General features: G+C 59.4%; 2 protein-coding genes across 2 annotated transcripts; both read right to left on the bottom strand.

The window, feature by feature from the left end:
* Positions 1-7,959: 7,959 nt before the first annotated feature.
* LOC133625013 (leucine-rich repeat-containing protein 14-like) lies at positions 7,960-29,148 on the bottom strand. Its single transcript, XM_061991360.1, is given in 6 exon segments — positions 7,960-8,503; positions 9,569-9,684; positions 9,686-9,967; positions 19,224-19,463; positions 19,547-19,626; positions 29,115-29,148. Coding segments are annotated over 6 exon segments (1,284 nt in total). The 3' UTR covers positions 7,960-7,971.
* An 8,967-nt stretch (positions 29,149-38,115) lies between these two features.
* On the bottom strand, positions 38,116-53,725 carry LOC133625012 (leucine-rich repeat-containing protein 14-like). The gene is given in 4 exon segments (XM_061991358.1): positions 38,116-38,343; positions 38,346-38,664; positions 39,730-40,127; positions 53,522-53,725. Coding segments are annotated over 4 exon segments (1,137 nt in total). The 3' UTR covers positions 38,116-38,127.
* Between the last annotated feature and the right edge of the window lie 10,984 nt (positions 53,726-64,709).

The following is a 64,709-nucleotide window of genomic DNA, read 5'->3' as shown; positions in this document are numbered from 1 at the left end:
TGGTGAGGGGACACGGAGTGGGCACAGGGATGGTGAGGGCACACAGTGTGGGCACAGGAATTGTGGGGGGACACGGTGTGGGCAAAGGGATTGTGAGGGTACACTGTGTGGGCACAAGGATGGTGTGGGACATGGTGTGGGCACCGGGACAATGACGGGACACGGTGTGGGCACAGGGATGGTGAGGGACACAGTGTGGGCACAGCGATGGTGGGGTCTCGGTGTCAGCACAGGGACAATTAGGGGACACGGTGTGGGTATAGGGATGGTGTGGGTCACGGTGTGGGCACAGGGATGGTGTGAGACATGGTGTGGGCACAGGGATAGTGAAGGGACATGGTGTGGGCACAGGGATGGTGAGGAGACGTGTCAGCAAAGGGACGGTGTGGGGACACAGTTTGGGCACAGGGATGTTGAGGGAACACAGTGTGGGCACAGGGATGGTGAGGGAACATGGTGTGGGCATAATGATGGTGTGGGACTCGCTGTGGGCACAGTGATGGTGAGGGCACGGTGTGGGCACAGGGACAATGAGGGGAAACGGTGTGGGCACAGGGATTGTGTGGGGCACGGTGTGGGCACAGGGATGGTGAGGGGCACAGTCTGGGCACAGGGATGGTGAGGGTACACGAGGGGGGTGAGGGGACATGGGGGAGGTGAGGGGACAAGAGGGGGGTGAGGCGACACGGGGGTAGTGAGGGGACACGGGGGTAGTGAGGGGAGAAGGGGGTGGTGAGGGGACACGGGGATGGTGAGGGGACACGGGGGGGGTGAGGGGAGACGGGGATGGTGAGGGGAGACGGGGAGGGTGAGGGGACAAGGGTATGGTGAGGGGACAAGGGGATGGTGAGGGGCACGGTGTGGGCACAGGGATGGTGAGGGGACACAGGGGTGGTGAGGGGACAAGGGCGTGGTGAGGGGACACGGGGACGGTGAGGGGACACGGGGACGGTGAGGGGAGAAGGGGCTGGTGAGGGGAGAAGAGGTTGCTGAGGGGACATGGGGCTGGTGAGCGGACCCGGGGGGGTGAGCGGACATGGAGGAGGTGAGGGGACACGGGGGGGGTGAGGGGAGAAGGGGCTGGTTAGGGGACAAGGGGGTGGTGAGGGGAGAAGGGGATGGTGAGGGGACACGGGGGTGGTGAGGGGAGAAGGGGATGGTGAGGGGACACGGGGGTAGTGAGGGGACACGGGGGTGGTCAAGGGAGAAGGGCATGTTGAGGGGACATGGGAATGGTTAGGGGAGACGGGGATGGTGAGGGGAGAAGGGGATGGTGAGGGGAGTGGGCACAGGGATGGTGTGGGACACGGTGTGGGCACAGGAATGGTGAGGGGACATGGTGTGGGGGCACAGGGATGGTGTGGGGAAACTGTGGGTATAGGGATTGTGAGGGGACATGGTTTGGGCACAGGGATGATGTGGGACATGGTGTGGGCACAAGGATGGTGTGGGACACAGTGTGGGCACAGGGACAATGAGGGGACATGGTGTGGGCACAGGGATGGTGAGGAGACACAGTGTGGGTACAGGTATAGTGTGGGACTTGGTGTGGGGGCACAGGGACGGTGGGGGTACACGGTGTGGGCACAGGGATTGTGAGGGGACACGGTGTGGGCACAGGGATGGTGAGGGCACGGTGTAAGCACAGGGACAATGAGGAGACATGGTGTGGGCACAGGGATGGTGGGGGCACAGTGTGGGCACACGGACAATGAGGGGACACGCTGTGGGCACACGGATGGTGTGGGACACGGTGTGGGCACAGGGATCCTGAGGGGACACAGTGTGAGCACAGGAATGATGGGGGGACACGGTGTGGGCACAGGGATTGTGTGGGACATGATGTGGGCACAGGGACAATGAGGGGACACGGTGTGGGCAGAAGGATGGTGAGGGGATATGGTGTGGGGGCACAGGGATGGTGGGGGGACACAGTGTGGGCACAGGGATGGTGAGGGGACATGGTGTGGGCATAGGGATGGTGTGGGACACGGAGTGGGCACAGGGATGGTGTGGGACATGGTGTGGGTACAGGGATGGTGAGGGGACATGGTGTGGGGGCACAGGGATGGTGGGGGGCTACAGTGGGGGCACAGGGATGGTGTGGGACATGGTGTGGGCACAGTGACAATGAGGGGACATGGTCTGGGAATAGGGATGGTGTGGGACACGGAGTGGGCACAGGGATGATGAGGGGACACGCTGTAGGCGTAAGGATGTTGTGGGACACCGTGTGGGCACAGGGATGGTGTGGGACACAGTGTGGGCACGGGGACAATCAGGGGACATGATGTGGGCACAGGGGTGGTGGGGGGACACGGTGTGGTCATAGGGATAGTGGGGGGACACGGTGTGGGCACAGGGATGTTGAGGGGACATGGTGAGTGGGCACAGGGATGGTGAGGGGACACAGTGTGGGCAGAGGGATGCTCGGGGGACACGGTGTGGGCACAGGGATGGTTTGGGACACAGTGTGGGCACAGGGACAATCAGGGGACATGGTGTGGGCACAGGGATGGTGGGGGGACACGGTGTGGGCACAGGGATGGTGAGGGCACGGTGTCGGCACAGGGACAATGAGGGGACACAGTGTGGGCACAGGGACGGTGGGGGGACACGGTGTGGGCACAGGGACAATGAGGGGCCAGAGCTGCGGGTGGCACCGGGACAGGAGGTGGTGGTGACTATCGTACCTTTTCCCTCTTTGTCTCCCTCTCATTCTTTTCTTTGCTTCTCCCACTTTCTATTGTTGATTGTTGTGGGGAAAATAAAGTAATTCAGCACTCGACTCCCCAACCAACTTGTCAGGAGCTTACAGTAAACAATTTGCTTTGTGACCAGAGACATTTTTGAGAAGGGATTCTCGCAGGCCCTAATTCTGTTCTGTCATTCTATCCTATTTGGGACATAGCTCCACTGCAATACAGGTGGTACAGACTAAAAGCACGGAAACTAAAGCATGTTACGCAGGGAGAGTTGAAAAGAATTACTTAAACTATAGACAAGGGTGCGAAGTGTTGCAATAGACAAATCTCTCAGTTTATTTTATATATAAAGGGCACGGGGCCTCAGAGCAGACTCACCGCTGGCATTTCTGCCGGACGTAAAGGCACAACCATTCGCCATCTCCTTTGTGCCTCGGGCCACGTTTCCAGCTGCCGGGCTCGGGGTGAGCGCCTGCGGTTGGGTCTGGGCGAGAGGGTGAAGTGCTGCGGCGCTGAAGCCCCGGCCTTCTGTTCCCAAAGAACGGAACCCGGGCTGCTTAGATTTCTGTTCTGCGTATCCATTGTAGTTCACGGATCCTGGGCAGAACCCCCCAAAAAAAGACCTCAACGGACCCAGGACAGAGGCTGGATGGATGCTGGATGGATCCCAAACGGATCCTGGACAGTCTCCCCCAAAAAGACCTAAATGGACCCAGAGCAGAGGCTGGATGGATCCCAGATGGATCCCAAATGAATCCCGGGCAACCTCCCCCTCCCCAAAAGGCTCTGAATAGACCCAGAATATAGCCTGGATGGATCCCAGCCCAGAGACAAAACAGATCCTGGATAAACCTCCCCAAAAAGACCCTAAATGGACCCAGGACACAACCTGGATGGATCCCAGCCCAGAGACAAAACAGATCCTGGACAAAACCCCCCCAAAAAGGCCCTAAATGGACCCAGGGCAGAGCCTGGATGGATCCCAGACAAACCCCCCCCTCCCCAAAAGGCTCTAAATGGACCCAGGACACAACCTGGATGGATCCCAGCCCAGAAACAAAACAGATCCTGGATAAACCCCCCCAAAAAGACCCTAAATGGACCCAGGACACAACCTGGATGGATCCCAGCCCAGAGACAAAACAGATCCCGGACAACCCTCCCCCCAAAAGACCCTAAATGGACCCAGGGCAGAGCCTGGATGGATCCCAGACAACCCCCCCCCCCTCCCCAAAAGGCTCTAAATGGACCCAGGACACAACCTGGATGGATCCCAGCCCAGAGACAAAACGGATCCTGGACAAAACCCCCACAAAAAGACTCTAAATGGACCCAGGGCAGAGCCTGGATGACCCCTGGATGGATCCCAGATGACCCCTGGATGGATCCCAGATGGCCCCTGGATGGATCCCAGCCAGATCCCATTTGGCCCTTGCACCTGCTTTGGGATTTTGAGGCTTTTCCCCTTTTTTTCTGCAGCTTTTCCTCGATGACACCAAAGTGAAGAACTTCATCACTTCCTTCAAAGGTACTGGGATCCCCCCAAAAGCCCCCCAAATCCTCCCCCTCAAAAATGACCCCTCAAAATGCCCCCAAAAACCAAAATCCCCCCCAAATTATCCCCCAGATCCTCTCTGACCCCTTCCAAAGACCCAAATCCCACCCTAAAACCCCCACAAATAAGCCTCCCAAATCCTCCCAAAAAACCAAACCCCAACTCCCCCCGACCTCAAAAGCCCCCAAATCCCAACAATCCCCCTCAAATCCCCCCAGAGCATCCCAAAACCTCCCAAATCCCCCCCAAAAAGCCTCCATATTCTCTCCAACCCCCCCAAAAATGTCAAAATCCACCCAAACCCCCCAAAATATCCCCCCAAACAATCCCCAAAGTCTCCAAATCCCCTCAAATCACCCCAAAAAAACACAAAAGCCCCCCAGAAACCCCCAAATCCTCTCCAGTCCCTCCAAAATAAATCCCCCAAAAATCCCAAAATCCCCCAAATCCCCCCCAAAAAACCCCAAATCCCCTCCAACTCTCTCCAAAAGCAATCAAAATCCCCCCAACCCCCCCAAATCTCCTCAGAACCCCTCCAAAAAACCAAATCACCCCAAAATCCCTCCTCCCCATCACCATTCAGTAGCGTTTTAGCCTTAATTAGGGTCTTTAATTAGAGACTCATCTTTATTTGGGGTCTCATCTGTATTGGGGGGGCTGTGGAGTGGGGAGAAGATACTCTCATCCCCTTCATTGCCTTTGTAGGTGCCAAAACATCCTCCTCTCAACCTAATTTGCATATTAATCACCGCCTTAATTAACCACTTCCTGCCCTTAATTGCTCCCAGGCACTTGGTAACACTGATCCCTACTCACCCCCCCCCCCCCCCCCCCGTGTCCCGTCCCCCCCCCCCCCCCCCCCCCCCGTCCCCCAAACCTCCCTCAGCCCCTTCAAATCGCTTTCCCATTAAGGAACACCCCCCTTTCTCCGGTGTTAATTAGGGGAGGGTTAATTAACGAGGGTGTGAGGTTAATTAACGTTGCCTTCCTCACTCACCTGGAGCTGAACCCCGGCAGCCTCTATGGGAGGGTTCATTATGGAGAATTGGGGGTTAGTTAGGAGGGTTGGGGTTAATTAGGAGGGTGGGAGTTAATTAGGAGGTTTAGGGGTTAATTAGTGGAGTTACTTAGGGTCCATCCTGGCAGGTATCACCTTCCTCTTCCTCACTCCCTTAGCAGTGGTTGTTCTGAGCAGCTTTAATCATGAGAGGACTGAGGGTTGGAGGTTAATTAGGAGGGTTGGAGGTTAAATTAGGAGGGTTGGGGTTAATTAAGAGCACTGGGGGTTAATTGTGGGAAGGGGTTATCCCAGCAGACGTTGCCTTTCTCATCTTCTTCTTCCTCACCCTCCCTTAGAATCGCAGTGGTTGTTTTGAGGGGGTTAACCATGGGGGGACTGGGGGTTAGTTAGGGGGGTTGGAGGTTAATTAGGGGGATTGGAGGTTAATTAGGAGCACAGGGAGTTAATTCAGGGAAGGGGTTAATGATGGTTTATCCCAGCAGACGTTGCCTTCCTCCTCCTCATTTTCTTCTTCCTCACCCTCCCTTAGAACCGCAGTTGTTCCAAGGGGGTTAATCATGGGGACACTGGGGGTTAGTTAGGGGGGGCTGGAGGTTAATTAGGAGGGTTAGGTTAATTAGGAGCACACAGAGTTAATTGTGGGAAGGGGTTAATGATGGTTTATCCCAGCAGACGTTGCCTTCCTCCTCCTCTTCTTCCTCACCCTCCCTTCGCAGCCCCGCAGCGGCCGTTCCCAGCGGGCTAACCACGAGCGGCGATGCGGCTTAATTAAAAGGGGGGGCTGTTAATTAAGGAGAGGCGCGGGTTAATGAGGGTCCATCCCGGCAGACGTGACCTTCCTCACGTTCTTCTTCACGCGGCTGGAGCGGAACCGCAGCGGCCGCTACGAGCGCGAATTCCCGTTCGTGTCCCGCTGCGGCGCGGAGCGCAACCTCCTGCGCTGCGAGCACAGACCCATCGTCTTCACCCGCCTCCTGCCCCCGGCCGCCTCCTCCTCAGCCTCCTCCTGCTCCCGCCGCGCCGTGCTGTCGTTCTGCGGCGGCGGGGAGCGGCTGGCCGTGCCGCTCCGGCCCGAGGCGCTGGTGATGCTGCCGGAGAACGGGCGCTTGTACCACCCGGCGCCGGGCCGGGCGGGGGGCGCGGGGCCGGTGCGCTCGGCGCTGGCTCTGGAGTGAGGGTCCGGCTTGGAGTACGAGCAGGGGCCGGAGCAGCCCCCGACTCACTTTTGGTGGGAGGGGAAGAGGTATCGGCTCACGGGGGAGCTGGTGGAGCTGCTGCGGGGAGGGGAAGGGGCGGGGGAGGCGGAGAGCGGCGGGGCCGCGGGGCGGGGGTGAGGCTTGGAGGGGGTGGGAAGGGGCATTGCATGGCCCCGGGCGAGGAGGAGGAGGAGGAGGCAGAGCTGGTGCTCAGCCACACCGTGTGGCTGATGCTGTGGTGAGGTGAGCGTTGCTGGTGCCAGGGATGTGGGTGTTGTGTGTGGGTCCCCCCACTGTGATATTAAAGGTCTCTGGCAATTGAAATGAGCCTAGAGGTGATGGGTGCCACTGCAGCAGTGTGGGTGCAGCTGTGGAGAGGTTGGTGCTGCTATGGTGAGGTTGGTGCAGCTGTGGTGGGTGACACGGTGCTACTGCCACAGTGTGGGTGTCCCCACGGGTGCTGCCACGGTGACAGTGTTGCTGCCACACTGTGGGTGCCACTGTGGTGATGTTGGCTGGTGTGTAGAGGGAAGGGAAGTTCTTCAGAGGGATGTGGCCATGGGCTGAGGTTGCCCGAGGGCAAGGAGCCAGCAGCGTGCCCAAGGGGGCAAGAAGGCCAGTGGCAGCCTGGCTGGGCTGAGCAGTGGGGTGGCAGCAGCCCCAGGGCAGGGATTGTCCCCTGTGCTGGGCCCTGGGGAGGCTGTAGCTCCAGGGCTGTGCTCAGTGCTGGGCCCCTCACTCACTGCCACAGGGACACTGAGGGGCTGCAGCTCTAGGGCTGTGCTCAGTGCTGGGCCCCCTCACTCACTGCCACAGGGACACTGAGGGGCTGCAGGGAGAGGAGAAGATGCACTGGGAAGCTCTGGGCTAAATGAGGGTACCTGAGGCAAAGGTTCAGTCTGCAGAGAAGGAGGCTCAGAGGAGACCTGATCACTCTGACTCCCTGGCTGTGGCTGAGAGGGTCGGTCTCTGCTGCCAAGTTAAAAGCTACAGGCCAAGAGGAAAGGGGCTCAGGGTGCCCCAGGGGAGGTTGAGGCTGGAGCTGAGGCAGAACTGTTTCCCTGAGAGGGGTGTCAGCCCCTGTGCCAGGCTGCCCAGGGAGCTGGGGGAGTGCCCAGCCCTGGAGGGGTCCCAGAACCGTGGGGCTGAGGTGCTTGAGGGCCGTGGCTCAGTGGTGCCTGTGGCACTGTGGGGTCAGGGTTGGACTCCAGCAGCTCAAAGGGCTTTTCCATCTGTAATGATTCTCTGGTCAGTGCCCTGTGTGCCAGAACAGCAGCCAGCTCTCTCCTTGGTCCATTAAAAGCAGAAGAGCTCCATCCCCTCCGCTGAGCTCTGCCACTTCCTCCTGCCAAGCATCCCAGGAGGACTTGGGTTAATCAGGCAAGGTGGGGTTGGCTTTAATGAACTCACCATAACCGAGTGGCACAGCCCAGAGCCCGGCACAGCGCCCCGAGGTGAAGCTTCCCTGGGGGGGGGGGGGGGGGGGCGGGGATGCTACAAGCTGAAGTAGTCGATGGCTCCGTAGCGCTGGAGGCTGGTCGCCCACACGGCGTCTGCTCTACCCGCGCTCGCCAGCAGCCAGCACAGCTCCGCCGGGAAACCCTCCTCCCCCTGCGTGGGGGTGTGGTGGCCGGAGCCCCGCGGCGGCTGCGAGTAGCCCACGAGGCGCAGGTCGGGCAGGGCCGCGCAGGGCCAGGCCAGGCCGCCCAGCGCCGCCGCGCTCAGGGGGGTGCCGAGGAGACCGAGGCAGCGCAGGCGGCGGCAGCGGCGCAGCGCCGGCAGCAGCAGCTCCAGCTCCGCGTCCCCCAGCTGACACTCCAGCAGCTCCAGCTGCAGCAGCGAGCACGAAGCGGCTTCCAGCAGCGTCCGCAAGGGTTGCAGGAGGCTGGGGGACGTGAGGTTGTGGCCGCTCAGGTCCAGTTGGAGCAGGGAGGGCGCGTGGAGGCTCGAGGACAGGAAGATGAGGTCGGAGGGGAGCAGGCAGCAGAAGGCCAGCGCCAGACTCTCCAGGGGAGTCTGCAGCTCGCTGGGAGGACAGGGTGGGGTGGCAGAGTGAGTGGGGAACCCCCAAAGCACCCCCAAACCACCACGAGGCTCCCCCACCTCCAAATCCCCTGAGGCCCTCCCCAAACCAGCCACAGACCCCTAAAACCCTGAGGCTGCCCAAATTCCACCCCCAGGATCCCCCAAAATCCCTCAGCTCCCCCAAAGTCTCCCCCAACCCCCGTGAGGTATCCCCAAACCTCCTGAGACCAGACCCCTGAGCTGAGGCAGAGCTGCTCTGGGACTCCATCTCCTCCTAAGTGTAGACAGTTGCACAGTGCCAAACTGGGCAACTCCCCTAAAACCCCCTGAGCCAAGGCAGAGCTGCTGTGGGACTCCATCCCCTCTTAAATCTTTGCCCACAGGGTGTAGACAGTTCCCCAATGCCAAACCCCAACCCCAAAACACCCTGAGGCTGCCCAAAACATCTTCAGGCACCCCAAACCCCTCTTTTATGCCTCCCCTGAGCCGAGGCAGAGCTGCTGTGGGACTCCCATCTCCTCTTAAATCTTTGCCCACGGGGCAAATGCCAAACCTTCCCCCCAAAACCCCCTGAGACCAGCCCCCTGAGGTGAGGCACAGCTGCTGTGGGACTCCCATCTCCTCTTAAATCTTTGCCCACGGGGCAAATGCCAAACCTTCCCCCCAAAACCCCCTGAGACCAGCCCCCTGAGCCGAGGCAGAGCTGCTGTGGGACTCCATCCCCTCTTAAATCTTTGCTCACAGGGCAAATGCCAAACCTTCCAAACCCTCTCCCCAAAACCCCCTGAGACCACCCCCTGAGGTAGTGCAGAGCTACTGTGGGACTCCATCCCCTCTTAAATCTTTGCTCACAGGGCAAATGCCCAACCTTCCAAACCCTCTCCTCAAAACCCCCTGAGACCACCCCCTGAGGTAGTGCAGAGCTACTGTTGGACTCCAGCCCCTCTTAAATCTGCCCCCACAGGGTGTGGGTGATGCCCCAATGCCACCCCCCCCCACACACACACATTCCCTCCCGCTGCAGCGTGTGAAGGTTTTGGGGTCCCTCCCCCAGCGGGCAGCTTACCCCAGGAGCTGCCTGAGTCTCCCAGAAAGCCTGGAGGAGTACAAATCGAGTTCCTTGAGGGCAGGCAGGGCCCGGAGGTGAGCGGCCAAGCAGCGGATGCCGGCGTCCGTGCCCGGGGGCCGTGCGGCGCACGTCCACGTTGCTGTAGGGCAGCTTGAGGCTGCGCAGCGCGGGGAAGCGGCTGAGGTGAGGCAGCACTGCGCACAGCCCCGCCAGCCCCAGGTTGTTGAAGCGTAAAACAACTCTGCGGACGGCGGCAGGCTCCAGGGAGTCCAGCAGGCAGACGACGGTGGAGACGGAGAGCTCCTCGGCGTGGAAGTCGCGGCAGAGCAGGCGCAGGGGGGCGCAGGGCGAGCGGAGGGCGGCGCGCAGCAATAGGCGCGTAGCAATAGGGCACCCCTAACCCAGCCCCCATCAATAGGGCATCCTATAGCACCCCTAAGCCAGCCCCCATCAATAGGGCATCCTATAGCACCCCTAAGCCAGCCCCCATCAATAGGGCATCCTATAGCACCCCTAACCCAGCCCCCATCAATAGGGCATCTTAGAGCACCTCTAACCCAGCCCCCATCAATAGGGCATCTTAGAGCACCCCTAACCCAGCCCCCATCAATAGGGCATCTTAGAGCACCCCTAACCCAGCCCTCTATCTATAGGGCATCCTATAGCACCTCTAATCCAGCCCCCCATCAATAGGGCACCCCACAGCACCCCTAGATCTGCACCTCATCAATAGGGTACCCCTAACCCAGCCCTCTCTCAATAGGACCTCCCATAGCACTCCTAATCCTATCCCCCATTAATAGGGCACCCTATAGCACTCCTAACCCAGCTCCCCATCAATAGGGAACTCCAGGGCAGGACCCATGACCCACCCCTCTTAATGAGGGGTACCCCCAGCACCCCATAAAGGAAGCCTACAGCAGGATCTCCGACACCCCCCTTCCCTCCCTGGGCCCCCCTGTGCTGCCCTCACACCCCTCGACCGCCCTCAGCTGCCCTCACCCCCCCTCGATCCCCGGGGTCCCCTTCAGCTGCCCTCACCCCCCCCAATCCCCGGGGTCCCCTTCAGCTGCCCTCACCCCCCCCAATCCCCGGGGTCCCCTTCATCTGTCCTCAACCCCCTAATCCCCGGGGTCTCCCTCAGCTGCCATCATGCCCCCCAATCCCCGAGGTCCCCTTCTGCTGCCCTCACCCCCCCCAATCCCCGGGGTCCCCTTCATCTGTCCTCAACCCCCTAATCCCCGGGGTCTCCCTCAGCTGCCCTCACGCCTCCCCAATCCCCAGGGACCCCTCAGCTGCCCTCACCCCCCCCAATCCCCGAGGCCCCCCTCAGCTGCCCTCACCCGCACCCAATCCCTGGGAACCCCTCAGCTACCCTCACGCCCCCCCAATCCCCGGGGTCCCCCTCAGCTGCCCTCATGCCCCCCCAATCCCCGAGGCCCCCTTAAGCTGCCCTCACGCCCCCCCAATCTTCGGGGACCCCTCGGCTGCCCTCACGCCCCCTCAATCTCCGGGGTCCCCTTCAGCTGCCTTCACGGCCCCCAATCCCTGAGGCCCCCCTCAGCTGCCCTCACACTCCCCCAATCCCCGGGGACCCCTCAGCTGCCCTCACCCCCCCCCCCCAATCCCCGGGGACCCCTCAGCTGCCCTCACCCCCCCCCCCCCCAATCCCCGGGGACCCCTCAGCTGCCCTCACCCCCCCCCCCCCCAATCCCCGGGCACCCCTCAGCTGCCCTCACACCCCCTGTCCCCGCGGACCCCTCAGCTGCCCTCACACCCCCAATCCCCGGGATTCCCCTCAGCTGCCCTCACGCCCCCAGTCCCCGCGGACCCCTCAGCTGCCCTCACGCCCCCCAGTCCCCGGGGACCCCTCAGCTGCCCTCATCCCCCCCCCCCCAATCCCCGGGGACCCCTCTGCTGCCCTCACGGCCCCCAGTCCCCGGGGACCCCTCAGCTCACCTCCCGCCCGCCGCCCCGCTCCCGCCGGGCCCCTCACGGCCGCGCTTCCAGGCATTGGCACTGCACCCCGGCACCGCCCCTCCGCCAATCAGAGCGAGAGTTTCACCACGGAAGGCGGGCCCGGCGTCGTTACTAGGTGCCGCCTGCCATCCTCGCCCGCCCATTGGCTGCCGCCGTGTCTGTCATCGCTTCCTCCCTTCTTATTGGCTGAAGGGCGGCGGCAGCGGGAAGTTCGATCTGAGCCCCAGACGCTGCGGTCCCTGCGCGGCTCCGGGAGGTCTCGGATCCCCCCGGGCCGGGGAACGGCCCCGCTCCGCACGCCATGGAGCGGCAGCGGGAGGTCAAGGCCCTGCTGAAGAGCTGGGAAGCGGCTTTTCTCCGGGAGCAGCGGAGGAAGCCCGGCCAGGTGCCCGCTGCGGGGGGCGGGGATGGGGAGGGGCGGCGGGGCAAAGTGGGTTTTTAATGGGGTTCTGAGGGGAAAGGTGGAGTTTTGAGAGGAAAAGTGAGGGGTTTTGTGAATTTCTGAGGAACAAGTGGAATTGGGAGGAGCTTGGAGGGGAAAAGTGGGGTTTTGGTGGAGTGTTGAGGGGAAAAGTAGGGGTTTGGTGGACTTTAAGGAGAAAAGAGTGGGGTTGGTGGTCTGCTGAGGGGGAAAAGTGGAGATTTGTGGGGTTCTGAGGGGAAAAGTGGGGGTTTGGTGGGGTTTTGAGGGGAAAAGTGCTTTTTTGTGGGGTTCTGAGGGGAATAAAGGTTTTTGTAGAGCTTTAAGGAGAAAAGAGTGGGGTTGGTTGTGTGCTGAGGGGGAAAAGTGGAGATTTGTGGGGTTCTGAGGGGAAAAGTGCGGGCTTGGTGGAGTCTGGAGTGGAAAAGTGGAGGTTCGGTGGGGTTTTGAGGGCGAAAGTGGGTTTTTGATGGGGTTCTGAGGGAAAAAGTGGAGTTTTGAGAGGAAAAGAGGGGAGTTTGTGAATTTCTGAGGAACAAGTGGGAATTGGGAGGAGCTTGGAGGTGAAAAGTGGGCTTTTGGTGGATTTCTGAGATACAAGTGGGATTTGAGTGGAGCTCTGAGGGGAAAAGTGGGGGTTTTGTGGAGTGTTGAGAAGAAAAGGGGTTTTAGTGGAGTTGTGAGTGAAAAAGTGGCGATTTGGAGGATTTTTGAGGGTAAAAGTAAGTTTTTGATGTGGTTCTGAGGGGAAAAATGGGTTTTGGCAGAGTTTTGAGGGCAAAAGTGGAGGGTTTGTGGACTTCTGAGGAACAAGTGGGAATTTGGAGGAGCTTTGAGGGGATAAATGAAGTTTTGGTGGAGTTTTCAGATGAAAAGTGGAGTTTTGGTGGAGTGTTGAGGGAAAAAGTGGGGTTTTGGTAGAGCTTGGAGTGAAAAAGTGGGGGGTTGGTGGCTTTTTGAGGGTAAAAGTGGGGTTTTGGTGGGGTTCTGAGGGGAAAATGGGTTTTTTGTAGAGTTTTAAGGAGAAAAGAGCGGGATTGGTGGTCTGCTGAGGGGGAACAGTGGAGATTGGTGGGGTTCTGAGGGGAAAAGTGCAGGCTTGGTGGAGTCTGGAGTGGAAAAGTGGAGGTTCGGTGGGGTTTTGAGGGCGAAATTGGGTTTTTGATGGGGTTCTGAGGGGAAAAGTGGAGTTTTGGTGGAGTTTTCAGATGAAAAGTGGGGTTTTTTGTGGAGTGTTGAGAAGAACAGTGGGTTTTACTGGAGTTTGGAGTGAAAAAGTGGGGGTTTTGTGGAGTGTTGAGGGCGAAAGTGGGGGTTTTGTGGAGTGTTGAGAAGAAAAGGGGTTTTAGTGGAGTTTGAAGTGAAAAAGTGGGGATTTGATGAATTTTTGAGAGTAAAAGTAGGTTTTTGGTGTGGATCTGAGGTGAAAATGAGTTTTTGTGGGGTTTTAAGGGGAAAAGTAAGGTTCTGGTGGAGTGTTGAGGGCAAAAGTGGGGTTTTGGTGAGATTCTGAGAGGAAAGAATTGGGTTTTGATGGTGTTGTGGGGAGAAAGTGGGATTGTGGTGTAGTCTTGAGAGGAAAACTGGGTTTTGGCAGAGTTTTGAGGGCAAAAGTGGGGGATTTGTGGACTTCTGAGGAACAAGTGGGAATTAGGAGGAGCTTTGAGGGGGAAAGTGAAGTTTTGGTGGAGTGTTGAGGGAAAAAGTGGGGTTTTGGTGGAGCTTGGAGTGAAAATTGGAGGTTCAATGGGTTTTTGAGGGCGAAAGTGGATTTTTGATGGGATTCTGAGGCGGAAAATGGATTTTTTGGTGGAGTTTTAAGTGGAAAAGTGGAGGTTTGAGAAGAAAAGTGGGGATTTGGTGGACTTAAGAGGAACAAGTGGGATTTTGGAGGAGCTTTGAGGGGAAAAGTGGAGTTTTGGTGGGGTTTTTAGATTAAAAGTGTGGGTTTGGTGTATTTTTAAGGGCAAATGTGGGATTTTGTGGACTTTGGAGTGGTAAGGTGTGGGTTTGGTGGATATTTGGGGCAAAAGCGGGGTGTCTTGTGGTTCTGAGGGAAAAAGAGAGGGTTTGGTGGTCCACTGAAAGGAAAATGAGTTTTTGTGGAGTTTTAAGGGGAAAAGTGGGGTTTTGGTGGGGTTTTAAGATGAAAAATGCAGTTTTGGTGGAGATTTCAGATGAAAAGTGGAGTTTTGGCTGCCCTCACGCCCCCCCAAACTCCGGGGTCCCCTTCAGCTGCCCACACGCCCCCCAATCCCCGAGGCCCCCCTCAGCTGCCCTCACCCCCCCCAATCCCCGGGGTCCCCTTCAGCTGCCCTCACCCCCCCCAATCCCCGGGGTCCCCTTCAGCTGCCCTCACCCCCCCCAATCCCCGGGGTCCCCCTCAGCTGCCCTCACCCCCCCCAATCCCCGGGGTTCCCCTCAGCTGCCCTCACCCCCCCCAATCCCCGGGGTTCCCCTCAGCTGCCCTCACGCCCCCCAGTCCCCGGGGTTCCCCTCAGCTGCCCTCACCCCCCCCAATCCCCGGGGACCCCTCAGCTGCCCTCACGCCCCCAATCCCCGGGGTTCCCCTCAGCTGCCCTCACCCCCCCCCAATCCCCGGGGACCCCTCAGCTGCCCTCACCCCCCCCCCCCAATCCCCGGGGACCCCTCAGCTGCCCTCACCCCCCCCCCCCCAATCCCCGGGGACCCCTCTGCTGCCCTCACGGCCCCCAGTCCCCGGGGACCCCTCAGCTCACCTCCCGCCCGCCGCCCCGCTCCCGCCGGGCCCCTCACGGCCGCGCTTCCAGGCATTGGCACTGCACCCCGGCACCGCCCCTCCGCCAATCAGAGCGAGAGTTTCACCACGGAAGGCGGGCCCGGCGTCGTTACTAGGTGCCGCCTGCCATCCTCGCCCGCCCATTGGCTGCCGCCGTGTCTGTCATCGCTTCCTCCCTTCTTATTGGCTGAAGGGCGGCGGCAGCGGGAAGTTCGATCTGAGCCCCAGACGCTGCGGTCCCTGCGCGGCTCCGGGAGGTCTCGGATCCCCCCGGGCCGGGGAACGGCCCCGCTCCGCACGCCATGGAGCGGCAGCGGGAGGTCAAGGCCCTGCTGAAGAGCTGGGAAGCGGCTTTTCTCCGGGAGCAGCGGAGGAAGCCCGGCCAGGTGCCCGCTGCGGGGGGCGGGGATGGGGAGGGGCGGCGGGGCAAAGTGGGTTTTTAATGGGGTTCTGAGGGGAAAGGTGGAGTTTTGAGAGGAAAAGTGAGGGGTTTTGTGAATTTCTGAGGAACAAGTGGAATTGGGAGGAGCTTGGAGGGGAAAAGTGGGGTTTTGGTGGAGTGTTGAGGGGAAAAGTCGGGGTTTGGTGGACTTTAAGGAGAAAAGAGTGGGGTTGGTGGTCTGCTGAGGGGGAAAAGTGGAGATTTGTGGGGTTCTGAGGGGAAAAGTGGGGGTTTGGTGGGGTTTTGAGGGGAAAAGTGTTTTATTGTGGGGTTCTGAGGGGAATAAAGGTTTTTGTAGAGCTTTAAGGAGAAAAGAGTGGGGTTGGTTGTGTGCTGAGGGGGAAAAGTGGAGATTTGTGGGGTTCTGAGGGGAAAAGTGCGGGCTTGGTGGAGTCTGGAGTAGAAAAGTGGAGGTTCGGTGGGGTTTTGAGGGTGAAAGTGGGTTTTTGATGGGGTTCTGAGGGGAAAAGTGGAGTTTTGGTGGAGTTTTCAGATGAAAAGTGGGTTTTTTTTGTGGAGTGTTGAGAAGAACAGTGGGTTTTACTGGAGTGTGGAATGAAAAAGTGGGGTTTTGGTGGAGTGTTGAGAAGAAAAGGGGTTTTAGTGGAGTTTGGAGTGAAGAAGTGGCGATTTGGTGGATTTTTGAGGGTAAAAGTAGGTTTTTGGTGTGGTTCTGAGGGGAAAAATGGGTTTTGGTGGAGTTTTAAGGAGAAAAGAGTGGGGTTGGTTGTCTGGTGAGGGGGAACAGTGGAGATTGGTGGGGTTCTGAGGGGAAAAGTGCGGGCTTGGTGGAGTCTGGAGTGGAAAAGTGGAGGTTCGGCGGGGTTTTGAGGGCGAAAGTGGGTTTTTGATGGGTTTCTGAGGGGAAAAGTGGAGTTTTGAGAGGAAAAGAGGGGAGTTTGTGAATTTCTGAGGAACAAGTGGGAATTGGGAGGAGCTTGGAGGTGAAAAGTGGGCTTTTGGTGGATTTCTGAGATACAAGTGGGATTTGAGTGGAGCTCTGAGGGGAAAAGTGGGGGTTTTGTGGAGTGTTGAGAAGAAAAGGGGTTTTAGTGGAGTTGTGAGTGAAAAAGTGGCGATTTGGAGGATTTTTGAGGGTAAAGGTAAGTTTTTGGTGCGGTTCTGAGGGGAAAAATGGGTTTTGGCAGAGTTTTGAGGGCAACAGTGGGTTTTACTGGAGTTTTGAGGGGAAAAGTGGGGGTTTGGTGGAGTTTTGAGGGGAAAAGTGTTTTATTGTGGGGTTCTGAGGGGAATAAAGGTTTTTGTAGAGCTTTAAGGAGAAAAGAGTGGGGTTGGTGGTCTGCTGAGGGGGAAAAGTGGAGATTTGTGGGGTTCTGAGGGGAAAAGTGCGGGCTTGGTGGAGTCTGGAGTAGAAAAGTGGAGGTTCGGTGGGGTTTTGAGGGTGAAAGTGGGTTTTTGATGGGGTTCTGAGGGGAAAAGTGGAGTTTTGGTGGAGTTTTGAGAGGAAAAGTGGGGGATTTGTGGACTTCTGAGGAACAAGTGGGAATTTGGAGGAGCTTGGAGGGGGAAAACTGGCATTTTGGTGGAGTGTTGAGGGAAAAAGTAGGGGTTTGGTGGACTTTTGAGGAACAAGTGGGGGTTTGGAGGAGCTTTGAGGGGAAAAGTGGGGGTTTTGTGGAGTGTTGAGAAGAAAAGGGGTTTTAGTGGAGTTTGGTGTGAAAAAGTGGCGATTTGGTGGATTTTTGAGTCTAAAGGTAAGTTTTTGGTGTGGTTCTGAGGGGAAAAATGGGTTTTGGCAGAGTTTTGAGGGCAAAAGTGGAGGGTTTGTGGACTTCTGAGGAACAAGTGGGAATTTGGAGGAGCTTTGAGGGGATAAATGAAGTTTTGGTGGAGTTTTCAGATGAAAAGTGGAGTTTTGGTGGAGTCTGGAGTGGAAAAGTGGAGGTTCGGTGGGGTTTTGAGGGCGAAATTGGGTTTTTGATGGGGTTCTGAGGGGAAAAGTGGAGTTTTGGTGGAGTTTTCAGATGAAAAGTGGGGTTTTTTGTGGAGTGTTGAGAAGAACAGTGGGTTTTACTGGAGTTTGGAGTGAAAAAGTGGGGGTTTTGTGGAGTGTTGAGGGCGAAAGTGGGGGTTTTGTGGAGTGTTGAGAAGAAAAGGGGTTTTAGTGGAGTTTGAAGTGAAAAAGTGGGGATTTGATGAATTTTTGAGAGTAAAAGTAGGTTTTTGGTGTGGATCTGAGGTGAAAATGAGTTTTTGTGGGGTTTTAAGGGGAAAAGTAAGGTTCTGGTGGAGTGTTGAGGGCAAAAGTGGGGTTTTGGTGAGATTCTGAGAGGAAAGAATTGGGTTTTGATGGTGTTGTGGGGAGAAAGTGGGATTGTGGTGTAGTCTTGAGAGGAAAACTGGGTTTTGGCAGAGTTTTGAGGGCAAAAGTGGGGGATTTGTGGACTTCTGAGGAACAAGTGGGAATTAGGAGGAGCTTTGAGGGGGAAAGTGAAGTTTTGGTGGAGTGTTGAGGGAAAAAGTGGGGTTTTGGTGGAGCTTGGAGTGAAAATTGGAGGTTCAATGGGTTTTTGAGGGCGAAAGTGGATTTTTGATGGGATTCTGAGGCGGAAAATGGATTTTTTGGTGGAGTTTTAAGTGGAAAAGTGGAGGTTTGAGAAGAAAAGTGGGGATTTGGTGGAGTGTTGAGGGGAAAAGTGTGGTTTTAGTGGACCTTGGAGTGAAAAAGTGGAGATTTGGTGGGTTTTTGAGGGCAAAAGTGGGTTTTTTGTGGGATTCTGAGGAGAAAAAGGGTTTTTTGTAGAGTTTTAAGGAGAAAAGAGGGGCGTTGGAGTTCTGCTGAGTTGGAAAAGATGCAGATTGGTGGGGTTCTGAGGCACCAGTGGGATTTTGGGGGAGCTTTGAGGGGAAAAGTGGAGTTTTGTTGGTGTTTTCAGATGACAAGTGTGGTTTTAGTGGAGTTTGGAGTGAAAAAGTGGGGGGTTGGTGGATATTTGAGGGCAAAGGTGGGTTTTTGATGGGGTTCTGAGGGGAAGATGGGTTTTTGTGGAGTGTTGAGGGGAAAAGTGGTGCTTTGGTGGGCTTCTGACAAAAAAGTTGGGCTTTGGTGTAGTTTTGAGGGGAAAAGTGAGCTTTTTGTGAGTTTTGAAGGGAAATGTTGGGGTTTTGTGGAGTTTTAAGGGGGAAAAAGTGGGATTTTGGTGGAGTTCTGAGGGGAAAATTGGGGAGGTGATTTGAGGGGAAAAAAAAGTAGTGTTTTTGTGGTGGTGTTTGGACAAAAAGATAGAATATTGGGGTTTTGGTGGTGAAATCTCTGCCAGGAGGCTGCAGCGAGCTGGAGGTCGGTCTCTGCTCCCAGCTAGTGAGTGACGGGCCAAGAGGAAAGGGGCTCAGGGTGCCCCAGGGGAGGTTGAGGCTGGAGCTGAGGCAGAACTGTTTCCCTGAGAGGGGTGTCAGCCGCTGTGCCAGGCTGCCCAGGGAGCTGGGGGAGTGCCCAGCCCTGGAGGGACCCCAAAGTCCTGGAGCTGAGGTGCTGAGGGCTGTGGGTCAGTGGTGGCTGTGGCAGGGTGAGGGCTCAGGGCTGGGCTCCTGCAGCTCAAAGGGCTTTTCTAACCCAAATGATTCTGTGGTTTGCTCCCTGCAGCTGTGGCATCATCACAGATGCCAGTCCTGGGTCGCTCAGCACCATCTGCTGCCACGGCCTCCGCGGCCGCTACGTCACCGTCACCATCCTGGGCCGGGAGGAGCAGTTCACTCTCTGTGAGGTCGAGGTCTACACTGTCCACCCCGAGCCATGAGGGGCTTTTAAGGGGGACAAGGTGAGGAGTTTCCCCCCTGGCACCAGGACCCGCTGACATCAGATGCCCCTGGAGGCTCCCTGTCGTCAGAACCACCCTAATAAACATCTCCACGGGGCCTTTTTGTGCATCACCATCCCCATCCCATAGGCTCCAGAGGACCATGGCATCACCATCCCCACCCCGTGGGCTCCACAGAACCATGGCATCACCATCCCCACCCCGTGGGCTCCACAGGACCATGGCATCACCATCCCAACCCCACGGGACCTCCAGCCTCTTTCCATCACCACCCTTGAGGCCCATGGGGTTCCACCATCCTCATCCCCACTCTGTGGCTCCCCAGGACCTGTGGTGGCCACCTCGGGGTGGGGGTGGCCGTGGGAGGTCACTGACTCGCCCGTGAAGCCTTTGGAGATGGAGTGGAAGGAGGTGAGTTCCACCGAGTCCAGGTAGGGCGGCCCCATCTCTGTCAGCACCTTCCTGAAGGAGTGGAAGGCCGAACCCTCAGCATACACGTTGTCCTGGTACACCTGGAGGAGGGGGGAAACTGGTGGGGTTACCTAGATGTTGGGGTCCACCTCACATACCCCCCGAGTCTGAGGGTCCCACTCACCTCGTCAGCCATGAGGAAGAGCCTCTCCTCGAAGGCGAATTTGATGACGGCCTCAATGCACTGACGGCTCTGGACCTGCCCTGGGAGGGGGGAGAAGGGGGGAGGTTGGCATAGCGGAGTGGGGGGGTCCAGTCCCACTCCCACCATGGGTTTGGGGGGCCCAGTCCTGCTCCTGATGGGTTTTGGGGGGCTCAATCCCTTTTCCTGATAGGTTTGGGGGCCCAGTCTTGCTCCCTATGGGTTTGGGGTATGGGCTCAGCCCCACTCCTGATGGGTTTTAGGGGACTCAGTCTAGTTTCCCATGGGTATGGGGGGGCTTAGACCCCCTCTCCTGATAGGTTTGGGGGACCCAACCTGCCTCCCTATAGATTTGGGAGGAGAGTCATCCCCACTCCTGATGGGTTTGGGGGGGCTTAGCCCCTGCTCCTGATGGGTTTTGGGGCCTTCACCCCACTCCTAATGGATTTGAGGGGACTCAGTCCCACTTCCTATGGCTTTTGGAGGGTCTCAACCCAGTTCTTGGGTATGTTTTGGAGGTCTTAGTAGGACCAGTAAAGCACTGGGGGTCTCAGAATGGGACTGGGAGGGCACTGGGAGCTCACAGCCCTGGTACCAGAAGTCCCATCCCAACCTCAGGGTCCCATCCCAGCCCCAGGGTCCTATCCCCAGGGTCCCATCCCAGTCCCAGGATCCCATCCCATCCCTGATATCCCACCCCTGGGGTCCCATCCCACCCCTGGGGTCCCATCCCACCCCTGGGGTCCCATCCCATCCCTGAGGTCCCATCCCAGTCCCATCCCATCCCATCCCTGGGGTCCCATCCCATCCCACCCCTGAAGTCCCATCCCTGGGGTCCCATGCCAACCTCAGGGTCCCATCCCACTCCTGGGGTTCCACCCCTGGGGTCCCTTCCCAGTCTCATCCCACCCCTGGAGTCCCATCCCAGTCCTATACCATCCGACCCCTGAGGTCCCACCCCTGGGGTCCCATCTGACCCCTGGGGTCCCATCCAGTCCCTCCCCACCCCTGGGGTTCCATCCCACCCCACACCTGGGGACCCACCCCACACCTGGGGTCCCATCCCATCCCACCCCTGGAGACTCATCCCACCCCTGGGGTCCCATCCCATCCCACCCCTGGGGTCCCAACCAGTCCCATCCCATCCCACCCCTGGGACCCCATCCCATCCCATCCCACCCTGGGGCCCCATCCCATCCCATCCCACCCCTGGGGCCCCATCCCACCCCTGGGGTCCCATCCCATCCCATCCCACCCCTGGGGTCCCATCCCATCCCACCCCTGGGGTCCCATCCCATCCCACCCCTGGGGTCCCATTCCATCCCACCCCTGGGGTCCCAGCCACTCCCATCCCATCCCACCCTTGGGGTCTCATCCCATCCTTGAGGTCCCATCCCACCCGTGGGATCCCATCCCATCCATCCCATCCCACCCCTGGGGTCCCATCCCATCCCACCCCTGGGGTCCCATCCCATCCCACCCCTGGGGTCCCATCCCATCTCACCCCTGGGGTCCCATCCCAACCCCTGGAGTCCCATCCCACCCGTGAAGTCCCATCCCTGGGGTCCCATCCCAACCTCAGGGTCCCATCCCACCCCTGAGGTCCCATCCCACCCCTGGGGTCCCATCCCATCCCACCCCTGGGGACCCATCCCAACCCTGGGGTCCCAGCCAGTCCCACCCCACTCCTGGATTCCCATCCCAGTCCTATCCCATCCCACTCCTGAGGTCCCACCCCTGGGTTCCCATCCCACCCCTGGGGTCCCTTCCCATCCCATCCCTGAAGACTCATCCCACCCCTGGGGTCCCATCCCATCCCACCCCTCGGGTCCCCTCCCATCCCACCCCTGGGGTCCCATTCCATCCCCTCTCATCCCACCCCTGGGGTCCCATCCTAACCCTGGGGTCCCATCCAGTCCCATCCAATCCCATCCCATCCCACCCCTGGGGAGTTATCCCACCCCTGGGGTCCCATCACATCCCATCCCACCCCTGGGGTCCCATCCCATTCCACCCCTGGGGTCCCATCCCATCCCAACCCTGGAGACCCATTGCACCCCTGAAGTCCTATCCTTGGGGTCCCATCCCAACCTCAGGGTCCCATCCCACCCCTGGGGTTGCATCCCACCCCTGGGGTCCCATCCCAGTCTCATCCCACCCCTCGATTCCCATCCCAGTTCTATCCCATCCCACCCCTGGCGTGCCATCCCACCCCTGGGGTCCCATCCCATCCCATACCTGAAGACTCATCCCACCCCTGGGGTCCCATCCCATCCCATCTCACCCCTTGGGTCCCATCTCACCCCTGGGGTCCCATCCCACACTTGGGGACTCATCCCACCCCTGGAGTCCCATCCCATCCCACCCCTGGGGTCCCATCCCATCCCAACTCTTGGCTCTCATCCAGTCCCATCCCATCCCACCCCTGGGGTCCCATCCCACCCCTGGGGTCCCATCCTTACCCACCCCTGATGTCCCATCCCACCCCTGGGATCTCATCCCATCCATCCCATCCCACCCCTCGGGTCCCCTCCCATCCCACCCCTGGGGTCCCATTCCATCCCCTCCCATCCCACCCCTGGGGTCCCATCCGAACCCTGGGGTCCCATCCAGTCCCATCCAATCCCATCCCATCCCACCCCTGGGGTCCCATCCCACCCCTGGGGACTCATCCCATTCCTGGGGTCCCATCACATCCCATCCCACTCCTGGGGTCCCGACCCATCCCACCCCTGAAGTCCCATCCCACGGTCCCATCCCATCCCACCCCTGGGGTCCCATCCCATCCCACCCCTGGGGTCCCATCCCATCCCACCCCTGGGGTCCCATCCCATCCTACCCCTGGGGTCCCATCCCACCACTGGGGACGCATCCCACATCTGGGGTCCCATCCCAACCCTGGGGTCCCATCCAGTCCCATCCAATCCCATCCCACCCCACCCCTGGGGTCCCATCCCACCCCACCCCTGGGGTCCCATCCCACCCCTGGGGTCCCATCCCATCCCACCCCTGGGGACTCATCCCAGCTCTGGGGTCCCATCACATCCCATCCCACCCTTAGGGTCCCATCCCATCCCACCCCTGGGGTCCCATCCAGTCCCATGCCATCCCACCCCTGGGGTCCCATCCCATCCCTGATGTCCCATCCCACCCCTGGGATCTCATCCCATCCATCCCATCCCACCCCTGGGCTCCCATCCCACCCCTGGGGTCCCATCCAGTCCCATCCAATCCAATCCCATCCCAACCCTGGGGTCCCATCACATCCCATCCCACCCCTGGGGTCCCATCACATCCCATCCCACCCCTGGGGACTCCTCCCAGCCCTGGGGTCCCATCACATCCCATCCCACCCCTGGGGTCCCATCCAGTCCCATCCCACCCCTGGGGTCCCATCCAGTCCCATCCCACCCCTGGGGTCCCAGCCAGTCCCATCCCATCCCACCCCTGGGGTCCCATCCCATCTCACCCCTGAGGTCCCATCCCACCCATGGGGTCCCATCCAGTCCCATCCAATCCCATCCCACCCCACCCCTGGGGTCCCATCCCACCCCTGGGGTCCCATCCAGTCCCATCCCACCCCTGGGGACTCATCCCATCCCACCCCTGGGGTCCCATCACATCCCATCCCACGCCTAGGGTCCCATCCCCTCCCAAACCTTGGGTCCCATCCAGTCCCATCCCATCCCACCCCTGGGGTCCCATCCCATCCCACCCCTGGGGTCCCATCCCATCCCAACCCTGGAGACCCATCCCATCCCTGGGGTCCCATCCCAACCTCAGGGTCCCATCCCACCCCTCGGGTTCCATCCCTGAGGTCCCATCCCACCCCTGGTGTCCCATCCCACCCCTGTGGTCGCATCCCAACCCTGGGGTTCCCAGCCACTCTCATCCCATCCCACCCTTGGGGTCTCATCCCATCCTTGAGGTCCCATCCCACCCGTGGGATCCCATCCCATCCATCCCATCCCACCCCTAGGGTCTCCTCCCATCCCACCCCTGGGGTCCCATCCCATCCCACCCCTGGGGTCCCATCCCATCTCACCCCTGGGGTCCCATCCCATCTCACCCCTGGGGTCCCATCCCAACCCCTGGAGTCCCATCCCACCCGTGAAGTCCCATCCCTGGGGTCCCATCCCAACCTCAGGGTCCCATCCCACCCCTGAGGTCCCATCCCACCCCTGGGGTCCCATCCCATCCCACCCCTGGGGACCCATCCCAACCCTGGGGTCCCAGCCAGTCCCACCCCACTCCTGGATTCCCATCCCAGTCCTATCCCATCCCACTCCTGAGGTCCCACCCCTGGGTTCCCATCCCACCCCTGGGGTCCCTTCCCATCCCATCCCTGAAGACTCATCCCACCCCTGGGGTCCCATCCCATCCCACCCCTCGGGTCCCCTCCCATCCCACCCCTGGGGTCCCATTCCATCCCCTCTCATCCCACCCCTGGGGTCCCATCCTAACCCTGGGGTCCCATCCAGTCCCATCCAATCCCATCCCATCCCACCCCTGGGGAGTTATCCCACCCCTGGGGTCCCATCACATCCCATCCCACCCCTGGGGTCCCATCCCATTCCACCCCTGGGGTCCCATCCCATCCCAACCCTGGAGACCCATTGCACCCCTGAAGTCCTATCCTTGGGGTCCCATCCCAACCTCAGGGTCCCATCCCACCCCTGGGGTTGCATCCCACCCCTGGGGTCCCATCCCAGTCTCATCCCACCCCTCGATTCCCATCCCAGTTCTATCCCATCCCACCCCTGGCGTGCCATCCCACCCCTGGGGTCCCATCCCATCCCATACCTGAAGACTCATCCCACCCCTGGGGTCCCATCCCATCCCATCTCACCCCTTGGGTCCCATCTCACCCCTGGGGTCCCATCCCACACTTGGGGACTCATCCCACCCCTGGAGTCCCATCCCATCCCACCCCTGGGGTCCCATCCCATCCCAACCCTTGGCTCTCATCCAGTCCCATCCCATCCCACCCCTGGGGTCCCATCCCACCCCTGGGGTCCCATCCTTTCCCTCCCCTGGGGACCCATCCCACCCCTGGGGTCCCGTCCCAGCCCTTGGTGCCGCAGGGTACCGGTGGGGCTGCCGGAGTTGATGATGCACAGCACCCGTGTGCAGCAGTGCCGGCGGCCCTCGGCCAGCGCCCGCCGCAGCTCACTCAGCGCCAGTGCCCAGCACCGTTCCTCGTCCAGGTAGTAGCCGAGCTGCAAGGCCCCCAGCTCGGCGATGGTGGCCGAGTACAGCGGGTACTGCAGGATGGGCATCAGCACCCGCGTGCGAGAGGGCGCCGAGCCCGTCACCAGCAGCTTCAGGATGGTCTGAGGGCATTGGCATGGCATGATGGAGGGTGACGGGGGGCTGCGGACACGATGGGGGGGGGACACAGGGATGGTGAGGGGACACAGGGATGGTGAGGGGACACGGGGATGGTGAGGGGAGAAGGGGATGGTGAGGGGAGAAGGGGGTGGTGAGGGGAGAAGGGGGTGGTGAGTGGCACAGTGTGAGCACAGGGATGGTGATGGTACACGGGAGGGTGAGGGGACATGCGGCTGGTGAGGGGACACGGGGGTGGTGAGGGGATAAGGGCATGTTGAGGGGACACGGGGATTGTGAGGGGACACGGGGGTGGTGAGGGGAGAAGGGGATAGTGAGGGGAGAAGGGGCTGGTGAGGGGACACGGGGCGGGTGAGGGGACATTGGGCAGGTGAGGGGACACGGGGGTGGTGAGGGGACAAGGGCGTGGTGAGGGAAGAAAGGGATGATGAGGGGACACGGGGGTGGTGAGGGGACACGGGGATGGTGAGGGGACACGGGGGTGGTGAGGGGACACGGGTGGGGTGAGGGGACAAGGGGATGGTGAGGGGAGACGGGCATGGTGAGGGGAGAAGGGGAGGTTGAGGGGAAAAGGGGGTGGTGAGGGGACATGGGGCAGGTGAGGGGCCACGGGAGTGGTGAGGGGACACTGGGATAGTGAGGGGACACTGGGATGGTGAGGGGACAAGGGAGTGGTGAGGGGAGAATGGTATGGTGAATGGACACGGGGATGGTGAGTGGACAAGGGGATTGTGACGGGTACAGTGTGGGCACAGGGATGGTGAGGGGAGATGGCGAGGGGAGATGGGGATGGTGAGGGGAGATGGGGATGGCGAGGGGACATGGGACTGGTGAGGGGACACAGCGGGTGGTGAGGGGAGAAGGGGAGGTTGAGGGGACAAGGGGGTGGTGAGCGGACAAGGGGGTGGTGACGGGGCGCGGGGCATGTGCGGGGACACGGGGGTGGTGAGGGGACACGGGGATGGTGAGCGGAGAAGGGGATGGTGAGGGGACACGGGGATGGTGAGGGGACATGGTATGGGCACAGGGATGGTGTGGAGCACGGTGTGGGCACAGGGATGGTGTGGGACACTGTACATGGACAATGAGGGGACATTGTGTGGGCACAGGGATGGTGTGGGGGCACAGTGTGGGCACAGGGATGGTGAGGGACATGGTGTCGGCACAGGGATGTTATGGGACATGGTGTGGGCACATTGATAGTGAGGGGACACAGTGTGGGCATAGGTAAGGTGGGGGGACACGGTGTGGGCACAGGGACAATGAGGGGACACGGTGTGCGTACAGGGATGGTGAGGGGACATGGTGTCCGGGCACAGGGATGGTGGGGGGCCACAGTGTGGGCACATGGATTGGGAGGGGCACAGTGTGGTTATAGGGATGGTGTGGAACATGGTGTGGGCACAGGGATGGTGTCGGACATGGTGTGGGCATAAGGATGGTGTGGGACAAGGTGTGGGCACAGCGATGGCGTGGGACACGATGTGGTCACAAGGATGGTGTGGGACTCGCTGTGGGCACAGGGATGGTGAGGGCACACTGTGGGCACAGGGACAATGAGGGGACACGGTGTGGGCACAGGGATGGTGAGGGGACATGGTGTGGGCATAAGGATGATGTGGGACAAGGTGTGGGCACAGCGATGGTGTGGGACATGATGTCGGTACACGGATGGTGTGGGACACGGTGTGGGCACAGTGACAATGAGGGGACACGCTGTGGGCACAGGGATGGTGTGAGACATAGTGTGGGCACAGGGATGGTGAGGGGCACAGTGTGGGCACAGGAACAATGAGGGTCCCATCCCAGTCTCATCCCACCCCTAGGGTCCCATCCCAGTCCTATCCCATCCCACCCCTGAGGTCCCACCCCTGGGATCCTATCCCATCCCAACCCTAGGGTCCCATCCAGTCCCATCCCATCCCATTCCATCCCACCCCTGGGGACTCATCCCACCCCTGGGGTCCCATTCCATCCCATCCCAACCATTGGGTCCCATCCCACCCCAACCCTGGGGTCGCATCCAATCCCACCCCTGAGGTCCCATCCCACCCCTGGGGTCCCCTCCCATCCCACCCCTGGGTTCCCATCCCATCCCACCCCTGGGGTCCCATCCCATCCCACCCCTGGGGTCCCATCCCATCCCACCCCTGTGGTCGCATCCCACCCTTGGGGTCCCATCCTAGTCTCAATCCACCCCTGGAGTACCATCCCAGTCCTATCCCATCCCATTCCATCCCATCCCACCCATGGGGTCCCATCCCATCCCACCCCTGGGATCCCATCCCATTACATCCCATCCCACCCCTGGGTCCCATCCCACCCCTGGGGTATCATCCCATCCCAACCCTGGGGTCCCATCCAGTCCCCTCCCACCCCTGGGGACCCCTCCCACCCCTGGGGTCCAATCCCACCCCTGTGAACCCATCCCAACCCTGGGGTCCCATCCAGTCCCATCCCATCCCACCCCTGGGGTCCCATTCCACCCCTGGGGTCCCATCCCATCCCACTCCTGGGGACTCATCCCACCCCTGGAGTCCCATCCCAACCCTGGGGTCCCATCCAGTCCCATCCCAACCCTGGGGTCCCATCCCACCCCTGAAGTCCCATCCCTGGGGTCCCATTCCAACCTCAGGGTCCCATCCCACCCTTGGGGTCCCACCCCTGGGGTCACATCCCACCCCTGAGGTCCCATCCCACTCTCGTCCCACCCCTGGAGTCCCATCCCAGTCCTATCCCATCCCACCCCTGAGGTCCCACCCCTAAGGTCCCATCCCATCCCATCCCTAGGGTCCCATCCAGTCCCATCCTATCCCATTCCATCCCACCCCTGGGGTCCCATCCCGTCCCACCCCTAAGGTCCCATCCCATCCCAACCCTAGGGTCCCATTCAATCCCATCCCATCCCATTCCATCCCACCCCTGGGGTCCCATCCCATTCCACCCCTGGGGTCCCATCCCATTCCACCCCTGAGGTCCCATCCCACACCTGGGGTCCCATCCAACCTCTGGGGTCCCGTCCCATCCCATCCCACCCCTGGGGACCCATCCCAACCCTGGGGTCCAATCCAGTCCCATCCCATCCCACCCCTGGAGTCCCATCCCATCCCACCCCTGGGGTCCCATTCCACCCCTGAGGTCCCATCACACCCCTGGGGTCCCATCCCATCACACCATTGGGGACTCATCCCACCCCTGGGGACTCATCCCACGCCTGAGAACCCATCCCACCCCTGGGGTCCCATCCCACCTTTGGGGACTCATCCCACCCCTAGGGTCCCATCCCATCCCAACCCTGGGGTCCCATCCAGTCCCATCCTAACCCTGGGATCCCATCCCACCCCTGAGGTCGCATCCCACCCCTGGGGTCCCATCCCATCCCAGTCCTGGGGACTCATCCCACCCCTGGGGTCCCATCCCACCCCTGGGGACCCATCCAGTCCCATCCCACTCCTGGGGTCCCATCCCATCCCACCCCTGGAGTCCCATCCCACCCCTGGGGTCCCATCCCACCCCTGGGGTCCCATCCCATCCCACCCCTGGGGACCTATCCAACCCTGGTGTCCCATCCAGTCCCATCCCAGCCCTAAGGTCCCATCCCACCCCTGGGGTCCAATCCAGTCCCATCCCACCCCTGGGGTCTTATCCCACCCCTGAAGTCGCATCCCTGGGGTCCCATTCCAACCTCAGGGTCCCATCCCACCCTTGGGGTCCCACCCCTGGGGTCATATCCCACCCCTGGGGTCCCATCCCAGTCTCATCCCACCCCTGGAGTCCCATCCCAGTCCTATCCCATCCCACCCCTGAGGTCCCACCCCTAAGGTCCCATCCCATCCCAACCCTGGTGTCCCATCCAGTACCATCCCATCCCAACCCTGCGTTCCCATCCCGTCCCATCCCAACCCTGGGGTCCTATCCAGTTCCATCCAATCCCACCCCTGGGGTCCCGTCCCAGCCCTTGGTGCCGCAGGGTACCGGTGGGGTTGCCAGGGTTGATGATGCACAGCACCCGTGTGCAGCAGTGCCGGCGGACCTTGGCCAACGCCCGCCGCAGCTCACTCAGCGCCAGTGCCCAGCACCGTTCCTCGTCCAGGTAGTAGCCGAGCTGCACGGCCCCCAGCTCGGCGATGGTGGCCGAGTACAGCGGGTACTGCAGGATGGGCATCAGCACCCGCGTGCGAGAGGGCGCCGAGCCCGTCACCAGCAGCTTCAGGATTGTCTGAGGGCATTGTCATGGCATGATGGGGGGCGACGGGGGGCTACGGACACGATGGGGGGGGGACACGTGGATGGTGACGGGAAAAGGGGGTGGTGAGGGGCACAGTGTGAGCACAGGGATGGTGATGGTACACGGGGGGGTGAGGGGACACGGGGGTGGTGAGGGGACATGGGGGTTGTGAGGGGAAAAGGGGATGGTCAGGGGACACGGGGATGGTGAGGGGACAAGTGGGGGTTGAGGGGACATGGGGCTGGTGAGGGGAAACGGGGGTGGTGAGGGGACAAGGGCATGGTGAGAGGACATGGGGGTGGTGAGGGGAGAAGGGGATAGTGAGGGGAGAAGGGGCTGGTGAGGGGACACGGGGGGATGAGGGGACATTGGGCAGGTGAGGGGACACGGGGTGGTGAGGGGACAAGGGCGTGGTGAGGGAAGAAAGGGATGATGAGGGGACACGGGGGTGGTGAGGGGAGAAGGGGATGGTGTGGGGACACGGGGGGGGGTGAGGGGACACAGGGGGTTCAGGGTACAAGGGATTGGTGAGGGGACATTGGGCAGGTGAGGGGACATGGGGGTCGTGAGGGGTCACGGGGCTGGTGAGGGGACACGGGTGGGGTGAGGGGACACGGGGATGGTGAGGGGAGAAGGGGATGGTGAGGGGAGAAGGGAATGGTGAGGGGACACGGGGGTGGTGAGGGGACACGGGGGTGGTGAGGGGACACGGGGGTGGTGAGGGGACACGGGGGTGGTGAGGGGAGAATGGGATGGTGAGGGTAGATGGGGATGGTAAGCGGAGAAGGGGAGGTTTAGGGGAAAAGGGGGTGGTGAGGGGACATGGGGCAGGTGAGGGGCCACGGGAGTGATGAGGGGACAAGGGGGTGGTGAGGGGAGAACGGTATGGGGAGGGGACAAGGGGATGGTGACGGGTACAGTGTGGGCACAGGGATGGTGAGGGGAGATGGGGATGGTGAGGGGAGATGGGGATGGCGAGGGGACATGGGACTGGTGAGGGGACACAGCGGGTGGTGAGGGGACACGGAGTGGGCACAGGGATGGTGAGGGCACACAGTGTGGGCACAGGAATTGTGGGGGGACACGGTGTGGGCAAAGGGATTGTGAGGGTACACTGTGTGGGCACAAGGATGGTGTGGGACATGGTGTGGGCACCGGGACAATGACGGGACACGGTGTGGGCACAGGGATGGTGAGGGACACAGTGTGGGCACAGCGATGGTGGGGTCTCGGTGTCAGCACAGGGACAATTAGGGGACACGGTGTGGGTATAGGGATGGTGTGGGTCACGGTGTGGGCACAGGGATGGTGTGAGACATGGTGTGGGCACAGGGATAGTGAAGGGACATGGTGTGGGCACAGGGATGGTGAGGAGACGTGTCAGCAAAGGGACGGTGTGGGGACACAGTTTGGGCACAGGGATGTTGAGGGAACACAGTGTGGGCACAGGGATGGTGAGGGAACATGGTGTGGGCATAATGATGGTGTGGGACTCGCTGTGGGCACAGTGATGGTGAGGGCACGGTGTGGGCACAGGGACAATGAGGGGAAACGGTGTGGGCACAGGGATTGTGTGGGGCACGGTGTGGGCACAGGGATGGTGAGGGGCACAGTGTGGGCACAGGGATGGTGAGGGTACACGAGGGGGGTGAGGGGACATGGGGGAGGTGAGGGGACAAGAGGGGGGTGAGGCGACACGGGGGTAGTGAGGGGACACGGGGGTAGTGAGGGGAGAAGGGGGTGGTGAGGGGACACGGGGATGGTGAGGGGACACGGGGGGGGTGAGGGGAGACGGGGATGGTGAGGGGAGACGGGGAGGGTGAGGGGACAAGGGTATGGTGAGGGGACAAGGGGATGGTGAGGGGCACGGTGTGGGCACAGGGATGGTGAGGGGACACAGGGGTGGTGAGGGGACAAGGGCGTGGTGAGGGGACACGGGGACGGTGAGGGGAGAAGGGGCTGGTGAGGGGAGAAGAGGTTGCTGAGGGGACATGGGGCTGGTGAGCGGACCCGGGGGGGTGAGCGGACATGGAGGAGGTGAGGGGACACGGGGGGGGTGAGGGGAGAAGGGGCTGGTTAGGGGACAAGGGGGTGGTGAGGGGAGAAGGGGATGGTGAGGGGACACGGGGGTGGTGAGGGGAGAAGGGGATGGTGAGGGGACACGGGGGTAGTGAGGGGACACGGGGGTGGTCAAGGGAGAAGGGCATGTTGAGGGGACATGGGAATGGTTAGGGGAGACGGGGATGGTGAGGGGAGAAGGGGATGGTGAGGGGAGTGGGCACAGGGATGGTGTGGGACACGGTGTGGGCACAGGAATGGTGAGGGGACATGGTGTGGGGGCACAGGGATGGTGTGGGGAAACTGTGGGTATAGGGATTGTGAGGGGACATGGTTTGGGCACAGGGATGATGTGGGACATGGTGTGGGCACAAGGATGGTGTGGGACACAGTGTGGGCACAGGGACAATGAGGGGACATGGTGTGGGCACAGGGATGGTGAGGAGACACAGTGTGGGTACAGGTATAGTGTGGGACTTGGTGTGGGGGCACAGGGACGGTGGGGGTACACGGTGTGGGCACAGGGATTGTGAGGGGACACGGTGTGGGCACAGGGATGGTGAGGGCACGGTGTAAGCACAGGGACAATGAGGAGACATGGTGTGGGCACAGGGATGGTGGGGGCACAGTGTGGGCACACGGACAATGAGGGGACACGCTGTGGGCACACGGATGGTGTGGGACACGGTGTGGGCACAGGGATCCTGAGGGGACACAGTGTGAGCACAGGAATGATGGGGGGACACGGTGTGGGCACAGGGATTGTGTGGGACATGATGTGGGCACAGGGACAATGAGGGGACACGGTGTGGGCAGAAGGATGGTGAGGGGATATGGTGTGGGGGCACAGGGATGGTGGGGGGACACAGTGTGGGCACAGGGATGGTGAGGGGACATGGTGTGGGCATAGGGATGGTGTGGGACACGGAGTGGGCACAGGGATGGTGTGGGACATGGTGTGGGTACAGGGATGGTGAGGGGACATGGTGTGGGGGCACAGGGATGGTGGGGGGCTACAGTGGGGGCACAGGGATGGTGTGGGACATGGTGTGGGCACAGTGACAATGAGGGGACATGGTCTGGGAATAGGGATGGTGTGGGACACGGAGTGGGCACAGGGATGATGAGGGGACACGCTGTAGGCGTAAGGATGTTGTGGGACACCGTGTGGGCACAGGGATGGTGTGGGACACAGTGTGGGCACGGGGACAATCAGGGGACATGATGTGGGCACAGGGGTGGTGGGGGGACACGGTGTGGTCATAGGGATAGTGGGGGGACACGGTGTGGGCACAGGGATGTTGAGGGGACATGGTGAGTGGGCACAGGGATGGTGAGGGGACACAGTGTGGGCAGAGGGATGCTCGGGGGACACGGTGTGGGCACAGGGATGGTTTGGGACACAGTGTGGGCACAGGGACAATCAGGGGACATGGTGTGGGCACAGGGATGGTGGGGGGACACGGTGTGGGCACAGGGATGGTGAGGGCACGGTGTCGGCACAGGGACAATGAGGGGACACAGTGTGGGCACAGGGACGGTGGGGGGACACGGTGTGGGCACAGGGACAATGAGGGGCCAGAGCTGCGGGTGGCACCGGGACAGGAGGTGGTGGTGACTATCGTACCTTTTCCCTCTTTGTCTCCCTCTCATTCTTTTCTTTGCTTCTCCCACTTTCTATTGTTGATTGTTGTGGGGAAAATAAAGTAATTCAGCACTCGACTCCCCAACCAACTTGTCAGGAGCTTACAGTAAACAATTTGCTTTGTGACCAGAGACATTTTTGAGAAGGGATTCTCGCAGGCCCTAATTCTGTTCTGTCATTCTATCCTATTTGGGACATAGCTCCACTGCAATACAGGTGGTACAGACTAAAAGCACGGAAACTAAAGCATGTTACGCAGGGAGAGTTGAAAAGAATTACTTAAACTATAGACAAGGGTGCGAAGTGTTGCAATAGACAAATCTCTCAGTTTATTTTATATATAAAGGGCACGGGGCCTCAGAGCAGACTCACCGCTGGCATTTCTGCCGGACGTAAAGGCACAACCATTCGCCATCTCCTTTGTGCCTCGGGCCACGTTTCCAGCTGCCGGGCTCGGGGTGAGCGCCTGCGGTTGGGTCTGGGCGAGAGGGTGAAGTGCTGCGGCGCTGAAGCCCCGGCCTTCTGTTCCCAAAGAACGGAACCCGGGCTGCTTAGATTTCTGTTCTGCGTATCCATTGTAGTTCACGGATCCTGGGCAGAACCCCCCAAAAAAAGACCTCAACGGACCCAGGACAGAGGCTGGATGGATGCTGGATGGATCCCAAACGGATCCTGGACAGTCTCCCCCAAAAAGACCTAAATGGACCCAGAGCAGAGGCTGGATGGATCCCAGATGGATCCCAAATGAATCCCGGGCAACCTCCCCCTCCCCAAAAGGCTCTGAATAGACCCAGAATATAGCCTGGATGGATCCCAGCCCAGAGACAAAACAGATCCTGGATAAACCTCCCCAAAAAGACCCTAAATGGACCCAGGACACAACCTGGATGGATCCCAGCCCAGAGACAAAACAGATCCTGGACAAAACCCCCCCAAAAAGGCCCTAAATGGACCCAGGGCAGAGCCTGGATGGATCCCAGACAAACCCCCCCCTCCCCAAAAGGCTCTAAATGGACCCAGGACACAACCTGGATGGATCCCAGCCCAGAAACAAAACAGATCCTGGATAAACCCCCCCAAAAAGACCCTAAATGGACCCAGGACACAACCTGGATGGATCCCAGCCCAGAGACAAAACAGATCCCGGACAACCCTCCCCCCAAAAGACCCTAAATGGACCCAGGGCAGAGCCTGGATGGATCCCAGACAACCCCCCCCCCCTCCCCAAAAGGCTCTAAATGGACCCAGGACACAACCTGGATGGATCCCAGCCCAGAGACAAAACGGATCCTGGACAAAACCCCCACAAAAAGACTCTAAATGGACCCAGGGCAGAGCCTGGATGACCCCTGGATGGATCCCAGATGACCCCTGGATGGATCCCAGATGACCCCTGGATGGATCCCAGATGGCCCCTGGATGGATCCCAGCCAGATCCCATTTGGCCCTTGCACCTGCTTTGGGATTTTGAGGCTTTTCCCCTTTTTTTCTGCAGCTTTTCCTCGATGACACCAAAGTGAAGAACTTCATCACTTCCTTCAAAGGTACTGGGATCCCCCCAAAAGCCCCCCAAATCCTCCCCCTCAAAAATGACCCCTCAAAATGCCCCCAAAAACCAAAATCCCCCCCAAATTATCCCCCAGATCCTCTCTGACCCCTTCCAAAGACCCAAATCCCACCCTAAAACCCCCACAAATAAGCCTCCCAAATCCTCCCAAAAAACCAAACCCCAACTCCCCCCGACCTCAAAAGCCCCCAAATCCCAACAATCCCCCTCAAATCCCCCCAGAGCATCCCAAAACCTCCCAAATCCCCCCCAAAAAGCCTCCATATTCTCTCCAACCCCCCCAAAAATGTCAAAATCCACCCAAACCCCCCAAAATATCCCCCCAAACAATCCCCAAAGTCTCCAAATCCCCTCAAATCACCCCAAAAAAACACAAAAGCCCCCCAGAAACCCCCAAATCCTCTCCAGTCCCTCCAAAATAAATCCCCCAAAAATCCCAAAATCCCCCAAATCCCCCCCAAAAAACCCCAAATCCCCTCCAACTCTCTCCAAAAGCAATCAAAATCCCCCCAACCCCCCCAAATCTCCTCAGAACCCCTCCAAAAAACCAAATCACCCCAAAATCCCTCCTCCCCATCACCATTCAGTAGCGTTTTAGCCTTAATTAGGGTCTTTAATTAGAGACTCATCTTTATTTGGGGTCTCATCTGTATTGGGGGGGCTGTGGAGTGGGGAGAAGATACTCTCATCCCCTTCATTGCCTTTGTAGGTGCCAAAACATCCTCCTCTCAACCTAATTTGCATATTAATCACCGCCTTAATTAACCACTTCCTGCCCTTAATTGCTCCCAGGCACTTGGTAACACTGATCCCTACTCACCCCCCCCCCCCCCCCCCCGTGTCCCGTCCCCCCCCCCCCCCCCCCCCCCGTCCCCCAAACCTCCCTCAGCCCCTTCAAATCGCTTTCCCATTAAGGAACACCCCCCTTTCTCCGGTGTTAATTAGGGGAGGGTTAATTAACGAGGGTGTGAGGTTAATTAACGTTGCCTTCCTCACTCACCTGGAGCTGAACCCCGGCAGCCTCTATGGGAGGGTTCATTATGGAGAATTGGGGGTTAGTTAGGAGGGTTGGGGTTAATTAGGAGGGTGGGAGTTAATTAGGAGGTTTAGGGGTTAATTAGTGGAGTTACTTAGGGTCCATCCTGGCAGGTATCACCTTCCTCTTCCTCACTCCCTTAGCAGTGGTTGTTCTGAGCAGCTTTAATCATGAGAGGACTGAGGGTTGGAGGTTAATTAGGAGGGTTGGAGGTTAAATTAGGAGGGTTGGGGTTAATTAAGAGCACTGGGGGTTAATTGTGGGAAGGGGTTATCCCAGCAGACGTTGCCTTTCTCATCTTCTTCTTCCTCACCCTCCCTTAGAATCGCAGTGGTTGTTTTGAGGGGGTTAACCATGGGGGGACTGGGGGTTAGTTAGGGGGGTTGGAGGTTAATTAGGGGGATTGGAGGTTAATTAGGAGCACAGGGAGTTAATTCAGGGAAGGGGTTAATGATGGTTTATCCCAGCAGACGTTGCCTTCCTCCTCCTCATTTTCTTCTTCCTCACCCTCCCTTAGAACCGCAGTTGTTCCAAGGGGGTTAATCATGGGGACACTGGGGGTTAGTTAGGGGGGGCTGGAGGTTAATTAGGAGGGTTAGGTTAATTAGGAGCACACAGAGTTAATTGTGGGAAGGGGTTAATGATGGTTTATCCCAGCAGACGTTGCCTTCCTCCTCCTCTTCTTCCTCACCCTCCCTTCGCAGCCCCGCAGCGGCCGTTCCCAGCGGGCTAACCACGAGCGGCGATGCGGCTTAATTAAAAGGGGGGGCTGTTAATTAAGGAGAGGCGCGGGTTAATGAGGGTCCATCCCGGCAGACGTGACCTTCCTCACGTTCTTCTTCACGCGGCTGGAGCGGAACCGCAGCGGCCGCTACGAGCGCGAATTCCCGTTCGTGTCCCGCTGCGGCGCGGAGCGCAACCTCCTGCGCTGCGAGCACAGACCCATCGTCTTCACCCGCCTCCTGCCCCCGGCCGCCTCCTCCTCAGCCTCCTCCTGCTCCCGCCGCGCCGTGCTGTCGTTCTGCGGCGGCGGGGAGCGGCTGGCCGTGCCGCTCCGGCCCGAGGCGCTGGTGATGCTGCCGGAGAACGGGCGCTTGTACCACCCGGCGCCGGGCCGGGCGGGGGGCGCGGGGCCGGTGCGCTCGGCGCTGGCTCTGGAGTGAGGGTCCGGCTTGGAGTACGAGCAGGGGCCGGAGCAGCCCCCGACTCACTTTTGGTGGGAGGGGAAGAGGTATCGGCTCACGGGGGAGCTGGTGGAGCTGCTGCGGGGAGGGGAAGGGGCGGGGGAGGCGGAGAGCGGCGGGGCCGCGGGGCGGGGGTGAGGCTTGGAGGGGGTGGGAAGGGGCATTGCATGGCCCCGGGCGAGGAGGAGGAGGAGGAGGCAGAGCTGGTGCTCAGCCACACCGTGTGGCTGATGCTGTGGTGAGGTGAGCGTTGCTGGTGCCAGGGATGTGGGTGTTGTGTGTGGGTCCCCCCACTGTGATATTAAAGGTCTCTGGCAATTGAAATGAGCCTAGAGGTGATGGGTGCCACTGCAGCAGTGTGGGTGCAGCTGTGGAGAGGTTGGTGCTGCTATGGTGAGGTTGGTGCAGCTGTGGTGGGTGACACGGTGCTACTGCCACAGTGTGGGTGTCCCCACGGGTGCTGCCACGGTGACAGTGTTGCTGCCACACTGTGGGTGCCACTGTGGTGATGTTGGCTGGTGTGTAGAGGGAAGGGAAGTTCTTCAGAGGGATGTGGCCATGGGCTGAGGTTGCCCGAGGGCAAGGAGCCAGCAGCGTGCCCAAGGGGGCAAGAAGGCCAGTGGCAGCCTGGCTGGGCTGAGCAGTGGGGTGGCAGCAGCCCCAGGGCAGGGATTGTCCCCTGTGCTGGGCCCTGGGGAGGCTGTAGCTCCAGGGCTGTGCTCAGTGCTGGGCCCCTCACTCACTGCCACAGGGACACTGAGGGGCTGCAGCTCTAGGGCTGTGCTCAGTGCTGGGCCCCCTCACTCACTGCCACAGGGACACTGAGGGGCTGCAGGGAGAGGAGAAGATGCACTGGGAAGCTCTGGGCTAAATGAGGGTACCTGAGGCAAAGGTTCAGTCTGCAGAGAAGGAGGCTCAGAGGAGACCTGATCACTCTGACTCCCTGGCTGTGGCTGAGAGGGTCGGTCTCTGCTGCCAAGTTAAAAGCTACAGGCCAAGAGGAAAGGGGCTCAGGGTGCCCCAGGGGAGGTTGAGGCTGGAGCTGAGGCAGAACTGTTTCCCTGAGAGGGGTGTCAGCCCCTGTGCCAGGCTGCCCAGGGAGCTGGGGGAGTGCCCAGCCCTGGAGGGGTCCCAGAACCGTGGGGCTGAGGTGCTTGAGGGCCGTGGCTCAGTGGTGCCTGTGGCACTGTGGGGTCAGGGTTGGACTCCAGCAGCTCAAAGGGCTTTTCCATCTGTAATGATTCTCTGGTCAGTGCCCTGTGTGCCAGAACAGCAGCCAGCTCTCTCCTTGGTCCATTAAAAGCAGAAGAGCTCCATCCCCTCCGCTGAGCTCTGCCACTTCCTCCTGCCAAGCATCCCAGGAGGACTTGGGTTAATCAGGCAAGGTGGGGTTGGCTTTAATGAACTCACCATAACCGAGTGGCACAGCCCAGAGCCCGGCACAGCGCCCCGAGGTGAAGCTTCCCTGGGGGGGGGGGGGGGGGGGGGCGGGGATGCTACAAGCTGAAGTAGTCGATGGCTCCGTAGCGCTGGAGGCTGGTCGCCCACACGGCGTCTGCTCTACCCGCGCTCGCCAGCAGCCAGCACAGCTCCGCCGGGAAACCCTCCTCCCCCTGCGTGGGGGTGTGGTGGCCGGAGCCCCGCGGCGGCTGCGAGTAGCCCACGAGGCGCAGGTCGGGCAGGGCCGCGCAGTGCCGGGCCAGGCCAGGCCGCCCAGCGCCGCCGCGCTCAGGGGGGTGCCGAGGAGACCGAGGCAGCGCAGGCGGCGGCAGCGGCGCAGCGCCGGCAGCAGCAGCTCCAGCTCCGCGTCCCCCAGCTGACACTCCAGCAGCTCCAGCTGCAGCAGCGAGCACGAAGCGGCTTCCAGCAGCGTCCGCAAGGGTTGCAGGAGGCTGGGGGACGTGAGGTTGTGGCCGCTCAGGTCCAGTTGGAGCAGGGAGGGCGCGTGGAGGCTCGAGGACAGGAAGATGAGGTCGGAGGGGAGCAGGCAGCAGAAGGCCAGCGCCAGACTCTCCAGGGGAGTCTGCAGCTCGCTGGGAGGACAGGGTGGGGTGGCAGAGTGAGTGGGGAACCCCCAAAGCACCCCCAAACCACCACGAGGCTCCCCCACCTCCAAATCCCCTGAGGCCCTCCCCAAACCAGCCACAGACCCCTAAAACCCTGAGGCTGCCCAAATTCCACCCCCAGGATCCCCCAAAATCCCTCAGCTCCCCCAAAGTCTCCCCCAACCCCCGTGAGGTATCCCCAAACCTCCTGAGACCAGACCCCTGAGCTGAGGCAGAGCTGCTCTGGGACTCCATCTCCTCCTAAGTGTAGACAGTTGCACAGTGCCAAACTGGGCAACTCCCCTAAAACCCCCTGAGCCAAGGCAGAGCTGCTGTGGGACTCCATCCCCTCTTAAATCTTTGCCCACAGGGTGTAGACAGTTCCCCAATGCCAAACCCCAACCCCAAAACACCCTGAGGCTGCCCAAAACATCTTCAGGCACCCCAAACCCCTCTTTTATGCCTCCCCTGAGCCGAGGCAGAGCTGCTGTGGGACTCCCATCTCCTCTTAAATCTTTGCCCACGGGGCAAATGCCAAACCTTCCCCCCAAAACCCCCTGAGACCAGCCCCCTGAGGTGAGGCACAGCTGCTGTGGGACTCCCATCTCCTCTTAAATCTTTGCCCACGGGGCAAATGCCAAACCTTCCCCCCAAAACCCCCTGAGACCAGCCCCCTGAGCCGAGGCAGAGCTGCTGTGGGACTCCATCCCCTCTTAAATCTTTGCTCACAGGGCAAATGCCAAACCTTCCAAACCCTCTCCCCAAAACCCCCTGAGACCACCCCCTGAGGTAGTGCAGAGCTACTGTGGGACTCCATCCCCTCTTAAATCTTTGCTCACAGGGCAAATGCCCAACCTTCCAAACCCTCTCCTCAAAACCCCCTGAGACCACCCCCTGAGGTAGTGCAGAGCTACTGTTGGACTCCAGCCCCTCTTAAATCTGCCCCCACAGGGTGTGGGTGATGCCCCAATGCCACCCCCCCCCACACACACACATTCCCTCCCGCTGCAGCGTGTGAAGGTTTTGGGGTCCCTCCCCCAGCGGGCAGCTTACCCCAGGAGCTGCCTGAGTCTCCCAGAAAGCCTGGAGGAGTACAAATCGAGTTCCTTGAGGGCAGGCAGGGCCCGGAGGTGAGCGGCCAAGCAGCGGATGCCGGCGTCTGGGCCGGGGGCCGTGCGGCGCACGTCCACGTTGCTGTAGGGCAGCTTGAGGCTGCGCAGCGCGGGGAAGCGGCTGAGGTGAGGCAGCACTTCGCACAGCCCCGCCAGCCCCGGGTTGTTGAAGCGTAAAACAACTCTGCGGACGGCGGCAGGCTCCAGGGAGTCCAGCAGGCAGACGACGGTGGAGACGGAGAGCTCCTCGGCGTGGAAGTCGCGGCAGAGCAGGCGCAGGGGGGCGCAGGGCGAGCGGAGGGCGGCGCGCAGCAATAGGCGCGTAGCAATAGGGCACCCCTAACCCAGCCCCCATCAATAGGGCATCCTATAGCACCCCTAAGCCAGCCCCCATCAATAGGGCATCCTATAGCACCCCTAAGCCAGCCCCCATCAATAGGGCATCCTATAGCACCCCTAACCCAGCCCCCATCAATAGGGCATCTTAGAGCACCTCTAACCCAGCCCCCATCAATAGGGCATCTTAGAGCACCCCTAACCCAGCCCCCATCAATAGGGCATCTTAGAGCACCCCTAACCCAGCCCTCTATCTATAGGGCATCCTATAGCACCTCTAATCCAGCCCCCCATCAATAGGGCACCCCACAGCACCCCTAGATCTGCACCTCATCAATAGGGTACCCCTAACCCAGCCCTCTCTCAATAGGACCTCCCATAGCACTCCTAATCCTATCCCCCATTAATAGGGCACCCTATAGCACTCCTAACCCAGCTCCCCATCAATAGGGAACTCCAGGGCAGGACCCATGACCCACCCCTCTTAATGAGGGGTACCCCCAGCACCCCATAAAGGAAGCCTACAGCAGGATCTCCGACACCCCCCTTCCCTCCCTGGGCCCCCCTGTGCTGCCCTCACACCCCTCGACCGCCCTCAGCTGCCCTCACCCCCCCTCGATCCCCGGGGTCCCCTTCAGCTGCCCTCACCCCCCCCAATCCCCGGGGTCCCCTTCAGCTGCCCTCACCCCCCCCAATCCCCGGGGTCCCCTTCATCTGTCCTCAACCCCCTAATCCCCGGGGTCTCCCTCAGCTGCCATCATGCCCCCCAATCCCCGAGGTCCCCTTCTGCTGCCCTCACCCCCCCCAATCCCCGGGGTCCCCTTCATCTGTCCTCAACCCCCTAATCCCCGGGGTCTCCCTCAGCTGCCCTCACGCCTCCCCAATCCCCAGGGACCCCTCAGCTGCCCTCACCCCCCCCAATCCCCGAGGCCCCCCTCAGCTGCCCTCACCCGCACCCAATCCCTGGGAACCCCTCAGCTACCCTCACGCCCCCCCAATCCCCGGGGTCCCCCTCAGCTGCCCTCATGCCCCCCCAATCCCCGAGGCCCCCTTAAGCTGCCCTCACGCCCCCCCAATCTTCGGGGACCCCTCGGCTGCCCTCACGCCCCCTCAATCTCCGGGGTCCCCTTCAGCTGCCTTCACGGCCCCCAATCCCTGAGGCCCCCCTCAGCTGCCCTCACACTCCCCCAATCCCCGGGGACCCCTCAGCTGCCCTCACCCCCCCCCCCCCAATCCCCGGGGACCCCTCAGCTGCCCTCACCCCCCCCCCCCCCAATCCCCGGGGACCCCTCAGCTGCCCTCACCCCCCCCCCCCCAATCCCCGGGCACCCCTCAGCTGCCCTCACACCCCCTGTCCCCGCGGACCCCTCAGCTGCCCTCACACCCCCAATCCCCGGGATTCCCCTCAGCTGCCCTCACGCCCCCAGTCCCCGCGGACCCCTCAGCTGCCCTCACGCCCCCCAGTCCCCGGGGACCCCTCAGCTGCCCTCATCCCCCCCCCCCCAATCCCCGGGGACCCCTCTGCTGCCCTCACGGCCCCCAGTCCCCGGGGACCCCTCAGCTCACCTCCCGCCCGCCGCCCCGCTCCCGCCGGGCCCCTCACGGCCGCGCTTCCAGGCATTGGCACTGCACCCCGGCACCGCCCCTCCGCCAATCAGAGCGAGAGTTTCACCACGGAAGGCGGGCCCGGCGTCGTTACTAGGTGCCGCCTGCCATCCTCGCCCGCCCATTGGCTGCCGCCGTGTCTGTCATCGCTTCCTCCCTTCTTATTGGCTGAAGGGCGGCGGCAGCGGGAAGTTCGATCTGAGCCCCAGACGCTGCGGTCCCTGCGCGGCTCCGGGAGGTCTCGGATCCCCCCGGGCCGGGGAACGGCCCCGCTCCGCACGCCATGGAGCGGCAGCGGGAGGTCAAGGCCCTGCTGAAGAGCTGGGAAGCGGCTTTTCTCCGGGAGCAGCGGAGGAAGCCCGGCCAGGTGCCCGCTGCGGGGGGCGGGGATGGGGAGGGGCGGCGGGGCAAAGTGGGTTTTTAATGGGGTTCTGAGGGGAAAGGTGGAGTTTTGAGAGGAAAAGTGAGGGGTTTTGTGAATTTCTGAGGAACAAGTGGAATTGGGAGGAGCTTGGAGGGGAAAAGTGGGGTTTTGGTGGAGTGTTGAGGGGAAAAGTAGGGGTTTGGTGGACTTTAAGGAGAAAAGAGTGGGGTTGGTGGTCTGCTGAGGGGGAAAAGTGGAGATTTGTGGGGTTCTGAGGGGAAAAGTGGGGGTTTGGTGGGGTTTTGAGGGGAAAAGTGTTTTTTTGTGGGGTTCTGAGGGGAATAAAGGTTTTTGTAGAGCTTTAAGGAGAAAAGAGTGGGGTTGGTTGTGTGCTGAGGGGGAAAAGTGGAGATTTGTGGGGTTCTGAGGGAAAAAGTGGGGTTTTGGTGGAGCTTGGAGTGAAAATTGGAGGTTCAATGGGTTTTTGAGGGCGAAAGTGGATTTTTGATGGGATTCTGAGGCGGAAAATGGGTGGTCTTATCCCACCCCTGAAGTCGCATCCCTGGGGTCCCATTCCAACCTCAGGGTCCCATCCCACCCTTGGGGTTCCACCCCTGGGGTCGCATCCCACCCCTGGGGTCCCATCCCAGTCTCATCCCACCCCTGGAGTCCCATCCCAGTCCTATCCCATCCCATTCCATCCCATCCCACCCATGGGGTCCCATCCCATCCCACCCCTGGGTCCCATCCCATCCCACCCCTGGGGTATCATCCCATCCCAACCCTGGGGTCCCATCCAGTCCCATCCCACCCCTGGGGACCCCTCCCACCCCTGGGGTCCAATCCCACCCCTGGGGACCCATCCCAACCCTGGGGTCCCATCCAGTCCCATCCCATCCCACCCCTGGGGTCCCATCCCACCCCTGGGGTCCCATCCCATCCCACTCCTGGGGACTCATCCCACTCCTGGGGTCCCATCCCAACCCTGGGGTCCCATCCAGTCCCATCCCAACCCTGGGGTCCCATCCCACCCCTGAAGTCCCATCCCTGGGGTCCCATTCCAACCTCAGGGTCCCATCCCACCCTTGGGGTCCCACCCCTGGGGTCATATCCCACCCCTGGGGTCCCATCCCACTCTCGTCCCACCCCTGGAGTCCCATCCCAGTCCTATCCCATCCCACCCCTGAGGTCCCACCCCTAAGGTCCCATCCCTAGGGTCCCATTCAGTCCCATCCCATCCCATTCCATCCCACCCCTGGGGTCCCATCCCGTCCCACCCCTAAGGTCCCATCCCATCCCAACCCTAGGGTCCCATCCAGTCCCATCCCATCCCATTCCATCCCACCCCTGGGGTCCCATCCCACCCCTGGGGTCCCATCCCACCCCTGGGGTCCCATCCAACCTCTGGGGTCCCATCCCATCCCATCCTACCCCTGGGGACCCATCCCAACCCTGGGGTCCAATCCAGTCCCATCCCATCCCACCCCTGGAGTCCCATCCCATCCCACCCCGGGGTCCCATCCCACCCCTGAGGTCCCATCACACCCCTGGGGTCCCATCCCATCACACCATTGGGGACTCATCCCACGCCTGGGAACCCATCCCACCCCTGGGGTCCCATCCCAATCCATCCCATCCCATCCCTGCGGTCCTATCCCACCCCTGGGGTCCCATCCCACCTTTGGGGACTCATCCCACCCCTGGGGTCCCATCCCATCCCACCCCTGGGGTCCCATCCCACCCCTGGGGTCCCATCCCATCCAACCCCTGGGGACCCATCCCAACCCTGGGGTCCAATCCAGTCCCATCCCATCCCACCCCTGGGGTCCCATCCCACCCCTGGGGTCCCATCCCATCCCACCTTTGGGGACTCATCCCACCCCTAGGGTCCCATCCCATCCCAACCCTGGGGTCCCATCCAGTGCCATCCTAACCCTGGGATCCCATCCCACCCCTGAGGTCGCATCACACCCCTGGGGTCCCATCCCATCCCAGTCCTGGGGACTCATCCCACCCCTGGGGTCCCATCCCATCCCACCCCTGGGGACCCATCCAGTCCCATCCCACTCCTGGGGTCCCATCCCATCCCACCCTTGGGGTCCCACCCCTGGGGTCGCATCCCACCCCTGGAGTCCCATCCCAGTCCTATCCCATCCCACCCCTGAGGTCCCTCCCCTAAGGTCCCATCCCATCCCAACCCTAGGGTCCCATCCCATCCCATCCCACCCCTGGGGTCCCATCCCACCCCTGGGGTCCCATCCCACCCCTGGGGTCCCATCCCATCCTATCCCACACCTGGGGACCCATCCCACCCCTGGGGTCCAATCCAGTCCCATCCCATCCCACCCCTGGGGTCCTATCCCACCCCTGGGGTCCCAGCCCATCACCCCTTGAGGACTCATCCCACCCCTGGGGTCCCATCCCATCCCACTCCTGGGGACTCATCCCACTCCTGGGGTCCCATCCCAACCCTGGGGTCCCATCAAGTCCCATCCCAACCCTGGGGTCCCATCCCACCCCTGAAGTCCCATCCCTGGTGTCCCATTCCAACCTCAGGGTCCCATCCCACCCTTGGGGTCCCACCCCTGGGGTCATATCCCACCCCTGGGGTCCCATCCCACTCTCGTCCCACCCCTGGAGTCCCATCCCAGTCCTATCCCATCCCACCCCTGAGGTCCCACCCCTAAGGTCCCATCCCTAGGGTCCCATCCAGTCCCATCCCATCCCATTCCATCCCACCCCTGGGGTCCCATCCCACCCCTGGGGTCCCATCCCATCCCATCCCACCCCTGGGGACCCATCCCAACCCTGGGGTCCAATCCAGTCCCATCCCATCCCACCCCTGGAGTCCCATCCCATCCCACCCCGGGGTCCCATCCCACCCCTGAGGTCCCATCACACCCCTGGGGTCCCATCCCATCACACCATTGGGGACTCATCCCACCCCTGGGGTCCCATCCCAATCCATCCCATCCCATCCCTGCGGTCCTATCCCACCCATGGGGTCCCATCCCACCTTTGGGGACTCATCCCACCCCTGGGGTCCCATCCCATCCCACCCCTGGGGTCCCATCCCACCCCTGGGGTCCCATCCCATCCAACCCCTGGGGACCCATCCCAACCCTGGGGTCCCATCCCAATCCATCCCATCCCATCCCTGGGGTCCCATCCCACCCCTGGGGTCCCATCCCATCCCACCTTTGGGGACTCATCCCACCCCTAGGGTCCCATCCCATCCCAACCCTGGGGTCCCATCCAGTGCCATCCTAACCCTGGGATCCCATCCCACCCCTGAGGTCGCATCACAACCCTGGGGTCCCATCCCATCCCAGTCCTGGGGACTCATCCCACCCCTGGGGTCCCATCCCAACCCTGGGGTCCCATCCAGTCCCATCCCAACCCTGGGGTCCCATCCCACCCCTGGGGTCCCATCCCATCCTATCCCACACCTGGGGACCCATCCCACCCCTGGGGTCCAATCCAGTCCCATCCCATCCCACCCCTGGGGTCCTATCCCACCCCTGGGGTCCCAGCCCATCACCCCTTGAGGACTCATCCCACCCCTGGGGTCCCATCCCATCCCACTCCTGGGGACTCATCCCACTCCTGGGGTCCCATCCCAACCCTGGGGTCCCATCCAGTCCCATCCCAACCCTGGGGTCCCATCCCACCCCTGAAGTCCCATCCCTGGTGTCCCATTCCAACCTCAGGGTCCCATCCCACCCTTGGGGTCCCACCCCTGGGGTCATATCCCACCCCTGGGGTCCCATCCCACTCTCGTCCCACCCCTGGAGTCCCATCCCAGTCCTATCCCATCCCACCCCTGAGGTCCCACCCCTAAGGTCCCATCCCTAGGGTCCCATCCAGTCCCATCCCATCCCATTCCATCCCACCCCTGGGGTCCCATCCCGTCCCACCCCTAAGGTCCCATCCCATCCCAACCCTAGGGTCCCATCCAGTCCCATCCCATCCCATTCCATCCCACCCCTGGGGTCCCATCCCACCCCTGGGGTCCCATCCCATCCCATCCCACCCCTGGGGACCCATTCCAACCCTGGGGTCCAATCCAGTCCCATCCCATCCCACCCCTGGAGTCCCATCCCATCCCACCCCGGGGTCCCATCCCACCCCTGAGGTCCCATCACACCCCTGGGGTCCCATCCCATCACACCATTGGGGACTCATCCCACGCCTGGGAACCCATCCCACCCCTGGGGTCCCATCCCAATCCATCCCATCCCATCCCTGCGGTCCTATCCCACCCCTGGGGTCCCATCCCACCTTTGGGGACTCATCCCACCCCTGGGGTCCCATCCCATCCCACCCCTGGGGTCCCATCCCACCCCTGGGGTCCCATCCCATCCAACCCCTGGGGACCCATCCCAACCCTGGGGTCCAATCCAGTCCCATCCCATCCCACCCCTGGGGTCCCATCCCACCCCTAGGGTCCCATCCCATCCCAACCCTGGGGTCCCATCCAGTGCCATCCTAACCCTGGGATCCCATCCCACCCCTGAGGTCGCATCACACCCCTGGGGTCCCATCCCATCCCAGTCCTGGGGACTCATCCCACCCCTGGGGTCCCATCCCACCCCTGGGGACCCATCCAGTCCCATCCCACCCCTGGGGTCCCATCCCACCCCTGGGGTCCCATCCAGTCCCATCCCAAACGTGGCGTCCCATCCCACCCCTGAAGTCCCATCCCTGGGGTCCCATTCCAAACTCAGGGTCCCATCCCACCCTTGGGGTCCCACCCCTGGGGTCGCATCCCACCCCTGGAGTCCCATCCCAGTCCTATCCCATCCCACCCCTGAGGTCCCTCCCCTAAGGTCCCATCCCACCCCTAGGGTCCCATCCCATCCCATCCCACCCCTGGGGTCCCATCCCATCCCATCCCACCCCTGGGGTCCCATCCCACCCCTGGGGTCCCATCCCATCCTATCCCACACCTGGGGACCCATCCCACCCCTGGGGTCCAATCCAGTCCCATCCCATCCCACCCCTGGGGTCCTATCCCACCCCTGGGGTCCCAGCCCATCACCCCTTGAGGACTCATCCCACCCCTGGGGTCCCGTCCCATCCCACCCCTGGGGTCCCATCCCATCCCACCCCTGGGGACCTATCCAACCCTGGTGTCCCATCCAGTCCCATCCCAGCCCTAAGGTCCCATCCCACCCCTGGGTTCCAATCCAGTTCCATCCCACCGCTGGGGTCTTATCCCACCCCTGAAGTCGCATCCCTGGGGTCCCATTCCAACCTCAGGGTCCCATCCCACCCTTGGGGTTCCACCCCTGGGGTCGCATCCCACCCCTGGGGTCCCATCCCAGTCTCATCCCACCCCTGGAGTCCCATCCCAGTCCTGTCCCATCCCACCCCTGAGGTCCCACCCCTAAGGTCCCATCCCATCCCAACCCTGGGGTCCCATCCCAACCCTGGAGTCCCATCCCATTCCACCCCTGGGGTCCCAACCCGTCCCATCCAGTCCCATCCCAACCCTGGGGTCCCATCCCAGCCCTAAATTCCCATCCCTGGGGTCCCATCCCAACGTCAGGGTCCCGTCCCACCCCTGGGGTCGTATGCCACCCCTGGGGTCCCATCCCAGTCCTATCCCATCCCACCCCTGAGGTCCCACCCCTGGGGTCCCATCCCAACCCTGGTGTCCCATCCAGTACCATCCCATCCCATCCCATCCCATCCCATCCCTGGGGTCCCATCCCATCGCACCCCTGGAGTCCCATCCCATCCAACCCCTGGGGACTCATCCTACTCCTGGGGTCCCATCCCATCCCACCCCTGGGGACTCATCCCACCCCTGGAGTCCCATCTCATCTCATCCCACCCCTGGGGTCCCATCCCATCCCATCCCAACCCTGGGGTCCTATCCAGTTCCATCCAATCCCAACCCTGTGGTCCCGTCCCACCCCTGGGGTCCCGTCCCAGCCCTTGGTGCCGCAGGGTACCGGTGGGGTTGCCAGGGTTGATGATGCACAGCACCCGTGTGCAGCAGTGCCGGCGGCCCTCGGCCAGCGCCCGCCGCAGCTCACTCAGCGCCAGTGCCCAGCACCGTTCCTCATCCAGGTAGTAGCCGAGCTGCACGGCCCCCAGCTCGGCGATGGTGGCCGAGTACAGCGCGTACTGCAGGATGGGCATCAGCACCCGCGTGCGAGAGGGCGCCCAGCCCGTCACCAGCAGCTTCAGGATTGTCTGAGGGCATTGGCATGGCATGATGGGGGGCGACGGGGGGCTGCGGACACGATGAGGGGGGACACGGGGATGGTGAGGGGACACGTGGATGGTGACGGGAAAAGGGGGTGGTGAGGGGCACAGTGTGAGCACAGGGATGGTGATGGTACACGGGGGGGTGAGGGGACATGCGGCTGGTGAGAGGACACGGGGGTGGTGAGGGGACACGGGGGTTGTGAGGGGAAAAGGGGATGATCAGGGGACACGGGGATGGTGAGGGGACAAGTGGGGGTTGAGGGGACATGGGGCTGGTGAGGGGAAACGGGGGTGGTGAGGGGACAAGGGCATGGTGAGAGGACATGGGGGTGGTGAGGGGAGAAGGGGCTGGTGAGGGGACACGGGGGGATGAGGGGACATTGGGCAGGTGAGGGGACACGGGGGTGGTGAGGGGACAAGGGCGTGGTGAGGGAAGAAAGGGATGATGAGGGGACACGGGGGTGGTGAGGGGAGAAGGGGATGGTGTGGGGACACGGGGGGGGGTGAGGGGACACAGGGGGTTCAGGGTACAAGGGGTTGGTGAGGGGACATTGGGCAGGTGAGGGGACATGGGGGTCGTGAGGGGTCACGGGGCTCGTGAGGGGACACGGGTGGGGTGAGGGGACACGGGGATGGTGAGGGGAGAAGGGGATGGTGAGGGGAGAAGGGAATGGTGAGGGGACATGGGGGTGGTGAGGGGACACGGGGGTGGTGAGGGGACACGGGGGTGGTGAGGGGAAAAGGGGATGGTGAGGGGACATGGGGGGGTGAGGGGAGAAGGGGGTGGTGAGGGGACACGGGGGTGGTGAGGGGAAAAGGGGATGGTGAGGGGACATGGGGGGGTGAGGGGAGAAGGGGGTGGTGAGGGGAGAATGGGATGGTGAGGGTAGATGGGGATGGTAAGCGGAGAAGGGGAGGTTTAGGGGAAAAGGGGGTGGTGAGGGGACATGGGGCAGGTGAGGGGCCACGGGAGTGATGAGGGGACAAGAGGGTGTGAGGGGAGAACGGTATGGGGAGGGGACAAGGGGATGGTGACGGGTACAGTGTGGGCACAGGGATGATGAGGGGAGATGGGGATGGTGAGGGGAGATGGGGATGGCGAGGGGACATGGGACTGGTGAGGGGACACAGCGGGTGGTGAGGGGACACGGAGTGGGCACAGGGATGGTGAGGGCACACAGTGTGGGCACAGGAATTGTGGGGGGACACGGTGTGGGCAAAGGGATTGTGAGGGTACACTGTGTGGGCACAAGGATGGTGTGGGACATGGTGTGGGCACCGGGACAATGACGGGACACGGTGTGGGCACAGGGATGGTGAGGGACACAGTGTGGACACAGCGATGGTGGGGTCTCGGTGTCAGCACAGGGACAATTAGGGGACACGGTGTGGGTATAGGGATGGTGTGGGTCACGGTGTGGGCACAGGGATGGTGTGAGACATGGTGTGGGCACAGGGATAGTGAAGGGACATGGTGTGGGCACAGGGATGGTGAGGAGACGTGTCAGCAAAGGGACGATGTGGGGACACAGTTTGGGCACAGGGATGTTGAGGGAACACAGTGTGGGCACAGGGATGGTGTGGGCACAGGGATGGTGAGGGGACATGGTGTGGGCAGAGCGATGGTGGGGGCACGGTGTGGGCACAGGGACAATGAGGGGACATAGTGTGGGCACAGGGATGGTGAGGGGACATGGTGTCGGAACAGGGATGGTGTGGGGACACAGTTTGGGCACAGGGATGGTGAGGGAACATGGTGTGGGCATAATGATGGTGTGGGACTCGCTGTGGGCACAGTGATGGTGAGGGGCACGGTGTGGGCATAGGGATTGTGTGGGGCACGGTGTGGGCACAGGGATGGTGAGGGGCACAGTGTGGGCACAGGGATGGTGAGGGTACACGAGGGGGGTGAGGGGACATGGGGGAGGTGAGGGGACAAGAGGGGGGTGAGGGGACACGGGGGTAGTGAGGGGAGAAGGGAGTGGTGAGGGGACAAGGGGGTGGTGAGGGGACACGGGGGTTTGAGGGGACACGGCGGGGGTGAGGGGAGAAGGGGATGGTGAGGGGAGAAGGGGATGGTGAGTGGAGAAGGGGAGGATGAGGGGAGAAGGGGATGGTGAGGGGACAAGGGGATGGTGAGGGGTACGGTGTGGGCACAGGGATGGTGAGGGGACAAGGGCGTGGTGAGGGGACACGGGTGTGGTGAGGGGACACGGGGACGGTGAGGGGACACGGGGACGGTGAGGGGACACGGGGACGGTGAGGGGAGAAGAGGTTGCTGAGGGGACATGGGGCTGGTGAGCGGACCCGGGGGATGAGCGGACACGGGGGGTTGAGCGGACATGGAGGAGGTGAGGGGACACGGGGGGTGAGGGGAGAAGGGGCTGGTTAGGGGACAAGGGGGTGGTGAGGGGGAGAAGGGGATGGTGAGGGGACACGGGGGTGGTGAGGGGAGAAGGGGATGGTGAGGGGACACGGGGGTAGTGAGGGGACACGGGGGTGGTCAAGGGAGAAGGGCATGTTGAGGGGACATGGGAATGGTTAGGGGAGACGGGGATGGTGATGGGTGAAGGGGATGGTGAGGGGAGATGGGGATGGTGATGGGAGAAGGGGATGGTGAGGGGACACAGGGGTGGAGAGGGTACACGGGGATGGTGAGGGGCACAGTGTGGGCACAGGGATCGTTAGGGGACACCGGGATGCTGAGGGGATAAGGGGGATGGTGAGTGGAGACGGGGAGGGTGAGGGGACAAGGGGGTGGTGAGGGGACATTGGGCAGGTGGGGGGATACAGGGGTGGTGAGGGGAAAAGGGGATGGTCAGGGGACACGGGGGTGATGAGGGGACACCTGGGAGAGGAGGGGACACGGGGATGGTGAGGGGAGAATGGTGTGGTGAGAAGAAAAGGGGTTGGTGAGGGGACATGGGGCTGGTGAGGGGAAACGGAGGTGGTGAGGGGACAAGGGCATGGTGAGAGGACATGGGGGTGGTGAGGGGATAAGGGCATGTTGAGGGGACACGGGGATGGTGAGGGGACACGGGGGTGGTGAGGGGAGAAGGGGATGGTGAGGGTAGTGGGCACAGGGATGGTGTGGGACACAGTGTGGGCACAGGTATAGTGTGGGACATGGTGTGGGGGCACAGGGATGGTGGGGGGACACGGTGTGGGCACAGGGATTGTGAGGGGACACGGTGTGGGCACAGGGACAGTGAGGGGACATGGTGTAAGCACAGGGACAATGAGGAGACATGGTGTCGGCACAGGGATGGTGAGGGCACAGTGTGGGCACAGGGATGGTGAGGGGCATGGTGTGGGCACAGGGATGGTGAGGGCATGGTGTGGACACAGGGACAATGTGTGGACACGCTGTGGGCACACGGATGGTGTGGGACATGGTGTGGGCACAGGGATCCTGAGGGGACACTGTGAGCACAGGAATGATGGGGGGACACGGTGTGGGCACAGGGATTGTGTGGGACACGATGTGGGCACAGGGACAATGAGGGGACACGGTGTGGGCAGAAGGATGGTGAGGGGATATGGTGTGGGGGCATAGGGATGGTGAGGGACACAGTGTGGGCACAGGGATGGTGAGGGGACATGGTGTACGTACAGGAACAATGAGGGGACACGCTATGGGCACAAGGATAGTGTGGGACACGATGTGGGCACATGAATGGTGACGGGACACAGTGTGGGCATAGGGATCGTGAGGGGACACGGTGTGGGCATAGGGATGGTGTGGGACACGGAGTGGGCACAGGGATGGTGTGGGACATGGTGTGGGTACAGGGATGGTGTGGGGGCACAGGGATGGTGGGGGGCTACAGTGGGGGCACAGGGATGGTGTGGGTCATGGTGTGGGCACAGTGACAATGAGGGGACATGGTCTGGGAATAGGGATGGTGTGGGACACGGAGTGGGCACAGGGATGGTGTGGGACATGGTGTGGGCACAGGGATGATGAGGGGACATGGTGTGGGCCCAGGGATGATGAGGGGACATGCTGTGGGCGTAAGGATGTTGTGGGACACCGTGTGGGCACAGGGATGGTGTGGGACATGGTGTTGGCACAGGGATGCTCGGGGGACACGGTGTGGGCACAGGGATGGTTTGGGACACAGTGTGGGCACAGGGACAATCAGGGGACATGATGTGGGCACAGGGGTGGTGGGGGGACACGGTGTGGTCATAGGGATAGTGGGGGGACACGGTGTGGGCACAGGGATGTTGAGGGGACATGGTGTGTGGGCACAGGGATGGTGAGGGGACACAGTGTGGGCACAGGGATGGTGTGGGACATGGTGTGGGCACAGGGACAATGAGGGGACATGGTGTGGGCACAGGGACGGTGAGGGGACATGGTGTGGGCACAGGGATGGTGAGGGCACGGTGTGGGCCCAGGGACAATGAGGGGACATGGTGTGGTCACAGGGATGGTGTGGGACACGGTATGGGCAAAGGGATGGTGAGGGCACATGGTGTGGGCACAGGGATAGTAGGGGGACACAGTGTGGGCAGAGGGATGGTGAGGGCACGGTGTCGGCACAGGGACAATGGGGGGACACGGTGTGGGCACAGGGATGGTGTGGGACATGGTGTGGGCACAGGGATGGTGAGGGACACAGCGTGGGCACAGGGATGGTGTGGGACAAGGTGTGGGCACAGGGATGGTGTGGGGACATGGTGTGGGCACAGGGACGGTGAGGGACACGGTGTGGGCACAGGGATGGTGGGGGTACACGGTGTGGGCACAGGGACAATGAGGGGCCAGAGCTGCGGGTGGCACCGGGACAGGAGGTGGTGGTGACTATCGTACCTTTTCCCTCTTTGTCTCCCTCTCATTCTTTTCTTTGCTTCTCCCACTTTCTATTGTTGATTGTTGTGGGGAAAATAAAGTAATTCAGCACTCGACTCCCCAACCAACTTGTCAGGAGCTTACAGTAAACAATTTGCTTTGTGACCAGAGACATTTTTGAGATGGGAGTCTCACAGGGCCTAATTCTGTTCTGTCATTCTATCCTCTTTGGGACATAGCTCCACCGCAACACAGGTGGTACAGACTAAAAGCACGGAAACTAAAGCATGTTACGCAGGGGGAGTTGAAAAGAATTACTTAAACTATAGACAAGGGTGCGAAGTGTTGGAATAGACAAATCTCTCAATTTATTTTATATATAAAGGGCACGGGGCCTCAGAGCAGACTCACCGCTGGCATTTCTGCCGGACATAAAGGCACAACCATTCGCCATCTCCTTTGTGCCTCAGGCCACGTTTCCAGCTGCCGGGCTCGGGGTGAGCGGCTGCGGTTGGGTCCGGGCGAGAGGGTGAAGTGCTGCGGCGCTGAAGCCCCGACCTTCTGTTCCCAAAGAACGGAACCCGGGCCGCTTAGATTTCTGTTCTGCGTATCCATTGTAGTTCACCGATTCTAATTTTCAATGTTTTTATTATTTCCTTAGTCATCTTTGCCTTTAAATTTGTCTGTTGCCCTGTATCTATTTGCTGTCTTTGCTCTATTTGTTTTCCTTTTCCCTTGCCTTTCCTTGTTTTTTTTTCTTTCTAGATCCATTTTAGTTTCTGATCCCATTTCGTAACCTTTTCCCTTTATTTGCCTAATATCCACTGATTTTATTTGTTCCTTCTGTTCCTGCTTTTGTTCCATTTGCCACTCCTAATTTTTTTCAATATTTATATTGAAGCTGCTCAATGAGCGTTACCAAGTGAATAAATGTTTAAAACTACTGACTTTCATGGCAACCATATGGTCAGTCTGTAGAAGAATCAAGGTGAAAAACAAATGCATCTGTTGAGCCTCAGATACTTCTCCCAACTAACTCTTTCTTCCCTAATCTAAGAAGTCGTAAATAGTGATGGACCACGAGGCATTTTTGCAGAGACAGCCACCAGCAAGGGGAAGAGAAAGATAACCGGGCGATGATAACAAAAGGAGCGCCTGTGCCAAAGCGAGCAGAATCCAGGAGTTCATCCAGCAGATAACTGAGGAAGACCATCAGAAAGACCCCCTAGAGGAAGCAAGTGACCACCGCAGCGACTGCAAAAATGTGAAATAGACGCAATTCCTGTGAAGCGATGAACTGTAAAGATGTTTAAATAGGCATGTTTATAGCAAATAACCCCTTGAAAACTGTCGAACGTTCACGTTTTGACATATAAAAGAAGCATACTTCAGTCTTTCCGCACGCACGTTTGGCGGAAGGATCCTCTGAGCATCCGGCGCCACATTAAAGAATACCTGCTTCATAACAGCCCTGTTGTTACCGAGTCTTTATTTGGTATTGGCATTTGGGAATATACTTGGTTCCATACAACAGGAATTTGAATCCCTTTTACAATAAGCTGGCTACTAAGTTCAGAACATTCTGGCAGCTCTAGTATCAGCCGGTGAGTTCTGCAGTATACAGAACTGTCTTTGGTATACTAACATTAGTTGTAATTTGGCTTTTGACTACTCGTGTTCTGTTCACTGGATTATAGTTGTCCTGCAGTATCGATTGTCAAGATTGATGTGGATATCAGTCAGAGTCTAAGCCCAGCCGCCCCCGGCCCCTCTGACACCCAATGACAAGCTGGAACACAGGGGGACTTATTTTCTACCAAAATTGCCTTGCCTTCTAACAATTATTGTGGGTAATGTAACCGAAGATGCACCGCCCCACCACCTCCAGGGCTTTGACAGAGTGCCCGCCTTACGGCCCGTTAGTGCAGCTCCGCAGCCACGCGCTGCAGCGTCGACCCTGACAATTTACCCGGTGCCTTCGCTCCGTGGCGAAAAGCCGGTACCGCAGCCCCTGTCGATGGCCGATAGCCGGTAGCGCCATCCCATGGCGAAGAGCCGGTACCGCAGCCCCTGTCGATGACCGATAGCCGGTAGCGCCATCCCATGGCGAAGAGCCGGTACCGCAGCCCCTGTCGATGGCCGATAGCCGGTAGCGCCATCACGTGGCGAAGAGCCGGAACGGCCGCGCCCGGTAATAGCTGGTGCTCGGTACCGCCGCCATGTGGACAAACTGCGGTCCTGCGACCCGAGACACGCGCATGCGCAGTGACGCCCGTGACAGCGCTGGTGCTGCGCATGCGCAGCGGCGCCTGTAACACCAGCAGCAGGGATCTTTTCAGCTATGTTTCGTAAATTATTAGGGTTACAGCTCTATTAGCAATGGTATTTGGTTTAATTGTATACGCACTAGCAGACAGAGCGTAAATTTAGGGTTAAAAGGAGCGAATTTGAGTACAATTTAGAGAGATAGCTCAGTCCTCCGAACCACCATTGTATGGTCCGGAAGTCCTCCGGAGCGGGTAAGCGACTGTCAGTCCTCCGGAAGTCACACTCTACGGGCCGAAAGACCCTCCTAGCGCCCGGAAGCGACCCTCCGTCCTCCGGAAGTGATGGTTTACGTTGCGGAAGTCCTCCAGACCCCGGAAGCGACTATCAGTTTTCCAGCAGGTGCACTCCATGCGCCGGAAGTCCTCCAAGGACCACTAGTGCTCGTCAGCCCCCCAGAACACGCGCTACAAGGACAGTTCCTACCAAAGGAGGAAAAAAGGAGCAAAAAAGTTAAAAAAAAAAAAAAAAAAAAAAAAAAGAAAAAGGAAACAAATCCCAACCCGAGCCCCCCCTCAGCCCCTGCCACTGCCCGAACAGGTCCATGCTGCAGGGCAGAGTCTATTGCTCCTTTGGCTGGGCAGTTTAGAATTCTGTTAGAATGTCATTGTTCATTTGGCTGCTGTTCTATTTTATGTTTTCCCATGAACTTCTTTGTCTTGTTATTTTGCAATTTTTATGCTAACCCTTTTTTTTACTATCTGTTTTTAAATGTTTGTAACAGCTCGGTGCTATCTCCAGTGGAGATTTTTATGTCTCCATTTCATTTGTTTCTTGCCCCTATTGTAGTTTCTGTGGTGCAAATTGGTGTCTCACAGTCTCCATTCAATTTTCAACATCCTCACTGAGGTCTGGGGGAACTGATGGGGCTTTGTGGCTCAAATCAGGCTTGCAGCACAGTATTCTCAGAAAAAGCCACAAGGCACCATGAAAGGCAGAGAGATCCTACCAGGCTCTACAGAGCCCAGAAAGAACATCATGGCAATCTGGTGTGCAGTAAGGCTTCCTTCCTCTTTTGTGGCCTCTAGCACTTCAGTTTTCTATGTTAATTTTTAATTGTAATAAACCAAAACAACCTACTTCCCTACAGTTTAGTATAACAGCTGTTTCTTTTCTACCTTGACAGCTACTCCTAGACAGCTAAGTTTCAGTCCTTACCCGGTCACAGCGCCGACAGTGGAGGCATATTGGTGCTATAAAAATGCTATCATAATTTTCAGGCAGAACAGCTTCTTCTATCCAGCACTCTACACACTAGAAACCTAGGCCTTCTTCACCTGGAAGCTTTTATGACTCCCTGCAGTCTCCCCTCCCCTTTCCCAGGTGTCAGCACTGAGAGCAGTGGGAGGGACCTGGTGTATAAGAGCCACAGTCCCTGGCAAGAGAGCTCATTGGGCTCTTGGGCTGCTATAGAGTAAATGATCTGCTAGTTTTTCAGTTAGAATGCAAACTGAGGTTAAGCTATTCAGAGCAGATGCATTTTGCTCTTAAAATGAGCAAAGATGACTGACTGAGAGCCAACCTTCAGGACTGCTCGAAGTCAAGCGTTTATTAGAATGTACAGTTCAATGGATGTTTTTCAGGTCAGTAATTTTGCATTTCCCGTTTGGAGGTATTGAGAGAATTTAACAAAATGCTTTCTCTTTTTTTTTCAGGCATGTCCCATTTTCTCAAAGATTGACGTGACTGAATGCAATACTTTATCCTTTTCAACCCTTTTGTTTTAAGATGTAGAAGTTGCTGATATCAATCTCTTTAGCGGGATGGAAGGTAAAATAATCTCAACAGCGTTACGGTATGTATCTCCTATGCACGTGTCTGCGTTTTTGTGACCTACTGTAGGAGTTCCCGCTCTGTCAGGGAGCCGGACTACGTGATTTTTTGAGGTCTCTTCCGACCCTCATGATTCTGTGAAAGCAGCGAGCAGGGAACGTAGAGCACCTGTCAGTATACAGGAGAACAGCTCTTGTCTTTTTCACATTGCCCAGAACCCTCTGTCACACTCAGAACTTCTTCAGCAGCTTGCAGAAGACTCCTCAGAGATGAATCGACGTCAGAAATTCATTTACTTAGTGCCTTCTGAGCAAGACTCAGAGTCCAGGGGAAGATGGAAGATGAGAAGCACCCACAGACTCCAGTCAGAATAACAGAGTTCCGGGCTGTGACTTCCAAGGACAGGGGTGTCACGCAGGAGCGGGTTTTTTTTCCTGAGAGATCAGAGGAGGAAAAACGCTTTTCAAGTGTGGGGGCCCAAGTGCAGCAAGGGAAGGGAGGTCACAGGGTCTGGGTGTGGAAGGAGGTGAATGGACAGCCACAGCCATTCCCAGAGGATGTGCGGTAGGAGGGGCCGGCTCCAGAGATGCGGCCCATGGGTTCTGTCTGCGGTTTGTGTCTTTTTTTAGATGTCTAAGAGGGAGCCGGTGACTGCAGGAACACGTCAGCTGACGTGGTCAGAATCGACCCTTTGGCCCTGTGAAAGCAAAGTATAGGGAGGGGGAGGTGGGGTTGGGGATTGCAGGTTTGGGGTTTAAAGGGAGCAGAGGGGAGCGGCCATTTGGGAGCCATCTCCTCTGGGCAAGGAAGGGGAGAGGGTCAACTTTTAGCAGGTAGCCAGTGTACACCGGGCCGGGTGGCTCCAGCCTCTGTGTGTCATATACCAGAGTCTGTCTTCTGTGTCTTGGGACTTTCTCGAGTCCCCTAATCCTTTTTGTGCTCAAGGCTCAGATATCATCGCTACTGTCTCAAAGGATGATTCTCAGCATTCTGGTGCCGATCTGGAGCTGCTTTTCTTGCATTAGAAGCTTAAACTTCGGGTTGATTTTTGTCTCTTGAAGTTTTCTTTTGGTCCCGTTCCACAGCATCAGCCACTGCGCTTCCGAATCATCCTTTTTCAGTCTAGTTCCCTTCATCTTCTCATTCTTCAGTCTCGAAGCCACACTTCTCGTGCATTTATCATCTGTCTGGACAGGAACTTGTCATCCCTGGCTGTTGCTTTTGCCTCTGCGTGCGGCTGCCCTAGAACCTCCTCACTTTACCATCGCAGTCCCACCGGCCTTTTTGCTCAATGGCATTTCCATTTCGGTGTTCTGTCACCGGGACTCGTCTCCTATTTCTGTGTCAGCATCCACGTTCCCTGCAGTGTCGGTCTCAGCACCTGGGCGTCGGGCTCGGAGCCGCTCTGCCCAGGGGACGTGGGGCCCAGCATTAGGGATTTGCTGTAATGCCAGCCTGGAGTTGAGTTCTGAACAGCTTTGTAGAGTGTCGAGCTTTGGAACTGTTTGTCTGTGGTTGGGCTCTTGGGTGATTTGTTTTCTATCTGTTTTCGCAGACGCAGAGAAAAAAGCTGTACTCCAGAGAGTGACCTGAGGATCGAGCGGATCACCGAGAGAAAGTGGGCGATGGCATGGGGAGAGCAAGAAAATGGGGATGGGCAGATGTACCGCTACATAATGCTGTGTTTGTGTTCTGTTTTGAGGGTTCGAAGGCACAAGGCAGCCAGGTAATTGGCACCGGAGAGGACTCGGCCAGGTGAGCAGAGACCAGGGGTCTAAAGCTGCTGTTTTCAGGGGCCATTGGTGATGAAGTTACAAGATTTCCTCATTTGTATCTCGCAGGAGGTCCCCGAGCCTGACGCAGCAGGATGGAATGACCCACGTGGAGGGCTAGAGGCCAAGGTAAAGGAGCCAGAGATGGGGATCCCTGTGGGTTTGTTCAGTATCTCGTTATGTGTTTTAGTTTCTTATTTGTGTTTCTTGCAGATGCTATAAGATGCCTCGGAGAGGTGAAGCCACACACTGAGGAGGAGGCTGAAAAGGTGAGGCAGATGTGATCCCCGTTGGTGTTTAAAACTCTCCTGCTGCAAAGCAGTGAAGCATTTTCCTTGTTTTTCAGGGGCCGTGAGGACAGCCTCCGGAGCTTTCGAGGTGAGCCAGGCCGGTTGCGAGGAGGGTGTCGGGGCCGGTGCTTTTGGAGAAGCGCCACAGTTATTTTCTTTGAGTCTCAGACACCTAAGGTATGACAGCAGCAGCATTGGACTGTGGAACAAACAGGTAAGCAAACCTCTTGGGCTATCGGGGATGACTGTCAGAGCGGAGGTTGACATCTGTCACCTCCAATGCTCGCCACTTGCCCCATTTGTGGGGTTTCTTTTTATATCTTTGCAGATGCCCAAGAGGAGCGTGGCGCCCGCAGGCAGACCCTGGTTTTAGCGAAGATGGGCTTTAGACTATACGAGAGTTAAGTTGAGGGATGGGATCGGGGAGGGGGAGACGAGGGGCAGACCGTGTCGGACATCGTAAGGTGGGGGTTCTAGGGGAGCAGAGGAGAGAGGCTCTTTGGGAACCATCTGCTTTGGGGAAAGGGAAGGGCTAGGGTGAGCTTTTAGGAGACAGCTAACATAGGCCGGGCAGGGCGGCTGCAGCCTCTGTGTGTGTTGTCCTGTAGTCTGTTTTCTGTGTCTCAGAACTTCCTCAGGTCCTGAAATCCTCCTTGTGTTCAAGGAGCATGGCACGTGACTCGGGCGTCTCTCATCGTCGTTCTCACCATTCCTGTGGCGATCCGCCACCGCTTTTCTGGCATCAGAAACCATGGATCTCGGTTTCAAATCTTGAAGTTTTCTATCGGTCCCGTTCCACGACATCAGCCGCTGCGTTCTCGAGTCATCCTTTTTCAGACCGAGTCTAGTTCCCTTCATCTGTGACTTTCTCAGCCTTGAAGCCAGACTTCTCATGCATCCATCATCTGTCTGGACAGGAACTTCTCATCCCAGGCCATTACCTTTGCCCGTGTGTGGGGCTGCTCCAGGGTCCCCTGCCTTCAGCATCTTAGCCCCACGAGCCTTTTTGCTCAATGACATTTCAATTTTGCTGTTCTGTCACCGGGACTCGTCTCCTATTTGTATGTCAGTGTCCATCTTCCGTGCAGTGTCGGTCTCAGCACGTGGGCGTCGGGCTCGGAGCCGCTCTGCCCGGCGGACGTGAGGCCCAGCTTTAGGGATTTGCTGTAATGCCAGCCTGGAGTTGAATTTTGAACAGCTTTGTAGAGTGTCGAGCTTTGGAACTGTTTGTCTGTGGTTGGGCTCTTGGGTGATTTGTTTTCTATCTGTCTTCGCAGACGCAGGGGACACAAGCCGCATCCCAGATAGCGACCTGAGGACGGACCGGATCGCCAAGAGAAGGTTAGCGATGATGTGAGGTGAGAGGCAAGAGTGTGATGGGCAGATGTACCGCTACATGATGCTGTGTTTTGCGTTCTGTTTTGAGGGTTCGAAGGCACGAGGGAGGCAGGACACGGGCATCGGAGAGGACTCGGCCAGGTCAGCAGAGATTGGTGGCTAAAGCTGCTGTTTTTAGGGGCCATCGGTGATGAAGTTACCAGATTTCCTCTTTTGTGCCTCACAGGAGGACCCTCAGCCTGATGCAGCAGGATGGAATGACCCCAGTGGAAGGCTAGAGGCCAAGGTAAAGGAGCCAGAGATGGGGATCCCTGTGGGTTTGTTCAGTATCTCATCATGTGTTCTAGTTTCTTGTTTGTATCTTTTTGCAGGTGCCATAAGATGCCTGGAAGTGTGAAGCCACACACTGAGGAGGAGGCTGAAAAGGTGAGGCAAGTGTGATCCCTGATGGTGTTTAAAGCTGTCTTGCTGCAAGGCAGTGAATTGTTTTTCTTGTTTTTCAGGGGCCATGAGGGCAGCCTCCAGAGCATTTGCAGTGAGCCGGGCCAGTAGCGATGAGGGTGTGAGGGCCGGCGCATTCGAAGAAGCACCACAGTTATTTTCTGTCTTTGAATCTCCGGTGCCTAAGGGATGACGACAGCCGTGTCGGACTCCGGAAGGAGCAGGGTGAGCGGGACACCTCTGCCTTTGGAGGGAGTGGTTGTCGGAGCAGAGATCGGTGTAGACTGATGCGATGCTCACCATTTGCCCCATTTGTGGGATTTCTTTTGATCAGGTTGCCGACCCCCAGGAAGAACATGGCACCCGAAGAAAGGCCTCAGTGAGCGATGTAATTTCCACAGAGATGGACTTCAGAGCATCACGCAAGTTAAGTTGAGCGAAAGGGTCGGGCAGGGGCAAGGAGGGGGAGGTGATGTTGAGAATTGCAGGATGGGGTTTTTAGGGTAGCAGTGGAGAGAGATTGTTTGGGAACCCCCTCCTTTAGGGAAGGAAATAGTTAGGGTTAGGTTTTAAGAGGCAGTCAGGATGTGCCGGGCAGGGCGGTTCCAGCTTCTGTGTGGGTTGTCGTGTTGTCTGTCCTTTCCATCTCAGGATTTCCTCGAATCTCAAAGTCTTCTTTGCACTTGAGGACCACGGCACGTGACTTGAGCACCTTCCCTGAGGTCTCGAAGAACAAACCTCATGATTCAGTGCCGGTCAGGTGCCGCTTTTCTTGCATAAGGAACTTAAACTGTGGATCGGCTTCACATCTTGAAGTTCTCCGTCAGTTGTTTTCTCCAGTACGATGTTCCAGGCTGCGTCAGCAGCTCTTCGCAGTAGGCATCCCTGTTCTGAGATTTGGTCTCATTCCCTTCATCGCCGCATTCTCTAGGACTCACAATCAGGCTTCTTGCGCATCCATCATCCCAGTCTTCACAGTTACTTCTCATCCCGGGCTGTTCCCTCAGCCTCTTTGCGTGGCTGCCGTGGAGCCTCGCTTCTTTGTCACAGCCCCGTAGGTCTCTGTGCTTGAGGGTATCCCCGGTCCAGGCATCGTGTCACCGAGTCTTCTCACTTCTGTGTCGTGTCGTCTGTGTTCTGTGTGGTGTCGGTGTTTGTGTGTATGTTTACCTTAGAGCCCCTCTGCCCGGGGGTGTAGAGTCAAGAGCAGATGGAGGAGCACTGAGTGTATGTCACTTTACTTTTGGCACATGGGCTTTGGGGTTTTGTTTACCGAGTGGGGTTTTTGGGTTTTGTGGAGTGAGTGGCCTTTTTGGGGTGTGGCCTTTTTGGGGTGTGGCCTTTTTGGGGTGTGGCCTTTTTGGGGTGTGGCTGGGCTTTGTATCTGGGTGACTTGTTCTGTTCTATTTCCCGAGACAGAAGCTGTGTTCAGAATAACAACAGGAGGGGCAAGCAAAGCGCCTCGGTGCTGCCGTCATGTGGACACAGTGCAGTACTGCAGCTCAGGAGCAGCGCATCGCAGCAGCACCCGACACAACTTTTGGAATCAGACCTGTGGCTCTGCACAAGTTAAGTACCGGGATAATGCCATACTGGGGCTGGGGGGAGGGGATAAAGTTAGGAGTTACAGGGAGGGGTTTTGTGTAGTGCCTGGGCTTTTGGGTTTTGGCTTTCAGGGGTTTTGTGTAGTGACTGGGCTTTGGAGTTGTGGCTTTCAGAGGTTTTGTGTAGCTCATGGGTTTTGGAGTTTTGGCTGTCAGGGGTTTTGTGTAGTGACTGGGCTGTCAGCGGTTTTGGCTGTCAGGGGTTTTGTGTAGCGAGTGTGGTTTTGACCTTGGGCTTTGGGATTGTGTTTAGTTGAGTGGACTTTTTGGGTTTTGGCTTAGGGGTTTTGTTACAATAATGTGGTTTTTCCTTTGGTGTTTTGTTGAGGGAGTCGGCTTTTGGCTTTGGGGTTCTCTTTGGTGAATGGACCTTTTGGGTTTTGGCTGTGGTATTTTGAGTGAGTGTGGTTTTTGACTTCATGGGTTTGTTATGCGAGTGTGGTTTTGACTTAAGGGTTTTGTGTAGGGACTGGACTTTTGGGGTTCTATTTTGTGAGTGTGACTTTGGGCTTTGGGTCAGTCAGTTTGCCTTTGGGCTTTGGCAGTTAAGGATAATTCTGTGTTGGGGCTGGGAGGAGGGGATAAGGTCGGGAGTCACAGGGAGGAATTACAAAGGTTGTGTAGAGGAATGTTCTGTAGCGAGTCCCCATTAGGCAAGGAAAGGAAGTTACTTCTCAGGACAAGGGCAGTGTGTGGCAGGCAGAGTGGCTCCAGTGTCTGTGTGGGTTGTTGTGTTGCCTGTCTTTCACATCTCAGGATTTCCTCGAGTCCCAAAGTCTTTTTTTGCACTTGAGGCACACGGCACATGACTCGGCCACTTTCCTTGAGGTCTCAAAGAACAAACCTCCTCATTCCGGTGCCCATCAGTGCCACTTTTCTTTCATAAGAAGCTTAAACTGTGGATCATCTTCACACCTTGAAATTCTTTGTCGGTCATTTTCCACGGTGCAGCGTTCCAGGCTGCGTCAGCAGCTCTTCTCAGTAGGCATCCCTGTTCTGAGATTTGTTCTCATTCCCTTCATTGCTACATTCTCTGGGACTCATGGTCAGGATTCTTGCACATCCATCATCACAGTCCTGATCCTGGGCTGTTCCCTTAGCCTCTTTGCGTGGCTGCCGTGGAGCCTCGCTTCTTTGTCACAGCCCCGTAGGTCTTTACTTTAGGGCATCTCCAGTCCCAGCATCGTGTGACCGAGTCTCCTCAGTTCTGTGTTGTGTTGTCTGTGTTCTGTGTGGTGTTGGTGTTTATATGTGTGTGTTTATCGTAGAGGTGCTCTGCCTGGGGATGTAGAGTCAAGGGCAGGTGGAGGAGCACTGAGTGCATGTCAGTTTGCTTTTGACACATCGGTGTTGGGGCTCTAACTACCGAGTGAGTTGGGGCTTTGTATAGCAGGTGAGCTTTTGGGGGTTTTGCTCAGTGACTTGGTTTTGCATCTGGGTCACTTGTTTTGTTCTATTTCCAGAGACAGAAGCTGTTCTCCAAATAACAACACAAGGGGCAAGCAGAGCCCGTCAGTGCTGTTGTCATGTGGACAGAGTGTGGTATTGCACTAGCACCCGACAGAACTTTTTGAATCGGACCTGTGGCTCTCTGCAAGTTAAGTACTGGGATCATGTTGTCCTGGGACTGGGAGAAGGGGACCAAGGTAGGAGTTACAGGGAGGGGTTTTGTGTAGTGCCTGGACTTTGGAGTTTTGGCTTTCAGGGGTTTTGTGCAGTGCCTGGTCTTTCAGGGCTTTTGGCTTTGGGGCGTGCCTGGGGCTTTTGGCTTTGGGGCGTGCCTGGGGCTTTTGGCTTTGGGGCGTGCCTGGGGCTTTTGGCTTTGGGGCGTGCCTGGGGCTTTGTGGAGTGAGTATGGTCTTGGGCTTCAGTAGTGACTTTTTTTTTGCTGTGTTTTCAAGTTTCTATTGTGCTTGCTAGTTAAATACAGGGACAATGCTGTGTTGGGGCAGGGAGGAGGGAACAAGGTTGCAAGTCACAGTGAGGTGTTTCAAAGGTCGTGTAGAGGAGAGTAATGTTCCATAGCCAGTCCCCACCAGTTAAGGAAAGGGAGGCA

This window comes from Colius striatus, chromosome 2 (genome assembly GCF_028858725.1).
Source record: "Colius striatus isolate bColStr4 chromosome 2, bColStr4.1.hap1, whole genome shotgun sequence".
Classification (NCBI taxonomy): Eukaryota; Metazoa; Chordata; class Aves; order Coliiformes; family Coliidae; genus Colius; species Colius striatus.
The sequence above is the reverse complement of the archived record's forward strand: the minus strand, read 5'-3'. Positions and strand labels throughout refer to the sequence as shown.